Source organism: Ostrinia furnacalis, unplaced genomic scaffold (assembly GCF_004193835.3).
Source record: "Ostrinia furnacalis isolate ACB-3 unplaced genomic scaffold, ASM419383v2 OfSCF2047, whole genome shotgun sequence".
NCBI lineage: Eukaryota > Metazoa > Arthropoda > Insecta > Lepidoptera > Crambidae > Ostrinia > Ostrinia furnacalis.
Window position 1 is genome coordinate 1,347,031 of NW_021132286.1, and position 72,089 is coordinate 1,419,119.

Below are 72,089 nucleotides of genomic sequence, written 5' to 3' on the forward strand. Positions count from 1 at the left end.
ATTTTGAAACAAAATGTTGTTCAAAAATATAGATTTCATAAAACAAATTATTTTGCATGTAATGCCGAGTTAAGCGAGATTGACTGGGATCAGTACACCGACTTGGATTGTGACAGTTTCTTGCAGATGTTTTATAATCATTTGTGGGAAGTAATTGAAAAGCACACACCTGTATCAACTTTTAATAACACATGGCCGTCGTGGTTTTCCCGTCCATTAATCAAAATATTAAAGGAAAAAAATAAGTATCATAATAAATTTAAAATGTACAATAATCCTCGTGACTTTGACACTTTCTCCATTCTCAGATCTCGGGCCAAAAGTGAATTAGAGAAGTGTTATAAAACATACATAAATAATGTAGAGGAAAGTATCAAATCCGATATTAAAGCTTTTTGGAGATTTATTAAATCAAAAAAAACTACAAATGTCTTACCAAATAAAATGTACTATAATTCCAAACATGCGGATAATGGTATTGATATTGCTAATCTTTTTGCTACGCACTTCTCTTCTGTTTATAGCAAGCCTTCTACAAAATCGTATGTACCTAATTTTCCAGAATCAAATAGAAGCATCTCCTCTATTATTATAGCGGAACATGATGTTATGGAGGCCCTTGATTCTGTGGACATCACGAAAGGGGCAGGCCCAGATGGAGTACCGCCTATATTTGTTAAAAAATGTGGAAAGACGTTGTCGAAGCCTCTATGTCTAATATATAATATAAGTCTAGCTACAGGTATTTTTCCGGAACTCTGGAAAATTGCTAAAATTGTACCAATACACAAGTCAGGAAACAGAATGGATGTATCAAACTACAGGCCAATTAGTATAATTAGCTATTTTGCAAAAATATTTGAAAGTTTAATTTATAAACATTTATATTTTCATTTAAAACCTATTATTAGTTGCAAACAGCATGGCTTTGTCAGTGGGCGATCAACTACCACAAATCTATTAACTTACATCCATGATCTCAATATGGCTTTTGATGGGCATTTGCAAGTGGATTCCGTTTACATTGACTTTGCCAAGGCCTTCGATAGGGTGGACCACTCCATTTTGATTTGTAAGGCACTCCACCTTGGAATTCATGGGGTACTCCTTCGATGGCTAATTTCTTACCTTTCTCGAAGAACTCAACTGGTGGCGGTACATGGCTTTGACTCAGTTCCATATGAATCTGCATCGGGAATACCACAGGGCTCCAATTTGGGGCCACTTTTGTTCATAATGTTCGTTAATGACCTGCTGGTGTCCATGGCGTGTAAATGTATTGCATATGCTGACGATATTAAAATATATCATGAAATAGCACGTATAGAAGACGCTATGTTCTTACAGGAGGATATTAATAGGATACACAGTTGGTGTCTAATTAATGGTATGTCTTTGAACGTCTCAAAGTGTTGTATTATTACTTTTACAAAAAAGAAATTTCCCATTCAATATTTATACACTATCAACAATGTTTTACTGAGTCGTCAAAGGTTAGTCAAAGATCTCGGCGTATGGTTGGATACGAAATTGAGTTACTCATTCCATTATGATAGCATCATTGAAAAAGTAAATAAGACCATTGGTTTCATACTCAGGACTACAAAGCATTTTCGAGGGTCAGCTAGTGTGTTATTGTTGTATTTTGCCCTTGTGAGAAGTGTTTTGGAGTATAATTCTATTATTTGGTGTCCCCAATACAATAACCACATTGATAGATTGGAGGCTGTCCAAAGGCGCTTCTTGCGATATTTGAGCTCCAGGCTAGGAATGAGGCGTAAGTTACCTACGTATGAAACAAGGCTTGAGTATTTTGGCTTAAGCACACTGCAGTTCCGGCGTTCGGTTCAGGATCTATCAATACTATACAAAATCTTAAATAATCGGTGGGATGCGGCGGATCTGTTAAGCCATCTGTCTTTTAAAATTAGTGGTAGTAGAAGAACATTACAACTGTTCTATATACATAACTGTACTAATAATGTAACATTCAATGATCCTCTGTTTCGGATGTGCAGAATTTATAATAAAAACGTAAAAAGCTTGGATATATTTCATCAAAGTTTATATTCATATCATAAGGTTATAAACAGCCTAACTTTGTAGCCTAGCATTGATGTGGGTAGGTGCATAATGATGATTAAATTGTAATATCTCTGCATCGATACCCCTTTCTTTTAATTGTATCTATTCTATGTAAACGTTGTGTGCAACATTTATAGGAATTCAATTTGAATGCAAAAAAACTAATGTTATTCTATAAAAATGTTTGAGATTGTATTCTGTTGTTGTACCTATAAATAAATAAATAAATAAATAAATTGATTAGATAGAAAAAAGCTAGTTGTTTGATTTGAGTATTAAAATGAACTCTTAATGCACAACTCGTTTTTTTCAACGTCTCCTTTGTTTGTTAATACAATAAAATAATAATCATTAAGTTGGTCGCAGGCGACATAAGCAATAACTGCAAACAAACACAAATCAGCGCGAGCAAACACCGCCCGCCCGGTCACTGCCTCGGCAAATGTTGACCCGCCCCCTAAATAGTAAAGGGGTGACATTTGACCCCACACTGTCCACTAAAGTATTTTCATGAGCATATTATGGAAAAAAAATATTTTTTCATAATTTAAATTAATTAAGTAGGTACTTATCGATTGGTGAATTAAATCAAAACGTCACTACTCTCATTTGACGTAATAATTCTGATAACATCCAAGTGATTTGACAGCACTTACACATAGCATGGCTTCCGAAATGAATTAGGCCTTCAAAAATTTGACACAGTTACAAAGTTGCTACGAAGTTTTTCTCCAGTTTCCTCGAACTTCATTTGTCGGGTGTCAAAATTCCCGTAAATGAGCCGGGCAGAGGCAGCGCCATTGTGCAAGTTAGGGCTTAGTTAAAACCGACCGTCCTCAGCTTTGGCGCACAATGGTTGTTCCCCAACTTCCGATTAGGAAAATTTGGATACACGCTTATTACCTATTGTGTTTGATAAAATTATTATTATTAATAATATTGGGACTAAAATTAATCGATTTAGTAGATTCTAATCTTAACCTTTGTTGAACAAACAATACCTAAATGCCAAATGGCCGTAAATTCACTTGTAGATAGAATAAAATAAAGTATACATGTATATGTTTTAGATACAAAAAAGGATGAAATTAAAAATATTACTTATATGTAAGTATAAACAAAACATAAAATTGCAAAACTGTAGCTCTAAACATATCTCTGTAACTGGGTTAATGCCTAAAAATAATCAAGCAATTAAATGAATTTCATCCTTTATCATGGCACCAAACAGTGACATATTTCCAGAACTTAAGTATGCCTTCATAGCGACGTTTATACTCATAACACTGCGCTCCCCAACCTACACCAACCAACAGGCCTATTTCTAAAACTCGTAATTCCACCAAAACTACACGTGTGTCATATTCCCGGAAACAAAACTCCCCACAACCGAACGATAATAAAAATATAGAAAATTTCCCCTCATATTTTATTGGATCGCGGCCCTTTCATGGGATTTCGCCCCGTAAGCCTCCCGAGCGTCACACGCGTAATAGAATAAAGAACAAGTCACTATTACTTTAAAGGGAATTTGTAGTACATAAGACACCGAAAATAAGATGCTCATTTTTACGTTGTTCAACACCATAGGGATGATTCGGGGCCCGTAACAAAATGGCGCTCTTGAATTGCTTTGAACGCAGGGAACCCCAAGTTGAATTTTTGATGATGATATGCCATCGAATAAAATTTTTCGTCTTACTCATAAAACAAGGAAGTGAATTCTTATTTCCAGAAAATATTAAATTAAGTAGGTATTTCTCGTGCAACATACAAAATATCACATTGCCTTCGAAATATTGTCATAAACAATTTTATCTGATAAAAAACGGTGGAAATCCCCAGCTTCATTAAAATATCACTAACCCTCATTAAGTGACAATGACAGTCATCGTCAGCCTTAATCCTTTCATCTCTGACTGGTTTTTATTAGTTTTTATAGTGATGCGTCGCAGCCCCGGTTCGCTCGTCAGCACACGCCGTTAAGCACGCTCCCGGTTTACGACCAGGGCTTGGTACTATTTATTTAATTGCACCTCGTGACCTCTGTGGAGGACATGACTGTGCGTCATTGTAAAAGTCACATTTTTCATTAGAACGAGTTAATGATTCTACGTAAAGGGTTTACACACACACACAAGGGTTTCACAATCTTAACTTTTTTATAGTGTCATCATAATAAATTGATGTTTGGTTAGTTACTGCCTACATTATTCATACAAAAGTTCAAGCTTAAGATTACCTGCCCTTTGCCCCTGCCCTTTCTAAACTCATAAGTTATACGTAAGACAGGCCCATATCGAGCCCGATTCGTCGATAAAAAGACGTCTTCATCACAAAAAGCACATCTGTGGCGGCAAAAAGGGCCCTAACGCGGGCCATTCGTCTCGCGGCGGCTGGGATTGACGTCAGTTTTTCAGGTTTGATATTGTACGAAAAAGCCACAATCTGATGGTTAGATATTTAGATATCTTAGATTCATGGGCGCGTGAAATGCTAAAGATATGGCAGTAACGTGACTTGACTTTATGGTTAGAAGACCTACACAAGCTTCACAGTATATGGGGAGCTTTTCTTATTTGGAGACTATAGCTCTAAGGATTATTTATTTATCATTTATGCTCAAAAATTAGGCACGTTTTAATACTAAAATAAGGACTATGCCTTATTCCAAGAATTGTTAAGAAGCTGTTTCGTCTCAGAATATAAATGGCGACTAATGCGAGTGGGCGCGATTCGATTGATTTCATTGAGCACGTTATAACTACTACACGTCTCGATCACACCTGCCCCGAATAAGAAACTTTAAGTCCTAACCATACAGAATAAATAAAACTCTAGGTCCTAACCAACCATACAGAATAAATATGCGAGTGGTATTTTTGACAATACTTTTCGTAACTTGGGCTTGTATTTTCACCTGCTGTCAGATAACGTTTTAGTCATACCTACTTTAACATAAAACCTTTACTTCTCTAAGAACTTTTTTAAACTGTCTAGGTGGGGTTTAGGTAAAATATTCGTCTAGTCTCCGTAATATCAAGATCGTAGCCTCATGTCTGAGGGACGTGGGCAATATTACCAGTTTTAGGTTTTCAGTTGCAAATTGTATCTTAACGTGAACGTTATACGGGACATATAAAATGAACTGGTTTTTGGTAGAGTGAGTCACTTATACGATAACTGTGAAAGCAATAACTCGACGTAAGTAGTCGGTCACAATTTATTTACCTATAATAAAATTTCCACTACACCTGTATGAAGTCTTACAATTCCAGTGTAATTCTTTTCTTAAGGGTTCCATTTCGTGTTTAAAATGTTAGTTTTACTACTAGTAAAATACATTAATTTGCGTTAACGTGATTGAATAGAACAATTTTATCAATGTTGGCAACAGACAAACGTGACAAAAGGTATTAAATTGAACCTAATAATGAACATTGGATAATCCTCATTATTCACAAGATTACTCATTAAGTGTCTGAAAGCACTATCGCAAACACTTAGTATGTTTTAGACTGAAATAACGAAATTTTATTTAGTGAAAATCCAATTATTTTGAAAGGCTATTTTCAATTCTAGATTTAAATAAGCTTTTATTAACTCGCACTTAGCCCGTCATTAAAATTCGACGACGTCTCTTAATTTAGATTGTAAGGCACATAATGTGAGTTACAGAGTATCCTTCACGCGATTTTCGAGAGATAACCTAATCCGTAGGATTTTAATAATTTAGGCAGATTCAGAACGAGTCTAACTTGCTTCGAGCACAAATTGCGTAAGTTCAGACTATTTGCACGTTGAGTTATGAGAAGTTGATGCCTTGAACTGCTAAGTTTCTTATAACTTCAGACTCAGCTTAAGTTACGGGTATTTTAGTAAATGCGTATTAATTAATCATTTGTCAAATTCAGGGTTCAACATTTGTACGCACTGAGTAGGCTACATTAACGACAAATTAATGTATAGAGCTTTGACATTTGTAATAAATATTAAGCATTTAATGGAATTGATTACATTTCAATTAAATCACTCATTATAAGGTTTAAAGCGCTTAAATACCCGTGTTAATTTGCGATGGAGGTCAAGTATTTAATGTGTAAGAGATTAACTCTTACCTACGGCTTAAATTTATTGGCTCGTTAATAAACTTTATTATGAGTTCTTTTTACAATTTATATCGGTGCTTGAAGTTCTAATACTAAAAAAACTTTAGCTGTTATCTACTTATCAATGCATTTATTAGCAACGACGATGGCCGACGATATTATCATGCAATCGGAACTTCATCGCTCTCAGACGCCGCTACATAAAATAATATAGAGTATAACATACCTACTATGTCTCGTGTCGTCTCGGACGAGGCATTAATTGAATCCTTATCGGCCTCGCCCTCCCGGCACTCCCGGAGTCTCGGAGGGCCGATTGATCTGGGAACAATTGCCGCAGTGAGTACTTGTGACATTGTGCCCTGTAAGGGATACCTACACACACAACGTTTAAACAAGAAACATTGCCTAATTTATCTAAACAAACAGACGACAGACGAACATTTTGACAAAGAGCCATCTCAAGCAGAAGAAAAAGAATGAAAACAATGAGGGCTATCGTTTTTATACTTAACAGTTGGCACCCCTGGCGATTGACAGGACCTTACTACAGTGGCGCCATCTTAATGAGTGCAAATGCGATAGTCCTCCTACCACTTTAGCGCTCACCAGTTAGTGCCACTGTCTTCGCTACTAGCAAGTGACAGGACCTTACTCTACAGTGGCGCTAACTGGTGAGCGCTAAAACGATAGCCCTCATTAGGTTTTGAAGCGAAGTAGTAACTATGGTATTCGATGTTGGACTGGCCAAATCAAGATACAAGGAGTGCGGTTGGTTCCCCGTCGCTACTTCACTATTGTGGTGACACTCGTACGTCGTTTATCTTACAACGAGGGTTTAACGGCAAGCGGACTATTAGTAATTCGTATAGTTACAAAGTGCTCTAAAAAAAGGGAGTCAGTAAGTAGAGTAGTTGTAGCCTAGAGTGAGATGACGACATCAAATTGTATGAAATGCAACGCTGTGATCTGTGAAGCACTAACGTTGACTGATTCAATTGTATTATATCTGTCTACAAGAACCACTTTTCCAGTGAAACTCTGAATCTTAATAACAATGTGAATAGATTTAGTGAGTAAGTTTATTAAATCTTATCCTGAAACACTAAATCAGAACTTAAAGTTAGTATTCCCCAAATGAAGGTGCCATAAGAAACACTCCCCCGCGCCATTAAGACAAAATATGAATTCGGCTTTGTTCGCACAAAGGCACTTCGTTACCGCTCGCTGATTACCGCCGAGGCGATAGCGGCACACGTTTGATGAAAATGAGCCAGGTCCTGAAGAAATTTTACAAGATTACTATTTAATAGGTCAACTTATAAATAAAATTGACGACCTCGGCATTGGAACTAAACAATTCATCAACAACTTTGTTACTGTAAAGTTTACAGTTTAAACAATGATAGGTAGCAATCAACGCCTAGAGCATTTAGGTGTAACTCTTATTCCTAGAAATTTTAAGATTTTTGGTACCTTTTTCCTTTAACATAAAAACAGCAATTCCTGTTTGCTTTGCCATTAATAGAAAGTTTATCTCCATCTCTAGCTTCTCTAAGGATTTTTGAATAAACACAACTTCGCTAGAGCCACTACCGTGCGCCCATGCATGTGATAGGTTCGCTTGGCTCGGGTTTAACTTGTAGATCACCGCCGCGCACAAAGCTGCCGCATGAATATGAATATGTGCCCGCACCAATTGTCTATCCCTGCTGGGGCGACGGCATACACAACATCTTGGTAGCTACAATGGCAATAAATGAAGACCTTAAAATAGTTTTCCAGTACCCATATTAAGCTCCTTGAAGAGAACTCTTTGTTTCAGGTCAATTAAATATTTGACAATACTTTTTTCTACGAGCACCTTTATCAGTGTCAATCGCAATATTTGCCCGACGAGGAAATATCAGACGTCAAATAAATTCAGTCAAAAAGAAATGAAAGTATTAATATTCACAGGAATTCGTAATTAGTAAATTTTATAGGCGAAGAAGGCATCATTAAGTGAAATTAATATTCCAACCACGCTCTTGCTTTCTTGATTCATGGTGTGCTTTGAATTTTATAACGAAGTTATTAATACCGGTCTTTCCCGTCGTACTAAAATTTACTTTTACAACCTAGAACACTTTAAGCACTAGAGTTAATACCACCATAATAGACAAATAATGAGCCAACACCACCGAAAGACTAATTTACAATATGCAAATAAGTACAAAATGCACGAACAATATTTTTACTACGCGCCATATATGAACTCGTGGATGCCGCAATTATTTCGGACGGCGCGTTTTAAAGTTAACAATACGCAATCTCGTCTAACGCGACCAATTGTTTCGACAATGGGCAGTTACCAGCTATGGCCACTCGGTCGTATATTGGTACATAGCTGAAAAAACTCAGCCACAACAAGGGAGGTGCGTTTTATTTGACGCCGAGTGTAGATCTAGTTGACTATCATAATTCGAACTAATAACCAAAATGTTCTACGAGTACATGGGTTAATATCATGTAGGTACTTAAAATAAAAATACAGTTTTCAGCTCAAGTAAAGTCGTAAAGCCTGACACGTGATTTTATTATTGCCTGAAACCGAAGAAAATAAGAAATAGACACATTATTACGTGCGGTAAAGAACTGTCATAAGAACCCACTAAGTTCAGAATGAGAACACGCCCTAGCAACGGCATGCTTTATTTACTGAACATCGTCCTTGAGTTGAACTGGCTGATATACTCGTAGTTGAACTTTGTCACCGAATATTTAACCTTACGTCACGAAACTCCAACGAGAACAAACAGAGGAAGCGATCAGCGTAATTATTATTATTTTAGACTTAATTTGTAGTAAACTGTGGCGCGGCGCGAATACAGACGGCGATTAATGAATTGTTGATTTGACAGCCCACAGTGAAACCACACTCGTAGGGAGATTAATCGAATATTGCTTTGCCTTAAATGTGTTAAGCTTACGCTTTGTAATCGTATTCGGCAGCCAATATAGCTGACAGGCATGTTTTATTCATAGAAGAGCAAATAGACATTGTACGAGTAATTGCTCTCCATTAATTAGGAGAGAAATCAACACCGCCCACCAGTTCAGAGTTGAAATAATAAAAAAATACAGTTCACACAAAATATGGACGCAGGTGGGTAATCCCAAATAATTCTTTACTCAGAATCTAAATTGGTGTCAATAGAATGGGAGTATCGAATAAGAACCAGAACAACAAACGTATGTTTACGTTTGTGGAAAGTTAGACATAGACTAGTGAACGCCAGAACTACGTCATTTTATAAAAGCTGAAAGTTTGTCTGTCAGCGTATGCTTCCAATATATGTGAAAATGTTGGTGCATTATGAAGTTGGTCATCGTGGCTTTGGCAGCTACCCTCAAAAAACTGTCTGGCAAGGAGTTGGATCTGTCAAAACTGTCTGGCTGATGAGGAAACAACTTCTTATCATTGCCTAAATACTATACATAAAAATAAGCTTTTATGGTCCAACGTAAGTAGAATTACAATCCATTGAATATACAGCAAAGGTCACCGTAAAAGTTAGGGTTACGTTATAAAAGCTGATTTTTATATCTAATAGTTTCCTCATCAGCCAGACAGTTTTGACAGTTCCTACTAATTTCCAGACAATCTTTTTAGTGTAGCTGCTGCCAAAGCCACGATGACCCAAACTTCATAATGCATCTGGCGTTCTCCAGCTCTTAGTCTAACAGGACTAGGCAGCGATTCCACTAGCAGCTCGTCTTTAAACCTCAATTATAACTCTCCGGGGACCGTAATCAGATTAGCGCTAAATGACCGCGACCGGAAGAGAGGCCCGCCCGCCCCCGCAGCGCGCCCACAAACAAACAGCAGCTAATCGAGCTGAAGCATCGCTAATTGTTCAGCAAACGGCTGTCTATTGACACAATGTTTCATTAAATCCAATCATACTGATGGTTGTCCATGACATACCTATACCTAAACGCAACCATTTGAACAAAACATAAAGCTTGTACAATTTTGATTCGAGTTGTACATTGTGTATTTACAATACTATTTAAGCTGCAGATTTAAGACAGCTTTAAGCCGATGGTTGTAATGAACTTGCAATAAAGACAATTAAGTTAAAAGCGTTTCATTAGATTAGTGTTGTTTAATGGTCAATTAAAACAGATTAATAAAATATGGCTAATAAACTAATACATAATATTTATGTATTAGTTCTGCATAAAGACAGTCAGAGGTTCATTGGTTTTTCAGATATTAAAATATTAGAGTTCTAAGAGTTAGTAGGAGACGCTCCGGGCAAAACCCCATAACAAAGAAAAGGTTGTTTAGTTGTTTACTTGGAGATAATTGAATCTTCGATCTGTGTTTTATCTGTATAAACCTCGTAACTAAACTTAATCCTGCGTTTCAAAACCCCAACCATTTTCATTCATTTCAGGATGTAAGAACTCTAAATTAAACTATCCGATTGAGTCAATCAAACACGTCAGTAGCAAATCAAAAGATTGCTACACTGTTTGAGAACTGACAAAGAAAACAGACGTTTTCATATTCCCTTCCCAACATGAAACAATCTACCAAAAGGCGAGATTGAGCAGCGTGGCTCGGCCGCACTCAGGCGCAGTGACCTAAAAAAGGTCGGAGCGCAGCGTTACGAAGTAATCGAACAGCATATTACGGGAAAGGGGAATCCGAAATGATATAACAAAACATGGCCTTAAAATAATCTTTCATGAGAGGTCCAAGAGAGGAAAATGTAGCGTTTTGATTTTATTTATTAAGAGTTGGTTTCGTAGCGATGGGAAGACGGATTCTACCACTACAGTCTTCTCCCGAAATGGGAGGATACCTTAAAATNGGCGAAGAAGGCATCATTAAGTGAAATTAATATTCAAACCACGCTCTTGCTTTCTTGATTCATGGTGTGCTTTGAATTTTATAACAAAGTTATTAATACTGGTCTTTCCCGTCGTACTAAAATTTACTTTTACAACCAAGAACACTTTAAGCACTAGAGTTAATACCACCATAATAGACAAATAACGAGCCAACACCGCCGAAAGACTAATTTACAATATGTAAATAAGTACAAAATGTACGAACAATATTTTTACTATGCGCCATATACTCGTATGAACTCGTGGATGCCGCAATTATTTCGGACGTTTTTTAAAGTTAACAATACGCAATCTCGTCTAACGCGACCAATTGTTTCGACAATGGGCAGTTACCAGCTATGGCAACTCTGCCGCATATAGGCACACAGCTGAAAAAACTCAGCCACAACAAGAAAACTGATGTAGTCGACTGTGTCAATGCAAACCATGATAAGCATGCTCTACGTGGGTCAACATCATGTACATAGAACAAAAAATAAAACATTTTTCAGCACAAGTCCTAGAGCCCGACAGACAGTTTTATTATTGCCTGGAATCCAAAAAACCGGCACCTATTTAAGCTGGGTTGCACTTTTCCTGATTTGACAGATTTTTTATTTTTTGACGGTTGTTAAACTTTAACAATCTGTTATTGTGTTGTTATTGTTATAGTTACAGTTAAAATTAGGTGGTGCAACTCGGCCTAAGTGATGTGAGTAGTTCTATCAGCAGAACTCACAAGTTTGAACACGCCATACAAACCGCATGTTTCTTCTACTAAACATCGACCTTGGGTTGTACTGGCTGATATAGTTAAACTTTGCCACCGAATATTTAACCTTACGTCACGAAACTCCAACGAGAACAAACAGAGGAAGCGATCAGCGTAATTATTATTATTTTAGACTTAATTTGTAGTAAACTGTGGCGCGGCGCGAATACAGACGGCGATTAATGAATTGTTAATTTGACAACCCACAGTGAAACCACGCTCGTCGTGAGATTAATCGAATATTGCTTTAACTTAAATGTGTTACGCTTATGCTTTGTAATCGTATTCGGCAGCCAATATAGCTGACAGGCATGTTTTATTCATAGAAGAGCAAATAGACATTGTACGAGTAATTGCTCTCCATTAATTAGGAGAGAAATCAACACCGCCCACCAGATCAGAGTTGAAATAATAAAAAAAATACAGTTCAAAAAATATGGACGCAGGTGATTATATACCCAAATAATTCTTTACTCAGAATCTAAATTGGTGTCAATAGAATAGGAGTATCGAAGAAGAACCAGAACAACAAACATATTTTTACGTTTTTGGAAAGTTAGATATAGACTAAGAGCTAGTGAACGCCAGAACTACGTCATGTTATAAAAGCTGAAAGTTTGTCAGCATATGCTCCCAATATATGTGAAAATGTTGGTGCATTATGAAGTTAGTCATCGTGGCTTTGGCTACCCTCAAAAAACGATTATAATAATTATAAGTAGTTTCCTCATCAGCCAGACAGTTTTGACAGTTCCTACTAATTGCCAGACAATCTTTTGAGTGTAGCTGCTGCCAAAGCCACGATGAACCAAACTTCATAATGCATCTGGCGTTCACCAGCTCTTAGTCTAACAGGACTAGGCGGCGATTCCACTGGCAGCTCGTCTTTAAACCTCAATTATAATTTTCCGGGGACCGTAATCAGATTAGCGCTAAATGCCCGCGACCGGAAGTGAGGCCCGCCCGCCCCCGCAGCGCGCCCACAAACAAACAGCAGCTAATCGAGCTGAAGCATCGCTAATTGTTCAGCAAACGGCTGTCTATTGACACAATGTTTCATGAAATCCAATCATACTGATGGTTGTCTATGACATACCTATACCTAAACGCAACCATTTGAACAAAACATAAAACTTGTACAATTTTGATTCGAGTTGTACATTGTGTATTTACAATCCTATTTAAGCTGCAGATTTAAGACAGCTTTAAGCCGATGGTTGTAATGAACTTGCAATAAAGACAATAAAGTTAAAAGCGTTTCATTAGATTAGTGTTGTTTAATGGTCAATTAAAACAGATGAATAAAATATGGCTAATGTATTTATGTATAGTTCTGCATGAAGACAGTCAGAGGTTCACTCGTTTTTCAGATGTTATAATATCAGAGTTGAAAAAGTTAGTAGGAGACGCTCCGGGCAAAACCCCATAACAAAGAAAAGGTTGTTGAGTTGTTTACTTGGAGATAATTGAATCTTCGATCTGTTTTATCTGTATAAACTTCGTAACTACATTTAATCCTGCGTTCCAATAGACCACAACTATACTGGTCATCACAAAAATCGGCCCACCTAAGTACGTTTTACAGGAAAACTCGTTTCTACTGACACAATCATGGTGCCCCAACCATATTGGTGTTATTTGAAAGCCCTTATAAATGTATATAAATATATAAATATCCTTAAAGAAAAACACATTTAATTTCTTAATAAACGATTAACATAAACGCGATATGCAATAAATGTGACTTGAAAAAAGACCTCACTTTGGGCTCACCTCTGGGATCAATTAGACCAATTTTTATGGTTATAAAACCAAATAATGATCTCACGTGTCCTCTTTAACAGATGGATAGCGATTAATCCCAACTTAACAGTTTTATAGCCATAAAAGTTGGCTCAAGCGTAACTACCTATTTTTTGAAGAAGTGACTCTGGATTCTTCTACAGACACATTTTTGGGGTAAAAACCTTTCCTTTAATGAAATGAAGTTTAGAACTAGGCTTTTAAATGGTGCCAATATTGGTGGGTACGTTTGTAAGTGCTTGTCGCGGGAGGGTCGATTTTTGTGATGACCAGTGTATTTTCATTTATTTCAGGATGGAAGAACTCTACATTATATTATCCGACCGAAGGAAGGAGTCAATCAAACACGTCAGTAGCAAATCAAAAGACTGCTACACTGTTTGAGAACTGACAAAGAAAACATACGTTTTCATATGTTTACCCTTCCCAACATGAAACAATCTACCAAAAGGCGAGATCGAGCAGCGTGGCTCGGCCGCACTCAGGCGCAGTGACCTAAAAAAGGTCGGAGCGCAGCGTTACGAAGTAATCGAACAGCATATTACGGGAAAGGGGAATCCGAAATGATATAACAAAACATGGCCTTAAAATAATCTTTCATGAGAGGTCCAAGAGAGGAGAAAATGGCGTTTAATATTTATTTTTATTTATTAAGAGTTGGTTTCGTAGCGATGGGAAGACGACTCTACCACTACAGTCTTCTCCGTAAATGGGAGGATAGCTTAAAATAACGGTTCTAAAAAGAAACCACTGAGGCCGAGGCTACTTCATGCCCCACACAAATAGTGCTAGTTAATTTGTTAATGGTATGAAGTTCGTGTTTTGCATCTCAAAATATTCGGGTCCAACGTTAAATCCGTTCTGCTCTATGGGGGTGAAACGTGGAAGGTCACCAAGGTTATCTCGCACCAGCTGCAGGTCTTCATCAACTGCTGCCTTCGCCGAANAATTGACAGTGGGGCGCCACCGTCAATACCGGATCGCTGGTTCCGATTTTTGCCATGTTGGAAACCATATAGTTGAACGATGGTAGCGTCCCCCTGTCTTTGAGTTTGGTGGGACAGTTCAGCGTGGGTCATCCAAAAAGACATCAGTGGGTCTAGACAAAGTGCAAATTATAATCGCAAACCAGTCGAAAAGTGGTCGAAAAGCCCCTTTTTTGTATGGAGTTTTGACGGATTCGATTTTCGATTCGATCAAAAAGTGCGTTTTGTCTAAGGGGGCAGTTTTGATCAACTAGGTATTTCTAGTGGCACTAAATTAATGACTGAGACGTTTGATGACTCTAATTAGGTTTTTATTTATGGCATACTTAGAATTGCTCTAGGGCCTTTGAGAAAGCTGCAGCAGACATGTACATTCTCAATTATTTTGTACTGCAGATAATATCCCAATTTTATTTATGAAGTTGAAGAAGCAGGTTCTCGAGAAAACTAGAATAATTTGTTTATTACATAAAAATAAATTCTGATATTGATACTTTATTCTAAAACCTTTTTTATTATTCAAGTAGGTCGGACTAGTGGTATGTTATGATTAATTCATTTTAATTGTGTAAAAACTTTNAAATAAATAAATAAATAAAGGTTAAGAACCGCTGTCCTAAATTATTCGTGTTTCAACAGCCAGTGGCGAAGTGAGCGTCCGGCTCTCTCCCTGCGGTTGGTGCTGGCTGGTGGCGGGCAGACGCGTGGTGGCGTGGCCGCGCGAGCCCGCCGCCGGCGCCGCGCCTGCTTCACCCGCGCCCGCGCCGCCCGCGCAGGCTAGGGAGCTTACCTTGCCGCAGACCGACCTGGCGCATAAGGCGGATTTAGTGGAGCTGTTCTATGAGGATGGAGCACAGGTGAGGACAGTTATTAGTCGTGTGGAGTCAATTGTACATGGGTCAGGTAGCTTATACTGCCGAAGACTGATCTGGCGCATAAATCAGACTTGGTGGAGCCCCGGTGAGCATGGTATTGTCTTGATCAGGCGCGTGGTGGCGTGGCCGCGCGAGCCCGCCGCCGGCGCCGCGCCCGCTTCACCCGCGCCCGCGCCGCCCGCGCAGGCCAGGGAGCTTACCTTGCCGCAGACTGACCTGGCGCATAAGGCCGACTTGGTGGAGCTGTTTTATGAGGATGGAGCACAGGTAAGCATGGTCTTTTCTTGATCAGGCGCGTGGTGGAGTGGCCGCGTGAGCCCGCCGCCCGCGTCGCCCGCGCAGGCCAGGGAGCTCACGCTGCCGCAGACCGACCTGGCGCATAAGGCCGACTTGCAAGCATAGGCGCGTGGTGGCGTGGCCGCGCGAGCCCGCCGCCCGCGCCGCCCGCGCAAGCTAGGGAGCTTACCTTGCCGCAGACGGACCTGGCGCATAAGGCCGACTTGGTGGAGCTGTTTTATGAAGATGGAGCACAGGTAAGCATGGTGTTGTCTTGATCAGGCGCGTGGTGGCGTGGTTGCGTGAGCATATCGACCACCCCGCCTGTGTAGGCCAGGGAGCTTACCTTGCCGCAGACTGACCTGGCACATAAGGCCGACTTGGTGGAGCTGTTCTATGAGGATGGAGCACAGGTGAGCATGGTCTTGTTTTGATCAGGCGCGTTATGGCGTGGCCGCATAATTTCCGATTTGATCTCATTTCTGATTTGACCTCGCAGGTAAACTCCGAGCATAGCTACATCGCACTTTGCCTTGAGCCTTCTTATAACGCCCGTTGTAAGAATTGCAGACTGCTATGAAAATAAAGCTTGCTGATTTTTACTAGTACCTAAGCAGGGTATTAGTTGTCTTGAGTGTTTAATTTAAACTTTAACAATGAGGGTATGCATCTGACCTTTGCCTGAAGCGTATTTATTTGAGGTTGTCATTGTTATCAGATGCCGTCGTGCGTGGGCGTGTCGCCGGAGGGCGTGGTGCGCTACTGGTGGTCGGTGGGGCACGCCAGCGCCATGGCCGACGTCAGCTGCGAGCTGGGCGGCCAGGAGTGCGAGCGCCTGCTGCGCGCCGGCGGCCGCCTGCTGCTCGCCACCACCACCTGCTCCGTCGTGCTGCTGCAGCCGCGCCGCCACGGTGCGTAGCAGGGTTGCATGATTTAAATCAAGTTGATTTAAATCATGATTTAAATCACGATTTTTATTACATGATTTTTTAAATAAAAATCATTGATTTAAATCAATGACCGAAAATGGAATTAAAGAAAGGCTGGGAGTTAATATTAATCAACTGTAATGTTCGAAAACAACGTTAATATTAGGTGTTAATGTATGAAATTGTCGTTTTGTATGGAGAATCTGAAAAATTTAAGTTTTCCATACATTCCATTTCAGATAACCACTTAATTAATTTTTTTTGGCGGTGTTGCCTGCTCCATACATCAATGAGGATCAGTACTGTTGTAGAAAATTCAATAAAACTAGTATCTACGTTAATCTTTAAGACATAAGAAAGATATATCTTTTTGAATTATCCAAATCGGACCATTACTTACGAAGATANCTGCCCCATCTAAGGGACATAGGACCATAAGTCAAGTAAGTCATGAAGTTCGTGTTTTGCATCTAAATGACCTTCGTATCCAATACTTTTATTTTTATTGCAAATATTGGATGAGAAACTTCGTGCTTTATTGCTTTTGTTGATTCTTACAAATGGACCACGAGCAAAGTGCTGTTTCTTCGGCTCGCATTCCGAGGGCGGCTAATAGGGCTTTCCCGAACATGCGTCACTGCCCCAGTCCTCGCTCGCGCCTCATACACTCGCTTGTTACGCGTTCGTATATTTTGTATGTCGAATTTATGAACATCCAAGATTTAATCTTCTTTATTCATACAATGTCTTCATTAGTACTGTTATCACGTACTTTCATTTAGCTAAATCAAAAATTGGATCTAATGTCAGTTAGAACTTGACTGTACTGTAAACAGTAAACCTTTAAAGAGCCGCCCACGTTCATCTGAATAAAATCCGCTTCCACTTAATCGGCTTTCGACTTAGAACTAAAACAGCTTTAAAAATAAAATGTTAATAGTTAGGTGCTCAGTAAAAATAAAATATTGGTCACTTGTTTACAGTTCACTTCATAATAAGTAAGGTGTACACAGAAGACCGTAAAGTATCAACCGAAAGTAGTCCAGTGTTGGCCTATTAGATGCGACGTGCTCTACGACATCATTTTCATATATTTGGAAGGAACTATTTATTCTTTGACGTCACGACACGTCCCCACGAGAACAAATTGTTTTAGGGTACAGTCACACTCTTTTATACACGCAGAATAAAATTATTATTTTGGATGGGAAATAGTTGGTCTCCAACTCCCCGTGGAGTCGAATGTGCTAGATTATTAGGCTTTTAATATGTAGAAAAGTAGAATACACGCATTCTACTTCTCTACATATTAGTTTTCATTCATTTACACAGCCTTCAAGCTCTACATTTTCTGTGGATGAACTGTAAAAATTGCGGAACATAATAATAAAGGTGGTTTGTGTACCTCTAAGGGCGAACACATTTGTATTCACCTCATCATGAGGTCGTTCAGTCTTCACTTCAGAAGCACGATCTTCTTTAATTTTACAGACGCAAAGAAGGATTTGGTCTACACTTCCTACGCTGGACCTACCTTCTACAGCTAAAGTTTCTTACTCTACAACTAAGTACGTTACTCGAGAATTATATCACTTTGTTGTGTAATAAGTGTAATTGAACCACAGGGAATCCAAAGTGTATCGGAGCCAGCGGTGCGGCGTGGCCGAGTCGCGGTCATAATTGGTAAGGGCGATTAACCTGGGACGTGCTCGGGGCGCCAATCACGTCTGCAGCGGTAAATAGCACCAGCACAGGGCCCAAGTTCACGGATACAATTATGGTAAGCAATAGACTAAAGTTTATGAATGCGGAGCCTGGACTGGGTGAGAGAAATTGTGGAAAAATTTCTCAAAGAAGTGTGTCGGTAATTACATTTATTTAAGTTCATTTATTCTCAGTCCTGGCTGTTAACTATACGCGTCTGAGATGGCTCAATTAAACCAGGTTGATTTAAAATAAAACTGGAAACTAATTACAAAAACAATTTTTTATTTGGAGATTACTTTAGAAAGCTTAAAGACTTTATATGACAAAATCTAATCATCTACCTAGATACTGTTCAGTTATTTATTCATCTAAAAATTTTTAAATGTAATCTGAAGCTAAGAAAAATAAAAGAACTTTAGTGTCTAGCGACATTTAACTATCGACCTCCGCAGCACTTTTAAAGAGAAAGGCAGTTTTGTAGCATTATAGATCGTGCCTAATTCTATTAAAATCAGATATTATCCTCCGATTTATTCAACGGCTTTCCGCGTATTTGAAATCATCATAAATTTCTGGGAATAAAGAACTGCGCTATCGAGCCCTCCGTTTCTCTGAAGTCAGTTAAAAATAAACTTCAATCGTATCTTGAAGCCTTTTGAGAATAATGTATGATTCTTTATCCGAACTTAATTTCAGTTTATTCAAATTCAAATTCAAATTCAAATTATTTATTTTCAAANGGATTATAGTTTAAATAAAACATTTGATTTGCACTCAAAAAATATTGAATAAATCAATTTATCTTAAATAAGAAGCAACATTTGCATTTAATTTCGACTTAAAAGATAGAGTTTTAATACTCCTTATTTTTAGTTGAAACCAAAATAGAGGTATATCACTGTTAATGATAAAATTGAATTATAAATTCCAACTAAAAAGAAATATAAAGTATAAAATTAAGCTGCTAACTTAATTTTTAGTGGTTTAATTCCATTAATATTTCTTATTTATATAGTTTAATATAAAAACATTACATTTTCATTGTAAAAATAAAAAAATTTTTTTATAAATATTTAAAGATTTAAATAATCTCCTTAATATCTTCAATATTATGCTCTAAAATTATAAGCTATTTAAATATAAAAAAATTATTAAAATAATTAATATAAATATTCATAAAACAAATCTAAATAAATAAATTTTATAATTTTTTATAGAAAATAAATTAAATAAAATTGAATATTTTTTTATAATAAAAAATATACCTTGACCTCTATATATTTCTCTTCAACCCATATCAATATTTTTTAATATTATTTGACCAAAATTTAAAAAATAAAAATTTAAACCATAAGTAGATAAATTAGGTATAAATCATATTAAACATAAAAAATTTCTAATTTGATAAGTTATTAAAAATTTATTAACAGAATAAATATTTATATTTCTAATAATAAACCCCATAAAAACTCCTAAAATTCTTACATAAATAACTATTATTTTTATATTAAAAGGTAAAAAAATTATATAAGGATAAGAAAAAATTAATCATATTAAAAATCTACCTCTAATAACTCTTATAAATAATAAAATTATTATTCTTTTTAATATAATAAAATCTTCATCATATAAATTATAAATAGATAATAAATTATAATCATTAATTATTAAATATATAGTTAAACGAAAACTATAAAATATAGTTAAACCTGTAGAAATATAATATAATAAAAAAATAAAAAAATTTAAATTTCTTAAACTAACTATTTCTAAAATTAAATCCTTAGAATAAAACCCAGCTAAAAAAGGAATACCACATAAAGCTATATTAGATACATTCATACATAAAGATGTTATAGGAATGAAATTTCTAATCCCCCCTATAAAACGAATATCTTGAATATCTATTATTATATGAATAATAACCCCAGCACACATAAATAATAAAGCCTTAAATATAGCATGAGTTAATAAATGAAAAAAAGCTAAATCTGGTATTCCTATTCTTAAAATTCTTATTATTAATCCTAATTGTCTTAAAGTCGATAAAGCAATAATTTTTTTTAAATCAAACTCATAATTAGCAGAAATACCAGCTATAAACATAGTTAAACCAGATAATAATAATAAAATTTTAATAAATATTATATCCAATAATAAAAAATTAAAACGAATTAATAAATAAATACCCGCAGTAACTAAAGTAGATGAATGAACTAAAGCAGAAACTGGAGTAGGAGCTGCTATAGCAGCTGGTAATCAAGAACTAAAAGGAATTTGAGCACTTTTAGTTATAGCAGCAATAATAATTATAATTCTAATTATAAATATTGAATAATCATTTTTTATAAAAGATAAATAAAATAAATAATTTCATCTACCATAATTTATTATTCAACCAATTACCATTAAAATAAATAAATCCCCAATTCGATTAGATAAAGCAGTTAATATTCCAGCATTATAAGATTTAATATTTTGATAATAAATAACCAAACAATAAGAAACTAAACCTAAACCATCTCAACCTAATAAAATTCTTACAATATTTGGACTAATAATTAATAAAATTATTGAAAAAACAAATAATAAAACTAAAATAATAAAACGATTTAAATTTAATTCAGAATTTATATATCTTTTACTATAATAAATTACAACTGAAGAAATTAATGAAACAAATATTATAAATAATAAAGATATTCAATCCAATAAAATTCTTATAATAACTCTTAAAGAATTAAAAGAAATAATTTCCCACTCTAAAATAATAATAATATTATTCATAATAAAATAAATTACTATAAAAAAATTTATTAATCTAAAAAAAATGGAGGCGGGGCCTAGCTCAGGCGCAGACAACAACCAACACGACGACGATGATCCCTTGTTGGAGCAGATGAATATTATAAGGGGATACATCAAGGAAGCCAGGAAGGAGCTTAGGTTTGAAGAGGTTGGTATTAAATTAGTGATGATACAAATGGAGCGCGAGCGCATGGCGCGTGAACCAGTTTTGGAGGCGGGGCCTAGCTCAGGCGCAGACAACAACCAACACGACGACGATGATCCCTTGTTGGAGCAGATGAATATTATAAGGGGATACATCAAGGAAGCCAGGAAGGAGCTTAGGTTTGAAGAGGTTGGTATTCACACATAGTTAAAAAGAGAACGTAATTGCGAACTTAGTCATTACTACATGTTAATAACTATGTTCCCATGGCCTTCTTAGGTAGGGTTAAACATTTTTTTTGAGATCAGTAGGCCTAAGATGCGCGCCGCGATAAGCGGTTATCACCCCATTTTATCGATTTTGCCCATACATTTTCACGTCGATAAGTTATCACGGTGCGCATCTTAGGCCTACTGAAGTTTGTGTTTCTCGGGACGATCTGGAATGTTTTGTGTACTGTGATCCTAATTATTATTTAATAGAACCCAGTTCTAGAAAATAGACTACATACAACATGATTAGCATAATTCATTAAAATTTTCCTTTTTTTTTCTAGGTGGCGATATTAGAAGCGAATCTGAAAGAACTGAAAAAAGAATATCAATTCCAGAAACTCTCAAGCAAATCCTAGTCATTTCAAGATTATTATGTAAGCTTTAGCAAATATTTTTTAAATATTTACTTATGGCATTTGTTTTTATTTACATAAGTATAGCTTTACATACCTGTTAATTGAATTTTTACCTCCATAGTTTAAGTAATAAACAAGTTTATAAATAATACTATATTCATCATTTTGATCTCCATCAATACGCCCAACGATACAGCATAAAAAATACAATAACTAGGAAATATTTACTTGGATTTAAAGTTCTCAATGACTAGATTTTTAAATTCATTATTTGGCATACTTTTCTCTAAACTTCTCCAGCTTGTCTAGTTGCTTCAGCATCTGCGGCCTGGTACATAGAGCCTTCTTGATGGCCTCATCGAGCAGTTTTCTNCATGTTGTAGGTCGCGGTCGATGCTGACGTGGGCTCAAAAACTGAACTCCGACAAACGTTACTTCGACATTACGTTACTCCGACACTACTGAATATCGACATGACTTTACTTCGACACTACACTACTTAGACAAAGGCGAATATCCTTTGTCGGAGTAGTGTAGTGTCGAAGTAAAGTCATGTCGATATTCAGAAATGTCGGAGTAACGTAATGTCGAAGTAAAGTTTGTCGGAGTTTACTTAGGTAGCCATTTGCCCCCATTACCTTTTACCATTGTCGTTCTTATCGTTAAATCGCACAAAACTACACAGAACTCAACACAACATCTATCAAAATCAATTTTCATTTTCATTTTTGGTGCAACAGTCATCTTGACATTTACTTTTTTAAAGGCAAAGGAAATTACATTATGCACCCAAACCACAGAGTACATAATAGTCCAAATATCTTTTTTGTCTTCAATAATAACCCAAAAATATAGTTCCAAAATACTGAACTGTCCTATCCATGACATTGACAGTGGGGCGCCACCGTCAATACCGGATCGCTGGTTCCGATTTTTGCCATGTTGGAAACCATATAGTTGAACGATGGTAGCGTCCCCCTGTCTTTGAGTTTGGTGGGACAGTTCAGCGTGGGTCATCCAAAAAGACATCAGTGGGTCTAGACAAAGTGCAAATTATAATCGCAAACCAGTCGAAAAGTGGTCGAAAAGCCCCTTTTTTGTATGGAGTTTTGACGGATTCGATTTTCGATTCGATCAAAAAGTGCGTTTTGTCTAAGGGGGCAGTTTTGATCAACTAGGTATTTCTAGTGGCACTAAATTAATGACTGAGACGTTTGATGACTCTAATTAGGTTTTTATTTATGGCATACTTAGAATTGCTCTAGGGCCTTTGAGAAAGCTGCAGAGGAATGCTCGGCGTGAGGACACATAAAGCACAATTCCATTTGACCGCCAACGTCTGCAAATCCTCCCGGCGTTACCAGAGCCTCCCCGGGACAAACGCAAAGCCGCCGGGACAATTTGAGCGTAACAGAATTAGCTAAGTGCAGTAGGCTCTCTCTGGGTATTTACTACTATTGACATCGCACGCTTGTATTAACCTGATTAATTGAAAAATAAATGCTGCAGAGGGCACGTGCAAGCGGCTTGCATTAAGTTTCACCTTCGTCAAAGCACACACAATAGCTGAATATTTTTTTACAAATCCCGATCCTGACACAATGGTATTGCTTACCCTCCCTGTTTTATATCACTTTGAATACAACCCGACCAATTACTTGTTAATTCGGGATTTGGCTTAAGGTACGACGAGGGACTTCTGTTTGGGATGGTGGCGTTATTGGACGCGATTCAATTTGGTTTATTGCTTTATTTATACTACGTACTTTATACCTACTAAGTATAGTAAAATGAGTTGATTTGTACATACCTATTTATTGTGATTTGACTTTCACCTGCGATAAATTAAAAATAAATAAATTTTATCGGTCAGAAATGCAAACAAGAATATGTTGTGTGACATTTTTGAATTTCGTGTTACACTCTTGCCGCGAACCTCGCCGCGAAGGGTGGGTTGCGCCATCTTACTTTAACTTTGACAGACGTCAAAGATCTGTCAAACGCCATACAAAAATACCGGTTAACGTTATAGTTACGGTCAAAGTTACGTGGTGCAACTCAGCCTAAGGCATGCGTAATACCTAAACTGAAAAAAGTTTCATATTATTTCATAGAGCTGTGGTTTTCTGAATAAAGAAAAATAAAATAAAAAATTAAGACTGGCACTTTATATTCCACGTATGAGTTTAGTAAACATACGAGTTGACAGAAGTTGATGGCTTTATAATTTTATTTTAGACTTAAAAGATAGTTAATAAAAAATACCGTGTTCTTAATATTCATAGCCCGATTCATCAATTGACGCCGGCAACAAACATCATTGTCTCTTCCATCATCAATTTTGCAGCACACGCCCCTTTATCAATTACCCAGCGTGACGTCAGGAACAGGCAGTGGCGCCCTCTTTTTGCCGCAACATCAGAGAACCTTTGTTCTTTGATAAACAATATCGGAACTCCCCTTTAATTTCAATATTTTGTGCTTTTCATCTTTGGTTTAGAACGTTTATTAAGTCACCTCAAAAGTTTGCTATTAACATTTTTGCTTTTACTTACCAAACGATTACTTACCTATGATAACATTTACGTACCTTTTTGCACAAGTAAGTCAATGAAGTAGGTACCTAGATTCAAGATAAATTTAAAATTTAACCAAGATTGACAGTCGTTTCAGAATCTAAGCCTAAACTTTAGACTAAACACGCCATTTAGTGAAAACAATAAAGAACTTAAAATCTCGAACAGCAATCATGGCAAACGTTGTAATAGGGATAGAGACATGCGATTTTTGGTTTTACGAAGGTAATACGATAGAGAATAATACAAAGTAATAAAAAACATCTGTTATAGGGGCATTTTTTGGAGAAATTAATCAAATGACCAATAAAACACGAATTAAAATGTAGATTTTTTTCAAAAAAGTGTCATTTTTTATTATTTTTTGGCATTTATTAGATATTTTATGTATTTTTTTGTATTGCCTGTTATTTAGCTTTATTGCTGTTTTTATTTTATCAGGATATACCTCTTAGTTAAAAAGTTATTACGTTTTCTTTACAATAAGTAATTGGAAGAAAAAAAAATCGATAAAAATAGGTCTAATTTCACCTAATTTCATATCACACTTTATCGTGACTCACACTGTATAGCCACCTACTCTATTGCAATACCACTCAGGTAACTAAGTCTTTAAGCTCCTGTATTTATGTAATTTACACCGTTACAAATTGTCACTTAGTAAGCAATAAAAATTTTAAAGTTGAAGAATTTCAGAAGCATCCTACTTTAAATTGACAAGGAAGTCGTAGGACTGATTGTAGAATGGCTGAATGATTGTACTCCGCCTGGTGTCGCGAGCCTCCTCAATCACGCGCTGTCGCCCGCACAACGGAAGAATTCGCCCTAAGCCCGCTCCACGAGATTTTAATGGCTTTTTATTTTTTATCCGACTGCGCAGCTTGAAGCCTTAAGCACTGGTTACACTTCTTTCATTAATTTTCATGAGTAATGAAATGTAACTGAATAAAGAAAAATAAAATAAAATAACCCTCCTTCTGGTGCAGTCGGGTAATGAGATGTGCCTCTAAAGTCTAATGGATAGGTAGTCCTATATGAATGAGTGTATTGACTGAAAGAGTGTCTGAAAAACAGGAGAACCCTTCTGAAAAATTTTTAGTCCTGAAACTTAGTTATGATTCATAAAAACTTATGATTCCTAAATACTTAAGATTCCTGAAAATTAAAATTCCTGAAAATAATAAGTTAGAACTATGAAAACATTCTGAAACTCAGTAAGATTCTGAAAAAAAAATTACTAAATAAAACCTAGGTTTCATGAAAACCTAACTTTCCCGAAAACTGTTGATTCCTGAAACTAAGATTCCTGAAAACAAAATTCCTAAAAAGAATATAGGGTTTCCTGAAAACATTCTGAAACTCGGCAAGGTTAAGACTCGAAACTCGGGAAACTTAAGATTCCATTATTCTATTCTATTCTATTCTAAAAAAAGATTCCTGAAAATAATAAGTAACATCCCTGAAACATTCTGAAACTTGGTAAGGTTCTGAAAAGAACCTACGAGTACGAAGTTGCTAATAATACAGTATACAAAAAAAGACCAAATCTAGTAGGATTAGGGTCTCTAATCATCCGGCAATATCTGCTCGATGATGATATTTCATCAGTATTTCAGCTCTCTCAGTTCACTCTCCTCTATAGTTGAGGATTCCGGGTGAAGCTCGCTTAAACCAGCCTGATCATCACTTTCAGTGAGATGCAAGCCAAGACCTTCCTTGTTATGGATAAAAAAAAACAAAAAATCATCACAGTTAGGTAAGCTAGTTATTGCATGCAGATGCACTAAGCACAAAGGGTTAAGTATACATTAGTGTTAAACTCAAACTCATTTATTTCTGTAAATAGGCTTAAAAAAGCACTTTTACACGTCCCAGTATTAACCCTACCACTGCTTCAGGACAATAAATGGGCCAGTTAACCCGTTCCACGCCGCGTCCACGGTTCATTACGGCGACGGCAAGCAGACGTCAAGTTTATTCATTAGGAGTTCATTTCGCTCAATTAACAGTGCTACTCAGTCACCTCTCGCGACCTCTTTGAGAATGCATAATTTGATAAAAACCTAATCTAATATGGCTTCATTACCAAACATGAACAACCTTCTCCAGAAGCTTTTTTAGCAACAACTAAGATTTTTCTTATGATTCTTTTTTCTTATTTTTTAATCGGAACTCCTCATTTTTTTAAGAGTCTCATGCCCGTTTTCACTATCAATCCCTAATGTTTAAATGACCCCTATGGTAACAAATAACAGGATTTTTGTTTACATGGGGGTCACTTAAAAATTAGGGGTGGATGGTGAAAACGGGCATCATGCTCGTTTACACCATTAATCCCTAATTTTTAAGTGCAACCCCTATGTAAATAAAATTCCTGTTATTTGTTACCATAGGGTTCACTTAAAAATTAGGGATTGATGGTGAAAACGGGCATCAATCCATTTATTTACAGTTATGTACAATTAATTTACAGTGAACTAAAAAAATAAAAGCTATATACAAAAATAATATATACAGAAGATAAAAGTAAAAAAATAAAAAAATAAAAATACACTTAAGCTATCCTAAGTATCCCCAGTTTCCGCGTTGAATTGCGAGACAGACTTATGCCCGTTTTCACCATCAATCCCTAATTTTTAAGTGACCCCTATGGTAACATTTAAAAGGCATTTTCTTTTCATAGGGGTCACTTAAAAATTAGGGATTGATGGTGACAGGTTTATGTATGAAAAAACCTATACCCACGAGTGCATAATCAAACTAAAAAAACACCTTTTACGAAACCTCTGATTAAAAAATAGTAGATACAAAATGTAACGTCAACAAATCGATCGTCCACCTGACAAAGCTCCCATTTCTATGCCGAAGCCTGAAAATCACGTAAACCCGATACGAGAGATAAAAACCGCTATCCCGCATAGATGTTGTAAACAAACGCAATCAAGCCGGGAATTAAACCCGGATCAGTACCTCTAGTACGAAAAACTTTCGAGTTCGTTTCGTTGCGTATTCAAAGTGTCATCGAAAAATTTTGTATGAAAAATTAAACAGCGCCCCCTAGGGCGGCTATAATATAGGGGGCGCTGTTTAATTTTTCATACAAAATTTTTCGATGACACTTTGAATACGCAACGAAACGAACTCGAAAGTTTTTCCTACTAGAGGTACCGAGCGCTCCGAACACAAGGACGATCCGCCGGTTTAAACGTAATCTAGTTTGGACTTTGTTTACCTGGAGCCACGTTTTCAAGGAGATTGGGATATTTTACATTCTAATTTCGCCGTGACTGTATGTTTATGATAAAGTTTCGTTTATGTTCCACAAGTACAAGCTATACTTAGAAACGCTGCATTGTAAAATGTCCAAGTATCATCTATTTATTAACTTTCTACTATAAGAACAAGAATAATAATTTACTACTGTACTATAAAAAATAATATCTAAAGATCCAAAAGTGGCGATATTATAACGAATACACACGTCATGAGAGCTGCAGTTTGCACTCGCCTTATTAACTGTTAAATGAAAATATGGTAAGCACTAAGCAGCCCCTAACCCCTAGCTCATCATCATGAACATCTAACATTTCCCCAAGCGCGTTTCTTCATCGAGTAAATTTAAATTTTCAAACGTGCCAACTTAGATTCTCTGTTTAAGTCCGAAGTATGAAGATGGTAGCATATTTCCTTCAGTCCGTTAGACCAATTTGATTTGATTTTCAACATAAATTTTCTGGCTGCTAGCGACAGTCAACATGTCTAAGCCGAGCAACACGGGAGGTGTCAAATGTCCCGGCGACTGTTCTTTGTCAGGCCTTTGTAACACAAAGTCGTGGGAGACGCGTCGCGCCGTGCGACGTGTTATTTTTGCGGACAAAAGTTTTGCTTTTTCGTTGAATCTGCTCATGCAAATCTTTTGACAAACAACGAGAGTACCTAGCCTAATATTATCCACTAAAAAATTTAAAAAGTGATAAATATTGTACATATAAGCGTGGGCGCAATATGATTTTGCAACAACATAAACTGCGTAAACTACCTATTATGCTGATAAACGATTATTTTGCCATCTTGTTCAACGACTAGGGAAAGGCCGTAATACTTACTCATCTCATTTTTTAAAGCTTTGTAAAGCTCGGCGACGACACGGCAGCTTTTATCTGCTGTGCAGGTCAGAGAGCACGCCGTCATCGCCTACAAAAGACTAACAACAACAATGAGTGCCGCGTCTTTATAAACTTACAATACAAAAGCTCTATAAGCTCAGTAACAGAACTTTAATAAGCTGAGAAACGTCGAATGAACTAGGTATTTTATTGCCTTGGAAAATCTGAAAAAAATATTAACTGAAAGAAAATTAGAATCACGTCATATTACATCAAACTAAGTGAAAAGTCTTCCCCCATACTTTCCTTTTAAGAAACTGCGAGTTTTCAAAGAAGTTAAGTAGGGCAACTTTTGGGTGTCTGCTATTATGTGTAATAAGAAAAAGCGAGAAAATGCCGTAAATTATGATAAGTATCCAAGCTTGTTTAAATGTTTTTATTAACGTAAATATTTGAATGAAATTATTGTTTGTTTGTTATTACAAAAACCTATTAAATCTACTGCATACGCGTAAATAATCGTATCCCAAAGCATAAGGAAATTTGATAAAATATGTTTTCTTAAGTTTTCGAGCATTGGCAAAATGTTAAACATTCGCCAAAATCAGAAGCGAGCTCACCTCGAGATGTAAAGTAGATATTAATTTCCTAGGAACTGAAGCGAACTGACTCATTTGTTCAGGACCTGCCCTAGCTATAAATTCGACCAAATCAAACAAAGTAGGTAGGTATGGTATCTGCTTTAAGACTGAAGACCAAGACAGCAATACTTAGACCAGCTGAGCAAAGAGAGGTTTCAAAGCGGCGTCTCTCTTCATTCAAATTGAATATATTTGTCTATCAGCTTTTCCAAGAATAAACTAAGAAGGCACGTAGGATGGACACAATAGTCAAACACTAATGACCTACGTACACAATTTTACGATAATACCTACATTTTGATCAATTCCGATTGATTTTGTTAAAAGAAATTAAATTTTCAGAGACGCATTCGTAAACATGCAAAGTACCTATATACTAATTATTACGTATAATAATATAAAAGATCATAGATAACCATAAAGAACATTTCATAATCCTATATTTGAAATGAATACATAAGTTTTATTCAGTAACTTTGAATACACAATTTCTAAAGACAATAGACAAGAGTAAATTACTTATTCAAGGGATTAGACAAAGCTTAATTCTATTGTGAGTAGGTAGGTAAATGAATTACCTAAACATCTACCTACTTCTCTACTTCTAAATTACCTAGTAGATAGACCAAAGTGCCTAATTTGAATGTCATAAACTCCAAGTCCATGTTTTTCGAAGCGAATCGGTCACGCCGGCCATTACAACCGTTTGCCGCGGAGATGTCACTTGCGGCGCGAACAGTCCGCCTCATTTATATCTAATACTCTTTACTCTCTTCTAGGAATGAAATAGAGCTCAAAATACACCTACACGACGAGAGCAAAGGAAGGTTGTTCTAAGGGTAGGACGAGGGTCGGACCTGTTGCAGTGATGTGGGGCTGGATATCTATTGTGACGGCAGTCACTATTATGGCGTCCACTTATATTCTATCTGTCAGATAGTATCTACTGACAAATATTTTTACCTCATTTTGAGGAAGGTTTCAAACATTTGGAAATGAAATGTTGTCTTGGTTGAATGGTCCAGATGTCCTTTCAAGTTTTACGACAAAACCTCGATGTAAGGATTTCGGCCGTTTGTTATCATCAAACGTTTATCATCAAATTATGAAAGATACCAGTCGTTTTAAGCAATACAATGAGATTTTGTATCATTCAATAAGCTACGCATGCTTTCATTGCTTGATTCGATACGAGTACCTACTTATAATGGAATACACAGACAGATAATATCGAAATATGTATACTACTCAACATCCTTCAAGCAACCCCATAAGTAGCCTCGTACTTAAGTAATAAAAATAAACATCGCTTTGATTCTAAGAATAAACATGTTTTTGATCCTCTTGCTCTCCGACGTGTGATCCACGTCACACTCCGATCCCGGGAAGTAATCCATTACATTGATACTTAACTCGGAGCCTTTTAATATTTTCGGCGTCGAACATCAAGGCTCCATTATGATGCGGACCAACGGAAATGGGGCTCGAGGAAATGTTTCATATTCGTATTACAAAGAAAACGTGCGATTTAAATTATTATGTATAAAAAATATCGAATATTTTTTTAACTGTGAAGCAACTTAGGTTGGGTTGCACCATCTTACTTTAACTTTGACAAACGTCAAAAATCTGTCAAACTCCATACAAAATACACCAGAGCCCCGATTACGGTAATTTTTAACGTCTCCAATCCAGACACGCTTCTCGATTCTGCGATACGATTGGTCGTTCAACAGCGTACGTCAGCTGTTTTGACCAATCGTATCGCAGAATCGATGAAGCGCGTCTGGATTGGAAACTTTAAAAGTTACCGTAATCGGGGCTCAGTTATCGATAAAGTTACGGTCATACTTAGTTAGGTGGTGCAACTCAGCCTTAGTTAACTATAGCCCTATAGTTAATTATGTTAAAAATAGGTAAGTAAATGTAAAAAAAAATACAAATATAGAGCATTACATTACTAACTTTTAACATGAAAATCCATTAAGCCAATATTAATCTGTTAAGGTAGGTAATCGTATTAAGGTATATGGCAAAAGCAGAAAACTTAGATGTTCTCTTCAAAAATGTAGGCAGATAAGAATCACTTTTTTATATCGTGAGGTGAGGATCTCTAGCAGATATTCCACGAAAATGTACACCCATCTTGTGATGCATCTGTCGCAGGCAAATTGTATGATTCCGCATTTTACAAACGGCGTCGTCAGTTTACAAACGCTCGCTGTTCTATGAAATGCCGAAGGCAAATTGGCGACTCGTTCAATTGATAAAATTTCGACTATGATTGTTGCAATAGGGTGACCATCATAAAACACATGTTGGACAAATCAGACTTAATTTTAGAAATCAGGTAGGTATCTATTCAGGTAAGACAAACCTAAAATACTAGCTACTCCTAAAGTAATTACAATATTTTCGTAATAAAAACAACACTAAACTAATTTAATTAAACTATTGACGTACGTACCTATAGGTAGGTACCTACATAAAACTATGACATAAAATGAGTTTCGATAGTCAGTCCTTTAATTCTTACATTTTAATTATACCTAGAAGAAGTCTAGAAGACAACACAATATTTTTTAAACCAATAATATTCCGCAGCAGTCCACCACTAGTCCGAGCACCAGATTCCATAGTCACCTTAGCGTTTTTTACGTGCCGGATAACCTCAAAAACTATTTCATTTTTCCATAGCTTTTTCACTGCTCCTATTTATGAATCGTAAAATATTTTTAATTCACTAAATATAATCAATGTCTTTTTATGTGAAAAGTCCTTTTAATATGTAGAATTTGCACTGTTTTTTGTATCACAACTCCACGACTCGACGCCATTTTTCTTGTTTTAATTAGCAGCGCCTCGCGTGGTAAGAAAAAGAACTAAATACCTACTTCAATTTGCCGCGGCATTTTGTAAACAGCAATTGAATTGGCTATCAAATGTTTTGGCATATTATAAAGTGCCCAGGCAATTTACATTTTGCCTTCGGCATTTCATAGAGCAGCGAACGTTTGTGAACTGACGACGCCGTTTGTAAAATGCGGAATCATACAATTTGCCTGCGACACATCGACATGAAATAATGGAATGTGCGAACTCGAGCCGTGACTGCGCTGGAGGCTGCGAAATCAGTCGACGGAAAGCTTTTAGAGCGGCGACTGACAATCATGACGATGAGTACGCATTTACGTTCGTTTTGCTTTGAGTGTTACGCAAATTATATAAATTGATACTGACTGAATACTGTACTCAACATTTTCCTGTGCATACAAAAATTTTATGTAGGTAATGTATTTCCAAAAATTTAGATGTATGAATGGATCTATGTTTTTACTCTTTCACTCAAAAACTACTGAACGGATTTTAATGAAACTGTACAGTAATTATTGTTTAAATATCAGAATAACATATTAGGCTATAATTTATAATGATCTATGAAAGGACAATGACCAAAAATTTATGGAGTGTGGTCCAAATCTGGGCATCGCCGTAGGCATAAGCTATCTACCTAATAATCGTAATAAAAGAAAAGAAACCAAACCCGAAAAAGTACGACAAAGTTTGCTAAAAACTTTTGCTATTATGTCAGTAAGCTAGAAGTAGTTGGCAGCTCGTGGTTCAACTACATTAGTTTGGAATGAATCAATTACCGAAGTAATTAGTCCAACAAAATCCTAATCCTAGCCTAAATCCTAGCACATTAAAGTATCGAAATCTAGAGATGAATTTCAACAATGTAAAACATATCCTAGTTAGCTAGGTAGTTACTTACCCGCTTTTGCCCGCGGCTTCACCCGCGTGAAATTTAGTTAGTCACAGATCGTCATAAATTATAGCCTATAATATGTTATTCTGGGTTATAAAGAATACTTAATACCTATTGTAAAGTTTCATCAAAATCCGTCCGTCTTTTGCGTGAAAGAGTAACAAACATCCATCCAGACAATTAAACTTTCGCATTTATAATATTAGTAGGAAGACTTACCCCAACTTCCAGGAGCGGCTGGTTTGACGAATGATGTAAAACAATAGTCACACGCATTAATCCCCCGATACACAACACTAATAAACCAATGAACCGTATTAATTAAACTCTGATTCGAAGCCATTTTCATCACGCACTTTAATAATAAAATTAAACATTTAACAATGACGAACGCGCGCGTGCCATTGTTTTGGGACCACTGGCGCCTCCTGGTGGCAGACATCATGACGCCACAGCGAGCACCAAGCCACAGACCAAGCGCACAAAGTCAACTGAGATACTTTTCATTCACATTTTTCATTGTTTTGGATATGCGAGGACGAATTTTAAATTACGATGTGGGCGAGATCGTTCAAAAAGATTTACAATTTATTTTTTTAAATAATTGAAAACCTATATCTAGTACCTATAGGTACCTGTTTAAGAAACAAACAAGAATCTTTTTTAGATTATATTCATTCAAACCACGAGTTAAGGCTCGGGAAGGCTCAGGAGGCCCAGTACCATTTACCGCCTCGGGCTCGAAATGCTGACAGTGTAGACAGATGTAGCTAGAAGGAATACTTATTCTCCTGCAATCCTAAAAAATAACAGAACCAAACAGAGCGGCGTTTCCCCGGGGGTCCCTACCATTTATCATAAAGTTGAGTCCTGCCGTGAGTATCGGTTTAATTCACGATCGGAGCGTTCCGTTCAAGTTATTGTTGTTTTTATCTGCTCACCGACGACGCGGACGCCACAGTATAAACAGTAGTAAGACAATAGTCGATATATGCCTACCTTCGTTCGTTCGTTTCAAACGAAAGACGTCCACTGCTGGACAAAGGCCTCCACCAAGGATTTCCACAAAGACCGGTCCTGCGCCGCTTGCATCCAGGCACCTCCCGCGACCTTCACCAGATCGTCGGTTCACCTAGTGGGAGGCCTGCCCACGCTACGTCTTCCGGTTCGTGGTCGCCACTCAAGAACTTCCCCAGCGGCCTACCTACTTCCAGATATAAATCGGACTACGACTAACAAAAAATCTGCAATGGATAAATAATTCTATCACACTGTGCAACTATCTGATGCAAACTGCAAACTAGGTGAGATTGACCTGGAATTCAGGACACAGCATGTGCATGAGTTAGAGAACCACGAGATGCGGAGACTTAAGACGTTTTATTACAACTACCTAATATAAACCACACTAAGACACCACATTTACTATTTATTTACCTTCTGCCTACTGCGCCAGCCTGTACTATGGGAACACAATTCGGTTGGGTAGGTACACACAATTCGTACCGAAGTCTATTGAACAGGGAGGCATTTGAGAAATTGGATGGAGTAACGGGGGTAACGATTTCATTGTACATTTTGTATATTAATGTGCCTTTTATTGTATCTACACGAGGCCGAACCGACTGAGCTATGGTAGCTGGGATGGTTTCAAAGCTATTAAGATATTTTCTTCAATATGGGATCTTATATGCGGGTAGAGTAGACAATGACGAATTATATCGACAAAACAAAACAAAGGTTTTTACTTAATTCAATATTCTGGACTTCACTCCCTGAGATGTCTGGAAGAGTTTTTAGCGAGCGAGACTTTGTAGCGATAACTCCGCCTGAATAACTTAAATATTGTGTTTCCTGTGATTGTCAGTTGTGTAGAGTTCATTCATAATATTATTCTTACAAATCGAGCCTTACCTGTAGAGTGCGTCTCTGCATTAAGCCTTCTTATTAAGATCCCCGCAATACCTACCCCCGAACAAAGCCAAACAACAATGAGGTTATTACCTCACGCTCGCTTTATTTCGCCTCCATAACTTATTCACGAATGACATCATGGATACTGGCCGGCCTCTTTTTATATTATTGAAATGAAACAAATGTTTCGAATACATATACTTTGACTATACATAATGAATTAGACCAATTACCTACTTAGCTCTTGCCCACACACACCGGATCATGATGGTGTGAGCTTGTATTCTGATTACTTGATAATAGCAATGCCTAGTATAATAGAATACAAACCTAAGCCATTGTTTAATAAATTAATAAAGACAACTTTGAACTTTAAATTACAGTATAACTATAACTAATAAAGCTTGGCACAAAGGCAGCAATCTGCTGTAAAAGTCAATTACGGAAGAAACGCGCAAACTGCTGCTGCGAGTTCATAATCACCCCTCATTAACGTCCAATCCGGGACACTAAGGGAACGCACCGGGATGACGTAGACGGGTTTTAATTCAAGCATTGAGCAGATTAACAACTCACTTTTGTGCAAAGTATTGGTTTTCGTCTGACACATAATAATATAGTGCGGCCATGCTTATTAATCCTAGTGTTGCTAGCGACAAATTTTTATAGCCGTGTTTTTATGGAAATGCTATCTAAGGCGTAGCATAAAAATTAGTGGTGTGGGTTGCCGTAGACAGACAGTAACAACATTTTGGGGGCTCTTTCAACTATATAAAAAAGAAATCCTTGAAAACAAAGTAGCACTTTGACAAGTCTTGAGCTCTCCCTTTGGTATGTCTACGGAAGACCAGGGTCGTGGCAATCCGTGGCATACACTATGGAAGTGGATCAAACAATTAAAAAACAATTAATTTTGATAACAAACGTATATTATCAAAACATTAACAACACTACAATCAACAAAGTCTTCTTTAACACTCATCTCTACGACTTATGCTTCAACCACACCTACGCGTGCAGATCGTTATTGCCGGCGCAATCATGGCGCGATCATTTTTATTTTATTTTATTTTATTTATTAGGACAACCAACAAGACAAACACGCATAAATGAAATTACTATAACTAAAAGTGCATCATAGGGAAATGACAGGTCGCGTTAACTGTCATGGTTCGCGCGACCTGTCATTGGCTCATGATCGCACCGGCGATGGCGATCTACACGCGTTAGTGTGGTTGAAGCATTAATCTAATCGTCCCCATTGAGTATAAAATCAGCCACTCTTTCGCCAATCGCAATGGCGGAGGCGGCGGTGTTCCCGCGCGGCAGCGCCGGCAGCGCGCTCAGGTCGGCCACGCGCAGGCGCCGCACGCCGCGCACGCGCAGCCGGCCGTCCAGCACGCGCCCGACGCACGCCGTGCCGACCGCGTGGTACACCGTGTGCGTCAGGTGCCGGCTGTAGCAGCGCCAGTAGCCGAGCGAGTCGGTGGCGTAGTCCGGACAACCTGAAACAAACTTGTTTTAGATTGCCATGTGATGTGCCGACGGCGTTTCAGGAGCCAATGCTATGCCGACGGCGGTTCGGCGAATTCTGAGGGCTGAGTGTGAGTTTACATCAAAACACTAAAGCCCGGTCCGTGAGCACGTAGAACTTTGTCCAATGACCCCTAGCTACCCATCCTTATCGCTCGCGCGTAATTATATTGCTGTCGCGACTGTGCGACTGACAGTGAGTGTGCGAGCGCGATAGCAACATAATTACGCGCGAGCGATAAGGATGGGTAGCTAGGGGTCATTGGACAAAATTCTACGTGCTCACGGACCAGACTATAGTGAGCACGAAAAAATATGACATTTAAATGTATGACGGATTGTACAGCGCCCCTAGCGGAAACATTCAAAAACTAAAATTTTTGTTTTGATGTAAACTCACACTGAGCCCTCTGGACACCTTGCCGGCGTAACTCTTTTAGAAGAACTGTTTATTAATATGGTGACAGTATCTGTTACAACCAGTACGATTGGAACTTTTATCAATATGAATATAAAATGTTAATGTACACATTAAGAAAAGGATGATGGACCGACGATCTTAAAAAGATAACCGGCATTGGCAGAATGAGAAAATTGAGAGATTATGCTTCGTGGCTCTCCTTGGGAGACGCTTATAAAAAATTTAGAAGTACATCAGTGTAAATATCTACCGAACTATTTCTATGTTCTAGGGCATTAAGATCACAAGTTTATTAATGAGGCTACCAAGACTAAAAAAATAAATAAATTCCCTGCAATTTTACCTGGTAGATCGAATATCGCAATCGAGGCGTTCTGCTTCTTATACGTCGGCGTGTCCATCAAATGTTCTATTATGATGAGCGATTTGACCATTTCATCTAAATCCCGCTCATCGGCGAGGAAGTTCGGGAAAATGGCGGGCGCTGCGAGTGGGTCCGCGCTCGCCAGCCGTACAGTGCCCTGGGAGTACGGCTTAAGAATCACCGGAGTTATTATTACAAAAGCGTAATCAGCGCTTAGTTTTTTCAATTGCGCAATCACATTGTCGTCCAGCCCGGTCCCCTGCTGAACGGCGTCCGGCAACAGGTGCGCGATGTACCGGTCCATGTAGGAGTGAATGTACTGAAGCGTCGCCAACTCGCATTCTGCCCTGTCGTTCGTCAGCCGACGATTTTCGAAGTCGTAACAGTGGGAGTTCAGGAACGAGCACACGTCGGTGAGCCCGTTCGACGTGAGAGCGCCGCTTTTAGTGAGCAGCAACTCGAGTACATCCTTCGTGGTCTTGACGCCACTCTTGACTATTTCCTGGACGGCGCTGGAATCGCTTTTGACTTTAATGAACACCAACGGGAGCAAGTGGTCGGTCATGTTATCGCCGACGGGCAAGTCTACTCTGACGGGTATGTTCATCTGTTTCAGGTGCTCCGCGGGGCCGATCCCCGAGAGCATCAGGATCTGAGGCGTGCCGATGGTCCCCGCGCTCAGGATCACCTCTTTCCGGGCGTAGTATTTGAGTTTCCATTTTAATAAGCCGAAGGATGCCTTTATCCCGCGAACCGTGTTGTTCGCGTCGAGGATGAGGCCGGTGCAGCGCGTCCAGGGGTGCACCTTGAGCGCTTTCTTTACGTCGGGCCGCGCCAGGTACCCGCGCGCCGTGCTCATGCGCTCGTTGTCGTACACGTAGCCCACCACCTGCGTCACACCCACCTGCGACTCGGCGTTCACGTCGGGGTTGAAAGGAAAGTTGAGCTCTCTAAAACCGTCTATGACCCTCGGATGCCACGGGTTTCCCGAGTCCGAGAAGAATTGCAGCTTCATCGTTCCGCTCGTGTTGTGGTAGGGGATGGACGACTCCGGGAGCTTGTCGAGGTCCTGCAGGCCCTCGTATTTTAAGAAATACGGTTTGACATCCTCCCAGGTCCACCCGGGGATGTTCAAGTCGTCGTAGTCGCGGGGACTGCCTCGTGTGTAGATCATGAAGTTGATGCTGGTGGAGCCGCCGAGCAGCTTGCCGCGGCTGAAGCGGCACTGGCGGCGCTGGTTGGACAGGCACGACACGTTGTTGGGGATCGTCTCGTACTGCCAGTCGCGCGACGAGCCCATCAGGGCTGGAGCGAAACCGGGCACCTGGAATAATATTAAGGAGTGAGATTGTGGTTTATTTTAGTCCATAGAATTTTGATGCAGGTTCCATATTATAAGGCTTTTCTTAGACACAGCAATAACCGCGCGGTTTCTGAGTAGTTTTCGTACATTAGTATTACACCGTATTCGCACGGTTACCGCCTCAGTGCCTCTCGCCAATGAGAACTGCCCAAAACCACGCGGTTATCACACATTTCTGAACTAGACCTAAAATAAAAATGTTACATGTAAAAGTTTTCAAGGGGCTTAGTATGAGTTTACATGATACGTATTAGATAATAATTCGTGTAGCGTCTCTAGCGGATACTTTCAAGAACTAAAATCTACACTTGATAACGAATACGTTTGACGTAAACTCATACGAGCCGGAAGATGTAGCGTGGAACGACGACCACCACTAGGTGGACCGACGATCTGGTGAAGGTCGCGGGAGGTGCCTGGATGCGAGCGGCGCAGGACCGGTCTTTGTGGAAATCCTTGGGGGAGGCCTTTGTCCAGCAGTGGACGTCTTTCGGCTGAAACGAACGAACGAACGAAACTAACTAACGCCTGTTCTGCTGAAATACATTTTTTCATACGTCAGACCTCTTCTTAAACACGAGTATAGGGTACCAAATCAACCCATCTTCACCGCCCCCGTGTGGCCCTCCTACCGTGGACAGGCCGCCCGCGCCCTCCACGATGCAGTCGACGTGGCCCGTCTGCGATGTGTCCCGCGCGGCCCTACCTTAGACAGCACGCAGTCGACGTGGCCCGTCTGCCACGTGTCCCGCGCGGCCCTACCTTGGACAGCACGCCGGGCAGGCCGCCCGCCTCCACCAGCAGCACGTCGTGGCCGGCCAGCGCCAGCCGCGCCGCCGCCGCCGCGCCGCCGCCGCCCGCGCCCACCACGATGTAGTCGAACGTGGCGCCATCTGCGTGATACGAGAGTAACCTTAGGACTGCATCATTGCAAAAGTAAACCATTTACTGGTGTCAGATTTTATGATCTGACAAACCGGGCCGTCACGCGTCGTAGCGGTCCTCAACCATTTTGAGTCACTTACATTACGTTATAGCTAACGGACTTTTGACAACAACTTGCTTTAAATGAGACTACAACTCGGTCGAGTTAACTGCGTACCTCGCTGAATGCAACTCTCCTCGCACTCACCCGCACATCTCCCCGCGTTTGCCACGTTCGTACCAGAGCGTCGATGTGACGTCACGGCCACCAAGTGTGCAGTTAACTCGACCGGGTTGTGTTTTCAATGAGGGCTATCGTTTTAGCGCTCACCAGTTAGCGCCACTGCAGAGTAAGGTCCTGTCACTTGCTAGTAGCGAAGACAGTGGCACCAACTGGTGAGCGCTAAAGTGGTAGGAGGACTCTCGCATTTGCACTCATCAAGATAGCGCCACTGTAGAGTAAGGTCCTGTCAATAAGCCAGGGGTGCCAACTGTTAAGTATAAAAACGATAGCCCTCATTGCTATAGGTACTCAATGCATCACACTGGTTACAATAAAATAAAGTATGCATTAATTACAAAATGAGGCATTAACTCTTTTTACAGTAGGTATTGGCTCTGTGCACGATTACAGCGCCAACTAGCTATAACTTTGTGGGCTCTGTCACATTGACATTTAGGTCGTTTATTTGTGAAAAAATATCGAAATGAAAAAATAACAAATATTTTCGACTAATAAATTGTTGTGATACCACGATTTGGGTGGAAAAAAGGTTTTGAAATCATTTTGGTCATTCAAATCAAATGAGGTAAGTCCGAAAAGTGTGTTTAATTTTGATTGTGTCGGGGTTTGTTTACTTCATTTATAGTTGTAGTTTTACAGTAAAACAAAAAGAAAAAGCTACTTTAACGGTTTCATTATATAACAGTAAATATATTTAAATGTTCCTGTATCGCTAGTAATAAATTAAATATCGTTTTCAGATCGAAATGAGTATTGTTCTGAAGACCGGGTTTGTGAGTGTTACAATATCAAATTCCAACCACAAACCGTATTTAAAGGAAAGTTGTTGATATTGGCTGGACAAGTCCGAGATGTAGAAGAATTAAGAACAAAACAAGGGCAGAGTTCAATAATTCACGCTCTCATCATAAGGCAAACATCTGTGCACAACAACTACTGTGACTCATTTTTGTACTACCACGTTGTATAGTCTAGTTATTTCCAAATTGTAAACGGCTATTAAACCAGCCCTATCGAAATACAGTCCACTCTTTTATTTAAGTTCCCAGTAGGACCCTTTTCATGCGATTAATTAATGATATTAAAATGTATTATGTAGAATCGCTTTGCCATTGACAGATACATCTGATGACAGAGCTTACATTATTTCTACTTTTGACCACCATGAGCGCTGCGATAGATTATGTTACCCCCACCTAGTACTTCGCACCCAGCGAATAGTGTAATGTAGCCTCACCAGTGAAATTAGGTCCGGAGGGCGCGGCGTCCTCGTAGTCGTCCGCAGCGCTTCGGCACGAGCACGCCACCAGCGCTGCCGCCGTCAGCCTTCAATAGTATAATTGTTTCCTTTTACACACTTTATACACCACAGAAAGTTAGTCAAAAATTACCTTTTTTTGATGGGGTATGATTTCCCAACAAATTTGAATGGGGCCCGCCTTCTACGCCACTGATAAGGGTTCTATAAAAACCTAATAACAACATATACTTGACAAGATACTATGTATGCATGCTACACCCATTCAATCGGTTCCCGAACAACAGACGTAACCATTTCCTTCTTTATTCGGTTTTTGTCTCTGTATCGGATCCGTCTGAATTTTCGCCGACAGCCAATCGACATTTAATGGCCGAAGGAAACGGCTGTTCCATTACGCGTAATGTCTTCTTTCCCAAGGCAAGGATGTTCCGACACTTTTTTGTAATTTTATTGGAACCAGTGAAGTTTAATATTTTAGCAAATCTACCAAATATCCTTCTCTAACCAATTGCAGCTATCATTTCAGCTCAACGCATTATTTTTTACTCGTCAGACACAGGTGAGGTGAGCTCAACCTGCGACATTTGTTTTAAATTTAGTTTAGTCTATGTTATTATGATATGACCCAGTATGTGTAACTCGGCAAACTTAGCATATGTGCAGCACATCCTGTATACGCGGACGTATTTTAAAAAATACAACAAATCCTTAATTCCCTGTACACAAGATAAAGTGATGATTAAAAACCATCTAAGTGTCGAATAAGATACTCGAGCTCATTGCAGCACTAGTTGATCCGATATCGACAATCGACGATTATGAATCGGGTGGTTTCGGGATTGGATGAAGCATGGGATAGCACTTTCGTCCGTGAAGTCATTTTTATAGAGCAATTTTGCTGAAACATTAAACGCAAAGTTAGATTTTTTCAAGATAAGTTATGGGGATAATTTGATTTAAAAAAGATGATTTTATACGCAGAAAGACGACCTATTTTAAGAACGATGAGCGATACATAAGGGATCGGGCTGAATGGAGCGCAAAGAATTTCCTCCGCGACAAAAAAGCAGGCGCGGATCCAGCCCTCAAAAAAGGTTGTGGGCACAGCCACCAAAAATTAGCAAAGTGAGAGTTGGATCACTACATGCCCGGACATACATACATGCCTATCGATCTTTTCAATAGATCATAATTAAAATAAGCAAATTAGGGTTGTGGGCATGCCCACAGTGCTCACAACGGTGGATCCGCGCCTGCAAAAAGGCTGCATTTAGGGAGGCTTATGCCCAGCTGTCAATTGACGAGCTCGGAGATAGAATGAGCTGGTGACTAAATCATTATTGCAGTATCGGCAGAATATCTTGGTAGGGCGTGGACTAAAGTTGTCACCTGTAGAAGACATGTTCACTCGTCAATCTCATCGATCCGATACTAGTTTCGACTCAAAATATTAGTTTACGACTTCACCCAATATTGACATAATATTTTCAGGTTAAGGCATTTAAGTAAATATAAATTGGAATTCACGAGTAATTTTCATAATGGCCTAAATCCAACTTCACAAACCAAGTCTTAGCCAAAATGTACAATATCTGCCAATTTTATATAAATTAATTATTGTTCGCGAAAATTCAATCAAGAATCTGGGTATTACAGTTAATTAACTGAAGTTTAATCCCTCGGAGCCGGTTGCGATATCTTCTTTGTTGGAGCCGACGCCCGTCATTTGTTTTATTGTAAATGTTTTCATTATTATTTTATTTGCGCTCTCGTTCGGATTGATTTTCCAATAACCATTTTTGTTATTCATAACATAAAAAATAGCATAAACATAGTAAGTAACATGGAGAATGTTGCATTGCACTTAAACTCACCTACCATTGAGTTTCTACATTCTTAGATAGATTACCTATACTTATGTTATCTGCGCCTATGTTATTTAGTGAGCATAGGTAGGTTAGTTAGAGGTGGTCCTTTCTTCTGAGTTTAAAGTAGGTATTTTGTATGATGACTGATGATTAACTCGTGCTAACAAAAATATTATCGTACTAGTTGTGATAATATTAATCTTACTGTCTGTGTAGACAGTAAGATCATTTATTATACTTATACTAATATAGGTACCTAACTATTGTCTACGTCTACGCTATTCTGTGAAAACGAAGGTCTCATCATGTTTCGATTCTATACCAGTCTGAGACACAAGACCAGGCGTTTTCGGGAGCTTAATACTCAGTTGAGTATCTATTTTCACTAGCGCCTTTAGAAACACGATAATTTTCCGACGTAACAACGCATTTCAACTCGTCTAACTCGAGCCAGTTGAAAACCGCAGGCGTTTTGCGTGAGTAGGGCTGGGTGTGAGGTCTTGTACGCAGCGGCGTGCAACTATATTTGTAGATCTTACTCTTTGCCAACATTTGTAACATAGTAAACAAGAATAAGCATCATCAACATCAACAAGAAACTACAGGTAAAGTTACCTAGGTACCAATGTCTTTATCCCGGCGCACCTTAGAGCCGCCATAGGCCTTACAAGTTCTTAATTTAACACTAGCCTTATTGAAAATTCAAGTGTTTTCTGTTAGAATCCTAAGAAAAGAGGCAACAGAAAATTAATTATGATTAGTATTCTATATGAACATGTGAAACGTATTGCGGTTTCACCGTTTTGATTTCAGTAAGACGGCCTACGATACGCGCATTGCCTTAGGTCAGATCAGCCACGCGATGTCGGCAATTCGCGAAGCAAAACTAAAAACCAAACGTTTTAATTTAAATTGGTTATATTGATAAATTGGTTTTGCTGAAATAGGTAAGCTTATCTAATAGGTAAACTATTTTTTTTTATTCTGAAAACCACAGCTCTTTATACACGTTATAATAATTTCCAATAAATTTCCAAGGAGTCAATGTACTAGGTAGAGGTAGGTACCTACATAACGATACGTTCCAAGACTTCCAAGCCTAATTCCCTAGCCTCTTTTACCAATTTTAAAAAACTGGTTTTGTTAACATTATTGCTGGTCGTGTCACTTAAAGCATTTTATTTTCATTTATACTTTTGGCAAGGAAAAGTAATTAAAGGAAAATTTTATGCGCGCGCGCAAAGCACTAACGGGTATGGCGTCAAAAGGAAATGAATGTAAATTATAACCTACCTATTCTATACGTATTAGTCCAAATTTAATAAAAATTACGAAATTAAAATAAAAAAAATAGAAACTAAAATTAAATATATTGAGTATTTGGAATGGGGAGTGTTTTCCATAACCAGAATTTCTGTTTTAATTAAGGTTCATATTCATTTTTAAAAAATACGCAGATTAATTATTATTATCGGTAAAAAATTTATGTAGGTAGATGGATAATGTCAACTTTTCAGTAAAATATTTACTTAATTTTATCTACTTACGAAAACGCCCAACCATATGAAACTATTTAAATATGACTATCCTTTGCACAACTCACACACAAAATGGTCTTACCAAAACGTCAACAAATCCATGTTCCCCCAGAACACTCGAAGCCTTTTGAAGAGCCTCGCTCATCCGCAGGCCCGTCCTTTGTGCGCGCGTGCGCAAGCGACACCATGTACGGTTTCAAGTTCGCCCCAAAGAATAACACCTATATAAAGGTTTGCACTAATTTAGGTATCGCCAAAGCACTTAACACGTTCGCTCCGACACAAATTTTTGCATACTTTTAATTGTTAAAGTACTCGAACATTACGAACACCGCGTTGCAGGCTGTTAACGGACTAATTGGCTAGTATGCTCATCATTTCCACTTACTACTACGCCATTGAAGACCACGACAAAAAAACCATGATGACTTACGAATAGTGTCTTACGAATCAATGAAAAAGAATTTATTCCTAGTTTATGGCGGAAAGCCTAGGCACAGTAAATAAATTAATAATACGCGGAAAATTATTTTGCCTCCTGGAAACCACTCGTTAGTTGAGATTCAAGAATGTTATCATCACTATAAGAACATTTATTTTCATAGTCTCTTAGGCCCGGTTTTTTGATTCGTAGTTAAAATAACCAATAGTCAAATTTGACAGATGTCAAATGACAAGTGGTTAAATATCAGAAAAAAATGTTTTTCGAACAATGGTTAGCTTGACTTTTGGTACATTTTTTAACTATTAGTTAACATTTTGTTAATATTTAACCATTAGTAGCAAAATTTAACAATTTGTTATTTTAACTATGAATCAAAAAACTGGGCCTTAGACGTAACCTCAGTATTTACATGGTGTCTCTTGGACGTAACAACATAATATTTGACAGGTTATATTTAATTTTTTGTAGATATCTGATTCTGATATCTGATCTGATCTAAGCATAATTGCTCGATGGCCTCAGTAGAGCCTCTCAACAAGTGGTTCGTTCGTTTCAGCCGAAAGACGTCCTCTGCTGGACAAAACCCTCCCCCAAGGTTTTCTACAAAGACCGGTCCTGCGCTGCCCGCGTCCAGGCACCTCCCGCGACCTTGACTAGATCGTCGGTCCACCTAGGAGGCCTGCCCACACTTCGTCTTCCGGCTCGTGGTCGCCACTCGAGAACTTTTCTGTCCCAGCTCTACGAGCTATGTGCCCCGCCCACTTGATTTTAGCGATTCTGTGGGCTATGTCAGTGCAGTCACTTTGGTTCTCCTACGGATCTCCTCATTTCTGATTCGATCACGCAGGGAAACTCCGAGCATAGCACGTTCCATCGCCCTTTGGGTGACCTTAAGCCTCCTAATACCGTATACCATCACTGGCAAGACACACTGGTCAAAGACTGTCTTGAGACACTGCGGTATTTCAGACGTGAGAATCTAGCGAAGCTTCCCGAACGCTGCCCAGCCGAGTTGTATTCGACGATTGACTTCTTTCTCGAAGGTGGACCTACCTAACTGGACTGTTTGTCCCAGGTATACATAATTGTCAACAAAATTTCCGGAAGTCAAAAAGAGCACGTTGTATGTGGAACCGATATGAGAGCAATTTGATTCATATAAAATCCTACTATAATATTATAAATGCGAAAGTTTGGATGTCTGGATGTTTGTTACCATAGCTGGGCATTAACTCGTTAATCCGTTAATCGTTAATTAACGAAGTTAACATTTCTATTAACGGATTAACTTTTAAGTTAACTTTAAAAAATGTTAACGGACTCGTTAACTTCCGTTAAATTATCCTAAGTCCGTTAATCGTTAATCCAGTACCTACTATTTACCAAAAAGATACAGCAGGTACACTGAAAAACACTAGAAAAACGCGTTCTGACAAGTATGTTCGGGCTTCCAGAACTTCCAGAACCCAAAACAACAGTTTTTGTAACCAGAAAGAAACGATATAAAAATGCTATTTTTTTATTTATTTACAAGCTTATACAGGGTGGAATTATGTAATGGAGGGAAAGTACTCTTAATACTGCAGATAGAAAATTTTACTGAAAGAAAACATTCCTTTATTTTTGAAAAGAAAGAGAACTGCATAATTAAAATAATTTAAGATTTTATGGATTTCCTTTCATTTGATTTATCAAGTTTGTTAGAGAGATTTCATCCTTACACTTGACCCTAACGATCGATGCAATAAAAGTACAGGGTGTAATTTTAACAGATTTTAGTTGGTTCGATTCCCGGGTGGCAAATAGTTTTTGGAAATCTTTGAATGCAGTTCTATTTGTTTTCAAAAATAAAGGAATGTATATTTGATTTTTTTTTCTATCTGCACCCTGTATATTGACTTCACTTGNACCCTAAAAACTGTCTGGCAAGGAGTTGGAACTGTCAAAACTGTCTGGCTAAAAAGAGGAATAAATTCCATGCGCGATACAAGCTTTCGAAATTATTTGAACCTTGCATACAATTATTTTTTTCGTTTTATTATAATGTGTTAACGGATTAACGATTAACGTTAACTTGCGTTAAGTCTTGCTAAATGTAACGTTTTAACGTTTAACGAAGTTAATTTTTTTATTAACGGTTTAACGATTAACGAAGTTAACTATTTGATTAACGGTGCCCAGCTATGTTTGTTACTCTTTCACGCAAAAACTACTGAATGGATTTTGTTGAAACTTTACAGTATTATTGTTTATAGCCCAGATTAACATATAGGCTATAATTTATGACGACATGTGACCAACTAAATTATTCATGCAGGGGAAGCCGTGAAACGCCATCTATCAACATCATTAGTAATTAAACGATGTCCACGCGTACAAAGTTGCGGGCGGCCGCTAGTTTCAATTTCGAATTAAACCGGCGGCAATTGACAATTTACTTATGTAAATAACTGTTTGCTTTCATGCCTACTTGCCGCTCATAAAATAATTAAATATTATATTATGTGGCCTTGAATACATTATTCACGAACAGCTAACAACCACGTTGCAGCCTGGACTGAAATTCGCCGTAACACATAACGTCTAATACGCAGCGGTACAGTAGCGTCACGGAAAAGCTTAGTAAGTATTAATATTTCTATATTTGCACAAAATATTTATATTTAAGTATTGATCGTTATTCTAAGTAAACTTAGAATGCACAACATAATTTTCAGAACAAAATTATCTCAAATTAGTCATTAATAAATCAATGGATTGTTTTATTGCATTTGAAACGGAAATTTTATTTTTCCAATTAACTTTCCTGAGCATACCCGTGACTAAACTTAACACAATGTAAACTAAAAAATACAAAATATAATACGGCTGGGTTGCACCACCTCATTTTAACTTTGACAAACGTCAAAAATCTGTCCAACTCCATACAAAATACACCGGTTATCGCTATAGTTACGGTCAAAGTTAGGTGGTGCAACTCAGCCTAAAACTCAAATCAACAAAATTAAATATGTAGTAACCACAATGTATTTTGAATTTCATTTCCATTTCGAGAGTCATAAACAATTAATAGAAACAATAAGCTGTAATAAACAAAAAACTTGACGTTATACACGTGTTTGAAATGACATTTCCATACTAATAAATGTCAATGTACACAAGTGTTCAACCCCCGTTGAACTTTTTGTAATAAGCTCTGTCTCATCTGTTTAGATGGAGTAATAAAAAAATAAGTACGAAACGTAAATACCATACCAAAAGCAATGAATATCGACCAAATTACAACCAACTCATCACCGAAACAAGGCCCATTATGGCGCGCTGCGTCCTCGGCCTCGTCGCTGAAACTATCGCCTTTCAATTGCTTCAGTACAACACTAATGCATACTAATGTTTAGCAGACGATAGACAAGGGCGTGCGACCCTCTTCAATTATAATGTATTGGCGAAACTGTTTCGACTCTACCAACAAAGTGCAAAGACAATGCGGTGTTGGTATAGTCCTCGAAATATCACTAGCGCAGGAAAATCTAATCTAACTTTCAGTAGATTCAAACTTCCAGTGTGTGTGTTTGGGTTTTTTTAACAATCCTATTTAAAATTCACTATTTTTCCATAAATAGAAACTTCTATTTTTTAATTAATTTTATGGACAGTACCTAATGAATCAACAAACTTGATACGTGTGCCCTCTTTATCTGTCCCATAAAGCTCTCTGATTTCATTCTACATTTCCACCCATGTCTCTACGTCCGATTATCCAACGATATTTGAAACTGCTCAAAATTGAACATAATAAGAATCCGCTGTAAAAAAGCTAGGTACTGCTGGTTTTTTTTTTTTGCAGGATAACTTCAATGCCCATGACCGAAATACCGGTACATAACGAAGTAGCGGATCGCAACTGCGCCCTACGTCGTAGGGCATACCTACTAGTTGTAGGGCACACTTTAGTAAGTATCTGTCACATCTAATTACTGCGACACGCGGGGGGCCAGAATGTGATTGTAATGTAAATGAGGTATATTACTTATTTCTAAATGTTTATTACATTTCCATATAATACCACAAAGCCGCAGCTGATCAAACTACCTATGCCTGTGTGTGCCAAAGTTTAAAGCAAAGGAATCCTAATAAATTAAAATATTTTGTATACCTAAATAAAGTATGGTTGGTTTTGTGTATTAAATATCCGTAGAAGCCTATGATCATTGATCACTCATAGGAATCTTGAATAATTGTTAGACTGAGCGACAGTTTAGTTTCATTAATCTAGTCATACCTATTCATCCGGATCGAGCCTGCGCCTAAACATTAAGCAAAAGGATTAGGTACTTCTTGCAAATTGCGTAGGTAAATGAAGGACCGACCCTGTGAGCATAATTTGTTAGGAGTGCGACTCCGACCGAATGCTCGCCAAACGCAGGTTAATGAACTTTTCTAAGGTCAAGCCATATTTCGTGATTGCCAATTACACGGTAAAGATTGTAAGTATTCGTATTTACAAAGCAAACACAGATTAAAGAATAACAACTTTAATATTTAAAATATGCAAAGTAAGTAGGTATGTACTTACTATGTACGGAAATTAATAAAGAACTAATCAATCGGTGATTCAGGCGGGGATGAAATCAAGACCCAAACTTTGAAGAGCAGATATCTCGAAAACTATAACAAGACATCGAAAAACTGACTTGACTGAAAAAGTAAATTACTTTATTTTATACAGGGTGACTGGAACTGAACCCGCCATAGCTAATACGCGTATAGAGGAGGTCATTTGCTAATTATTGAACCTTACTTTCTATAGTTTAGGGGATATGTCAATTTTTAAACTTTTTTCAGATTTTTCCGAAATTTTACCTAAAAACTGCTTTAATCATGCGAGAAGCATGATTTTAACCGATTTTTTTATTTGATACTAATATCGAATAAACTTTTAGTTAAATAAAATAAATTTCAGATCCAGATAATGATTGAATAACCACGAACCGCCAAAGTTCAACAAAAGTACAAACCACGATAAAAAATTAAAGTTCGAATTCGATTTTAAAAAAAGCTAATGGTGATAATGAATTGCTAATTATCTTCGGAAAAATCTAAAAAAAAGTATAAAAATTGACATATCTCCTAAACTATAAAACTTTAGTCATAGAAAGTAGGGTTCAATAATTAGCAAATGACCTCCTCTATACGCGTATTAGCTATGGCGGGTTCAGTTCCAGTCACCCTGTATTGATTACAATAACAAAACAATTATAGGATTTCTTTTACCTACGATTTTATTTTAATAATCCCAAAAATCGAAATAACTGAATTGATTCTAAAAAAAAAATTTTTATAGAGAGCTACTCTACAAACTAACCCCGTATCGTTACATTTTCTATTTCCTTAGGGAATTTCAGGAAAGCACATTAAAGAATACAACGCATTCTTACCGTCCAAGCCAAGCAGATCGCATATAAAAGGAAGCAATTTGTAGAATAAATGCGAATATCGACTTCGACGTACTATGATTTTTTTATGAAAGTATCTTACTAGACGTTTAAATTCAAATAAAAAAATAATTATGTAGTGTTTGTTAAACACCTGTACCTTTTTGAATAGCTAATGAATCAAGGAACTAAATTCTGTAATTTGTACACAACATTCCATACATTTTTTCTTGGAAATTCTTCGTTTAATTACCTAAAACATATTTTTTTTGCAAAATAATACATGGTTTTTTAGCTTTTACTTGAGTAATGACGATTCTTTCTTGCAAATTTTAATTTAAAATGTCAATCTTATTATTTAGCTATACGAATACAACAAAAAAGTTAACATTATTCCGTATTCTTCATTACAAGGGTACATTTTAACATAAAAACTGGAGATTTTTTAAAAAATACTTAAATCTTGAATAACTTGGAAATGAACAAGTTTCGGACATGGTGTCATATGACTTAAATGACTGCAAATAAGCTCTACTTTAACCCCTTTCAAGGAATGTATCGCTTTACCTGTCACCGTGTATAGAGAGTTACTCACCGGTGTCCGTTTGGTTGCGCAAAACTGCATACATTTTGTTGGTAGCCGGCGACTGGTTGCGCCGCCATGGTGTCCCGGTGAAATATAGCCCTTACACTACTAATAAATATAAGTATTGGAACACATGGGGGTTCCTTTTCAATAAATACATTATGTTACGACAAATCACTTTCAGTTAAAAATTTGAGCTTTCGCATTCACGGCTATAGCAACACAACCAAAACAGTGCCTATGTACTTAGTTACTAATTACATTACACTATTGAGCACTTATTGGAATTGTTTCTAGATTTACTTGGCCCTTTCTGGTGCCGATCCATTTCAACTATGTATTTAGTACCCGATCGTCTCAATTTCTCAAAGTCGGGAAACGTGTAGAATTCGCTTTATTGGCGTGCCGAGGTGGTTCATATTGGCTGCTTCTGGTTTCTTGCGCATTCCTCGAATACCTACTGAGTCTAGATGCTATTCCTTTTTATCTACCCTCAATAGTCGATTGTGATTTTCAAAGAGTAGTAGGTATACATATACATATGTATAGGTACGCAACATAAACCGATGGTGCTTGGAATTAGAATACCTACTCAATGATAGTATAGTTTAAAAGCCAATAAATAAACGTCCCGTTGCTTCTTTTTTCCCACCACAAACGCCCCAAGGAGGTCCGTGATGAAATAACACCGCGGCCACAGAGCATAATCACGGCCGCCATCTTAATGTGAATTTGTACTGCATTTACGGGGAAATGCCTCCTTAGCGCGGACAAATGACTGCTCCGGAGTTGTAATTGACTGAGTTAGCGTTCAGACAAAAGGTGGAGGATTTTTACGATCATTTTGAACAATTAATAAAAGATAATGGAAGGACCAAAAGGTTCACCCTATCAAAAATAATGAAACAGGTAGGTATGCACGTCATTGAAATGATTATTTCGATGCGTATAATTTATATTAAACATTTATTATCAACTGCCAGCGTGTTTTATTTTTTGTTTTTGAGGAAACAAACTACTGTTAGTTAAGGTAAGGTCGGGTCAACCGTATGACTTAATATGATTACCTGCTGTAAATTACAATAAACGATGCGGAAGGAAATCCCATCCCAACTAATCCCAACTAATATTATAAATGCGAAAGTAACTCTGTCTGTCTGTCTGTCTGTCTGTCTGTCTGTCTGTCTGTCTGTCTGTTACGCTTTCCCGCTTAAACCTCGCAACCGATTTTGATGAAATTTGGCATAGAGATAGTTTGAGTCCCGGGAAAGAACATAGGATAGTTTTTATCCCGGTTTTTGAAACAGGGACGCGCGCGATAAAGTTTTTCTGTGACAGACAAAAATCCACGCGGGCGGAAAGCTAGTGAAAGTATATAAATAGATTTTAAGATTACTTTTGTCTAATCAAAGATTAGAATATACAAATGCATAGACAGATATTCAGATCCATATTTGTTTGCTAAATTGCCATGGTGGCATATAATAATAATTAGGTACGCTTATTTTTTATTATGTCGTACAAATACTGTCTCTAAATTATCAGAAAGAGATCACATAATTTTAGCGTCTAATCAGCAAAAATCTTCCAACAAACTACTAACATCGTAACCAAATTATAGCAATCTGATAGCAGTATAGATTAACACTATAAATCATTAACATCATGTCAATTTATTTTCTGTCGCCTGATGACCATGACTGGGCCTTGTGCCTTTGATATGATAGGTAGCGGTAGCACAAAGTAGTAAACAAAAGTTATTTATACAAAGTTCTTATAACCTAAATCGTAGTTAAATGGACCCTGTATAATGTCACCTCGGAATACTGGCGGAATCCCGACCCATGCTCTATATCTGCAAATATTAATATTCAAATGAAAAGCCTTACTCAGAAAAGCTTTCTTATCTAAACAATAATGAAGGTAACGCAATGTTGATGTGTAGATTACAATGTAACACATGAGCCCATATTATACCAATGATAATATTTAAGTACGTGTCAAACTTTTACGGGGTGATGTAAATAAAGTGAGTGGAAAAAGAAAACTAAAACGGCAGGATACTTATGCTCGTTTTCACCATCAATCCCTAATCTTAAGTGACCCCTATGGTAACACATAACAGGAATTTTGTTTTCATAGGGTTCACTTAAAATTAGGGATTGATGGTGAAAACGGGCATTAGTCACTTAATAGACTATCCCGCAAGGCAGAATAGTCATTCTCCGTCCAACTTTTCAATATTATAATAATTTCCGTGTTGATTGATGCAACTTGAGGTTCTTCCCTTCCAATTTGAGGTGTTACGAGGGAGACTTCATTTTACTTGTCCTTGTACTAAATCTCTTCCACTTCCAATACCTTCCGTTACCTGTAGCGCCATCTGTGTTTGCGACGAGAATCTCACCAACACTCGGGGCCTCTAGCGAGGCAACGGCGTACTAAGCGTTGAGGTGCTAGTATTGCCAGTTATCCCTCGCCAGCAGAACCACGGTGGAGGTAGGAATATCAAGGTAACTCGCTGTGGGGAGCCATTATTACATTTCGCAACATTTGAGTCTTCTTTAAGAGTAGTGAATTTAGTATTATTCTCATAAACTCTATGCTTCAAAGTTTTCACTTTACATATAAAGCGATTTACTTACAATTAAGGTCATTATGATAAAAATAAGTCAGGTGAAACTGTTAGAATGAAATAAAACAATTGATTTACGTCTACATATTTATTGTATGTTACAACATATAAAACACATCAACAACAACATACACTGCGCTATTGGCCATAACATTCTCACTATCATATTGCGCTTACTACTATGCGAATACAATAAAACTGTTTTCTATTAAAATGCAATTTATTGGTCATTGTCATCTTATCAGGGACCGTGAAAATTCTTACAAAAGTTCACAAAATTATTATGTTGAATTTCTGATACAAATACTAAATAATTATCAGCTACGGCCAGTTGACAGACGGCCACATAAAGTAAATATCAGTTATGTATAAGCCAGCATGTATATTAGATTTGTATGTTTACTACTATTTCTTCAATTGGCACGTAAAGAAATGTTATATGGGGTTCCAAACTCGTTAAACGGGAAGCTCTGACAACTACAACTAATTACATTAAGGCTAAACATATTTAAGTGGTTGATGAACATATTATCCCCTTCAATAAACAATTGTATTTGGCCAGTTCTGAGCTACATTACCGGAGGACAACCAATACCAACCCCTAATACTCTGTACAAGCAGTTTATTATTAAACAGTTAATGATTTAGCATTTCATTCACAGCTACCTTTATGAAATAAAAATCAACACCTTTGCTGATACATTTTGTTTGAGTTAATTTAGAAATTATATTCCATTGAAAGTCACCACCCATGTTTTTTAAGTTAAAATCATAAGCAGAGTGGAATGATATTTACAATAATAAATATTATCACTGGCAACATTAAGACTGTTAATCTAATCTTCATATGGGGTTTGTGATAATGCCCTAAGTTAAACGTTTCTACTAGGCCTCATAACACTTATTGAAACATTTATAAAAACGTTACATTATATTTCAATTCCTTTTCATTTTTCGTTACATTGTAATCACGATACGCTACTTACTACTACAGAGATAAAATGTGCGTCCACAATTTTATTTGTGACGTTTCAGAATCGCTGTCACTTTGACGTTTAGTTTTGTCATTCTAAAAATTTATTATGACATTCAATGTTGGCAGATACTTATAATTATAGATATTGTTGTGTTATTTTAAGCTGGTTGCTGGAAAATATTCACGTGTCAAAATTGTTGTAAACTTACGTCAAAATGACAGCTTATCCCAGGATTTTAAATATAATTTTTTATACAATATTTGTTCAATACAGTAATAAATGATCTTTGGATGCTTACTTCAATTTGGTTTACATAATCAGCCTTAGATGTAAGAAATATACGTATTCCGAATAGTTTGGTACAGTCAAGATAAAGAGTAAAAATAACAAAAGAGCTATATGTAACCTAATACTTTTATTTTTACGTTTGACTGTACTAAACTTTTGATTTATCGAAGCGCACAGGAGAATATACATTTTAGAAACAATAATAGTGATGAATGATGCAAACAAAGTACTGAGTCTCAATGTTTTGGCACTCAGAAAACGTACCCCACGTGAAACTCTCCCATTTTAGATTTGAAGAGAACTAACTATCTATGTTACACTCTGCTGTTTTGCAAACTGACAGAGATATGCCATTATCTAATCTGAATGACTCAAGAAAAGCTTTCGGCTAAAGAACATTATTACAAATTGTAATTGATCGCAACAATAATGCCGCTCAGGCCTCACAAGTCTCAGAAGTAACTCGGATAGAATTTATTTATCAATTTATTTACCAACTATGGGGTCAAACCGTTCTCAAGGGGTTCTATTTCGACGACTATGGGCTGTGTCTATACACTTTGGTCTCATCCTCAGAACTTACGCTAATTTAACATAATGTGTAAATAAAATAACATCATTATAGAGATGATAAATTATGTAAATAAATAAAAAATAAGCGTACAGTTAAATGTAAAGCTTTTAAACTAAACGTGTACTTAATAGTTTGAAGTCTAAATATATTTTTGGTATAAAATGTAAAGATTCATTAGAAATAATCTGATGCCACTTTCGAAAATATTAATACGATCATTTATGTATTTCATCCCTTTGCCGTCAATATAAATTAAAAGAGATGTACATGAGTACATCAAATTGATATTTCGAAGGACGTTACAGATTGTTCCTTTATCATAGTAAACAACTTATTTTCTAAAATAAATGCTCTGCATCGTGATAATACGCCTACGAACTAAATATATAAAATATACTTTCCGCGCTTGTTTTTTGTCCCGGCAGACATAAACGAACAATTAATACTGTACACTCTTGTATTGAGAATAGCCAAGACATTCGTGCGATGAACGCGGATATCCGTGCCCTTAACTAATGCATAGGGTATGAAAGAAAATAATTTAGATTGAATTGAAGCTATTTGAATACATACATTTTTAGTCGCTTCTACATAAATGAACTTTGCGCCTGCTTACATTTGTGCATACCTAACTTTAAACTTATGCTACATCTTTAGTCTCACATTATCATTCCATATTTTTTCTTTCAATAGAGATCTTGAGACGACAATTTTATTAACACAACAAGTTATTTAATTTCAGACTCACTGTCATATTTCAATTTAATAAATAATTTTTTTGCGTCATAATTTCAACTGGGATGAATAAAAATAAGATCCTCTCGAATGATTTTATACGTAGCGGGTATAAAAAAGTACCCAGTTTATACGCCCTTCAAAAAGTAGCATTTTGTATAAAATAAATAAAACATTTTGCTGCCACACAAAATAACTTTCAGTGTGTTGTGCGACAATCGCTCCACTAGAATTATTCACTCCAACAATAGTGTTGTTTTGGCTGTTAATTAAAATAGCAAAAACACATTTACTTCGACAAATCGTTTGATTTCGTAACTCACGCATCTTGCACTCCGCTTAGATAATAACAGTAAATTGTTTGCCAAGAGTGGAAGGAAAATCAATCTGACGTATACGGTTTCCACCAAATATACTAATAGTCCATCTGACTAAAATAAAAGAGAATCGCCGACAATTCGTGTCCTCGCGATCATGATAGTTTATAACGATTTCAATTGGCCATAAATTTAAATTCCCTTAATTTGATTATAGTGGGACCTTTGAGTGCCATAGCCCAGTTCACATACAATAACATTAATATACCTGCTGTCAAAATCGCAGAATACAGTCGTGAAGTGTCAATGAGGGTTTTCGCGATTGAAAAATCCGCCAGATGGCAATACGTAGACGCGAGGTCCAAATGCTGCATGATTGGTTATTTTTGACATGACATTGACAGATATGTCAAAATCCTAAACGAAAATTGCACTCGCTGTTTTTTGGCTTACCTCGTTGGGCCACGGCGCTCGGTTGTTTGCCAGCGGCAAGTGACGGGTGACAGGTGACAGGTGTCGAAGCGTGACGTCACAGAATGCGGGCGCTCACAGCACGGTGCAGGCGGCCAGCTTGCGGCGCCGGCGCTGCTTCTCCTCTTGCTGCGGGTGGTTGCGGATGATGCGCACCAGCTGTGGAGACAATACATTGCGTGAGAAAATATTGTTTTGTGCGAAATACTTAGAAAATTAATCGAAAGGGATCCGCCGATTCAAATGGAGTGGGAACTTATGAGTTATCGGCTCATTGTAATAATTTGATGTCAGAATAATAACGTTTAAGATAAGATTAGACAAAAACCAATATAATACAGATTACAGATAACGATGACGTCCATACTTCCCTCGCAATATACACCACTTAATTTTGGATATTAAATCCTGCCAACCGATAGGCTCCGGCAAGAAAACAGCTGTTTTATCAGATGTCTGGTACAGAATACAAAAACTACAAAAAGTGTTAAAATAATTTTATGATTCTTAACCTGGTCAGTCGATTAGAAGATTCCCACATCACGCTTGGTTGGTCCGAGATATGGGTGACGCATGTCCTGATGTTGGGGTCACTGACCTCGCCGAGGCCTGACTGACTGGGGACTGACCGCTGGTCTGCCACTAGCCGCGCGGGCGGGCGGGGGACTGACCTCGTGGAAGGCGGCGTCGATGTTGAGCGGCGGCTCCTTGGCGCTGGTCTCGATGTAGGGCGCGCCCAGCTGCCGCGCCAGCTCGGGCCCGCCACTGGCCGCGCGGGCGGGCGGGGGACTGACCTCGTGGAAGGCGGCGTCGATGTTGAGCGGCGGCTCCTTGGCGCTGGTCTCGATGTAGGGCGCGCCCAGCTGCCGCGCCAGCTCGGGCCCGCCACTGGCCGCGCGGGCGGGCGGGGGACTGACCTCGTGGAAGGCGGCGTCGATGTTGAGCGGCGGCTCCTTGGCGCTGGTCTCGATGTAGGGCGCGCCCAGCTGCCGCGCCAGCTCGCGGCCCGCCTCCTCGCTCACGGCGCGCACGTGCACGAGGTCCACCTTGTTGGCTGCCACCAGCATCGGGTAGGATTCCCTGCAACATTTTTATAGACCTTTAATGAAGGCAATAAAGACCAACGCCAAACGGCTCCTTGCTGTCTAGCAGCTCATAACAACAGGAGTCGTACAATTCGGCACAATCTCGACTGATTGCCAATCGCTGACAATGCCGAAAAGGCCAGACTTCGCGCAGCACACACTCGAAGTATGTCCAGCCTGGGAGGAATCCTCGTAGAATAGGTCGGGCGAGAACTTTACGGACTATCCTGGCGCGTATGCCAAGATCCGTGGCCGCACACCACTTCAAGACAGTCATATCACAGAAAGAAATAGCCGAGAGGCAGCGAGAGTTCTCGCCTGACGCTCCAACAAACCGTAGCCGACATCCAGGGCACCGCAGGAGAAACTACCACTTCTATGTCCTCAGTCACAGAACAAAAGTGGGCGTATCAAGGTGGTGCTGGTGACGATGACAATGATAGATAGATATAGTCTGGTCCGGGAGCACGTAGAATTTTCTTCTTAATCTCTAGAATCCTTATCGCTCGCGCGTAATTATATTGCTGTCGCTACTGAGGGACGGGCGCCCGCAGTGTGTGCGAGAGCGTGACAGCAACATAATTACGCGCGAGCGATAAGAATGGGTAGCTTGGGGTCATTGGACAAAATTCTACGTGCTCCCGGACCAGACTACAGAAAGTATGTATTTATGATGACGGTATTACCTGTCCTTGACGCGCAGGATCTGCGTGTGGAAGTGGCGGATGTTCTCGTAGCTCTGCTGGTCGGTGACGGAGTACACCAGCAGGAAGCCGTCGCCCTTCCGCATGTACTGCTCGCGCATGGCGCTGAACTCCTCCTGCCCCGCCGTGTCCAGCACTGTCGAAGGTTGCCCAGTGTTATCTCGACGGAAGCAATAGGTTTCAATCGCCCATCAGTCAACGTATATGGCAATGAGCAATACTCAGCATGATAAACTAACAATACAATGTTTTCCAACATTTGATTATGAAATAAAACGTGGGAAACGCACAGACTCATCACTATAAACAATAAACATTTCATGACTGGTAAACCTGTCAATGCAGTAGATATTATTGTTGGGTTTCTACTCAATAATATTAGATGAAATCAGGGTGGATAAAAATCACGATTTTTTTGATTAATTTGATTTTTTTGATTTTTATTAGGTTCTGCGATCATTTCTTTAGTTTTTCTTACGGAATACATTTTTAAGCAGGCAACACCGCCAAAAAAAATTAATTATGTGGTTATCTGAAAAATCGCAAATGTGATTGTATGGAAAAAATATATTTTTCAGATTATCCATACAAAACGACAATTTCATACATTAACACCTAATATTAACATTGTTTTCGAACATTACAGTTGATTAATATTAACTCCCAGCCTTTCATTAATTCCATTTTCGGTCATTGATTTAAATCAATGATTTTTATTTAAAAAATCATGTAATAAAAATCGTGATTTAAATCATGCAACCCTGGATGAAATCTGAGGCCGTTTTCCGACTTGTCGGCGAGGCAGCGGCACGACATCAGAACGCGGTACCGAAAGCTTACCGAGCGCCTATAAATCAATGGAGCGTTCCGATTGAGGCTGTGCCACGCCGGAACGCTGTATTGAAATATTAGGCAGTTTCCTGACTTGTCGATGCGGTAGCGGCGCGGCATCGCTATGCTCTGTGTTTGTTATTGATTGAGTCTGTGCAGCGCCAATCAGGAACTCGGTCGCTCGATAAGTTTTCTGTACAGCGTATACAGAGCATACCGATGCCGCGGCGCTACCGCACCGACAAGTCAGAAAACGGCCTTATGTATTACCGCTCGGTAAGCTTTCGATACCGCGTGCTGATGTCGTGCCGCTGCCGCGCTGACAAGTCAGAAAACGGCCTCAATAAAAAATTCAAGACTGTGCAGCCCTTACCATCGAGGATGCACCACTGGCCGTCGACCTCCGTGTGCTGGATGTAGGAGTCCTCGATGGTGGGGTCGTAGTCCGTCACGAACAGCTTCTGGAAGAACTGGATCGTGATGGCGCTCTTGCCCACGCCGCCGTCGCCCACCACCACCAGCTTCACCTGCAGGCAGTCGGGACTTGGCGTACTGCTCCTCACAAATGGACTCAAATAGGTAGATCGTTTCATCCACGTAGACGCGCCCCACCAATTTTTGGTCGGGGGAAGCGCGGGGTGCGGAGAGTTTGATCCGAGCAATCCGAGCGTCATTATTGTAGTGTGCGTGTGCACTCATGGATAAAATTTAACGTGTACCAATAACACTCAAACATGAGCGGAAGAATGGTGGGGCGTGTCTTGGTGGATGAAACGATCACACGTAAAAGGAGGCCTCAATATGAATAGATACCAGAGTCAAGAGAAACACGAAAAAAATATTTGTATTACGCGCGAGATACTAGTACCTCATTCAAAATTATTAATCAAACAATTTTGTAAACAGGATCTACATTCATATTAAAATACTAGAAAGTCAATAAAATATTCTTTTCTAAATGCCTGAAGGACAGGATTATATTTAAATAGTAGCTTACAAGAACATTAATTCATGTCATGAAAATGCCACCATTTTATTTTCCATGCACACAGATGATGCTTACATGCAATATTTATTATTATTCTGGAAATAACTCGTCTCATACTCCACGATGAAAAATAATAGCAGGCTTTTAGGAATTCATCGCACAACCTAATAAAGACAATTTTACAACAATGATGTGTTTTAATGGGGGCTAATAACTATTTATTCATCGGACTCATTTTAGCAGTACTTAAAGGTAATAAATTATGGTTACAGTAATCTTGTATCAGATAAATTTCTTTCATAATGAATGAAACAAACATTATAATGCAGCAAACAAAACAATGAAAAACATGACCTGCAACAGAACCACAACATGCATGCGTTCACTACAAAAACAAAGGCACATACACTGTCACAATCTTTGAATATTGACATTGCCCTTCAAGCACTAGCGATCAACTCTGAAATAAATAAAACAAACACAGTAGAATAAATAAATATGAACCCAATACAGCACAGTATAAGCACACGGCTAGTAATGGTGGAGCATTCGTCTTCAGCGCAGGTGGTCCCCAACAGACATTAATTTTGGAGGACAATGCCTGACAAAATAATAGAATCATTTACATTCATATCATTGATTGCTGAATTTTATTGATACTACAAACACAAAAATTAATTTGTCATATCCTTGCTTGTGATGCTTCATTATCTGTTTCAAGAACTGATGAAAGTATTTTTTATTACATTAATTTTTAGAATAGACTGGAAAGTAGGAAATAATCTAGAAAAAGCAGAATATCAATGATTCAGTAATTGGTTTAATCATTTACATATTTCAAACTCAGATAAATAAATAAATAATAATAAAGCAAACCGATGACCATAAAAATCCAAAATAAGCAGTTTTAATTTAAATTGTGTATGGACAACCAAGAACTCATTGTTACACAGATTGAAACAGTAATAATGCCTAGCTGCTAAGTAAAAAATTGCAAGATAATAAAAAAATGATAATGGTATTGTATTTATGCACTCACGGTCGGCAAATTTTCATTGGGAGGCCCGGGTCTCGTCATGGTCTCTCCAGGCCGCCGCGCCTCGCCTCCGCAAGTTATAAATGAAGTAACTGCTCCGCTCCGCGCTCATGAGATAGGTATTATCTGCAAATCACCACCAAACCCACGATAAAGCAGTCGGACAGTCGTTCCTATTGTTTTATAGATTCTTCGTGTTGGTAGTTTATCGCCCGACAGCCATCACAGCTGATCGCTATCTACGTTTTCGTGTAAAAACAAATTAAAACTCACCTCATTATTGTTTTTTGTACTTGCTGTATATTGTGCGAGGACGGAATGATTGTTTCACTGATACAAAAAATACAAAAATCAGCAGTTTTGTCGGAAATTAACATGAAAACACGAAAGGCGTCTTTGTGAAAATGGATTTTCTTGACTAAGTGCCACAGACAATAAATAAAAATACTCGTTACTGTCATGTGATACTCGTACGTAGCAGTTTAGGAGTGATTTATCTCGTGATATTATTTGTGTAGTGCAGATTCCGTATCGACTGAATAATGTGGGAAATCGATGATAAGTTCATGTGGGGTAAGTTTTGGTTTTTGTTTATACGTTTTTTTATTCTAACGGAGATGACGAATCGATGTTATCTCTTTTGTTATCCGATTAAAAATGTCGCACTGCTTTATTTATAGAATGCTTACCTACATACAAACAAAATTTATTTAATTACTAATATTTATTATTATGTAGCTATAACAAAATAAATAATATAATGTAGCTTTAACAACTACGTACTTATAAAAACCAAAGATATACTTATTTATTTAAGAAAATTTAATTAAAATAATAATTATAAATTATAAATAAACAACTTCAAAAAATCGAACTGCCTAAGGCGGGAATCGAACCCACGATCTGAGCTAGGTACTTATTTAGACATTGGATGATTTTTTCAAGTTTTTTACCTTAGTTTTTTACTTATAATAATTTAATTTCAGAAGCGACTCTAATCGCTAAGAAATTTTAATAACTATTAACATAAAATAAATACAGGGTGTCCCAAAAACAATGGATAACCCTGTAACCATNTATATAGTTGGGCTTCCATACCACAAAAACGTCATACGGAAGTACGGAACCCTTCATGCTCAAATAATCCAAGTCTCACTTGGGTGTTTTTTTAGAAAAACGTTTATGGCAACGCTAGTTATAAATTGAACTTACCAAACCTTCACTTAGCAATTAGGTAGGATTCAGCTGCTCTATTGCGTTGCGTTCGTTCAAGAATTGAAGTAGTCCTAATGCACCATTCAACAACACCCAACTCCAACTGTGGTTGTTGTCCGTCTGTGACGAGGGTTTTATGTAGCCCTCTCGCTGTACACGTCATCAATGATGGGTGCATCGAGGCGTGAAGTCCAACCGCGCTAGATCAAAGCTGTAACATCAAAGGTCCCAATGTTCATTATAAAATTGGATTTTTAGGTTTCCCTAATAAAGTGAGAGCATTTTGGTTCCGTATCCAATTTGGAAATTGAGATTTTGTAGTAATTAGTGAAGTAGGAAAGCTGAGATCTGTGGTCCTATCAATATTATCATACCNTAGCTAATGAAAATTCAGCCTTCTAGTTTTATCCACAACGAAGTTACAGGCGGTCGAAAATGGCCTGAATTGCTTCGAGAAAAGGATGGTACGGCCGTGCCGCTTTTTTGCTCGACTTGGTGGGGGCACTGCCGTGCCCCCAGATTTTGTAGTAATTAGTGAAGTAGGAAAGCTGAGATCTGTGGTCCTATCAATATTATCATACCTATTTTAGGTACGAGTACGACTGTACGACTACTTACAATATCACATGGTTAACTCAACACTGTTTATTTAGCAATTAAATAATATTCTTGTCCGTGGCATGAAAATCTTACCAAAATCATTAAAAGCAGCATTTCAACCCCAGATATTGCCCCAGACTTAGATTAAAGGCCCCAGATTAGGGAAATATGTATAACACTTATGTAGTTAGGTACTTATTAATGGCTGCGAATTAAAGCCAGACTAATGAAAACGAGTTAAGTAGTTAGCCGGCCGGCGCCGGCCGCCCGGTCAAATCTCCGGAACTCCGGAAATATTCCGCCAGGAATTCCAACCGCTGGAATTGCCGAATGGCATGACAGCTCAGTTGAATGTTAGGGCTTGTTCCCACGGATCCTGCATTACTGGATCCCGCAAGTAAACGTGAAGTGCGAACACAAACATTTGTTTGAAATTCTAATTACAAAATTCGAAAGGATTGGTTTTTTGTGGGACACTGCAGCCCGTTCTCGTGAATGGTGGCTAACCTCATCCTACCTGTTTGCATTAGTAATACCTACCCCAAATTGGGTGACTTGAATCGAACCTTCCTAGCTATCTAAATGCCTCCTTTAATAAATCTTAATAAATAAATAATCCAATCCAGTCGATCACTCACTCCGCGTCCCGTCCGATTGTTTGAGGCCGCACCTTCGGCCCTCTGACCCACTTCGCGTCGTGATGCACGCAAAAACCTCGGAAAGAATCAGTTGGGTAATTCTTTAACCTGCTTTATAAAGCCTTTCGACCACTGGTAGCGAAACTTCGTTGAGCCCTTGATCACGCAAGTTACGGACGCGGCAGCTCAAGGCTTTTGACACACTTGGCGGAAATGCGGTTGCGAATTATGTAATTCATGTAACACTACTTAATTCGCTCCGATTTATACGCAAACAAGTCATATCAAACTGTTCCGACGTTGAAGAACCGCGACGGCATTTCCATCAAATATGGCAAAGTAAGTCTTTTGTGTTTCCCTTATATCTCATGAACAAACGCTAGAACGCTACAAAAGAGCTTTTCTGTTTCAAACGTCCAAATGTGGACTGATTTGTTTAAAAGATAATTTACAACAAAAATCATATCTTGCCGTGTACACGGCCCTTATTCCACCGCATGGGCTTCGCATTTCGCGTGTCACGCAGCCGTTTGTGGCCGCAGCCCTTTCGGCCTACTTCCCGCCCTAAGGCAAGGCACATATGCAAGGCATGCCTTTGAGCTGCTGTAAATATGTGGGTAGTTAGTCATGATAACCACAGTCGACCATTTCTTCTGGGCCAATTACATTATCAACTACAAAATATGAGGTATTTATTTATTTACATACATCAATTCACCACAGAACGTATCCCCACGCTCCTGGGCTCCAGGTAAGACGAAGAGTCACAGCTGGCCCGTAAATTAATGTCTTTGGGATCACTCGAATCAGGTTGTAGGGTGAAAGTAACATCCCAAGTCCTATGCAAATGGGGCAGTGCTCACTTGTAAATTATTTATGTATTTCTTGTTTTTAAAGATGTTAATGTTTTGACACATATTATGCGCGTAAAATGTGATGATAACTGATAAACATTATTTTATTTTAAGTTTAAATATTAAGTTTTTGTTATTTCATTAACTTAGATAATATTTTACGTTACGTCCATGAATAAAAGAAGCAAAAGTTTGGGTCTAGCTAGGTAGAGTCCACTTTACCAAAAAGAACTGCAATCTGTCGACTTTTGATGCATTATTTGAATTTATCGACTTACTGGAAGAAAATATTAACTTCTGATTTTTTCATGGTAACTTGGAGGGATAAGGTACATAGTTACTGAATGTACCTTATCCTTCATTTAACCCTTCATGAGCCCATGTTCGATCCCTCCAAAACTGCCCATCTAGCCGAAAGCCCCGACAGGCACTAAGCGGACGCAGGTGGTCCATAAATAAACTATTGCAGTGATAAACGCCCCGGTGGACCCCTGCTCAGGTAGCCGTAAATTTCAAATAAGCCGCGCAAGCGACGTGTTGAGATCAGCCGAGATGAATCCCCAGAAGCCATGACATGAATACCCAACCATAAGGATATGATCTACCGAAAATTGTTCGACAGATAATGAATGGGAGCAACTATCAGTTATTTCAGTAACTCCACTTCAGTTCAATCTAATTTCAGTTTTTACTAGTAATTACTTGCCACAGGCGATTTTTAATCACTGCTGGACGGTTGAATGAAACCAATCAGTGGTGTCGGTCGCCATGGCAACGCTCCCCAAGATGGCGCCGCTGGTTTCCCGCGCTTTCCTCGCTTTCCCGCCATCGATCCAGCCCGTTCTGAAACGGGTTTCATGGCAAAACCTGTACATGACAAAATAATTGAAGAACTATGTTAAATAGGTAGAAAGACAAAAATGAAAAATGAAGTGTGATAGTTTTTAAGTAGTGATTCAACTTCAAAACTATTAGTATTATACAGTTTTTTTTTATAGTCTACTTAGCTGAACGCTAGAACCGTTGCCTCCTAAATACAGTTATAGTAAGGTCGCCGACCGCAGTGACCTCGAGAGGTTGCGTAATTTGACGTGTTCGGGTTACTTTAGGGTATTGGTTTAGTATTCGCCGGGACATTTTCGCATGAGCCCGCATTATAAGATCGATGGAAATATAGCTATGTCAAATGCGCACAACATAAAAAGTAAAAGTAAAAAAGTAAAAATTATGTTTAGTTGCATAAAGCTCTACACTGGAAAACAAGTGCATCACTCAACTCAATGTGGGTAATTTCTGAAGAAAATGTCGGCTTTTAACAAAAATATTTTATCATCTTATTAAAAATTACTAAACATGTTTCAAATGGATTAGCTGTATCAATAAATTACAATTAAGTCAACGAAATAGCCATTACAAAAAGGGTCTTCCATTATCAAAATACCCTCGCACTTCCGGACGAAAGGCAAATATTTATAATTGCACGGAAGGAATAGGAAGCGACCGATTCTGAACGCACCCTAGCTATAGCTAGCCAGTGCGACGCGCCGGCCGCGGTGTGAGGACGTCTGCGCGTTGCTCGTGACGCTTCAAGCTTAGCTTTCGCGATTCCCAAACAAAGAACCAGTTAATACCATTCATTATTCTTAAAAAAATATCGAGCATTGATCCCGGAAGTAGTCAGTGCTTATTAGTTATTTGAGTGCGAGACAAGTGCGGTGTTGTGTTGACAAATACGTCGAAGGGATGCTGAGCCGGTGAGAGGGCGCGCGTGCCGAGGTTTGTTCACCGATGTCGGATAAATTGAGCCACCCTCGCTCGTGCCAATTCATAAATTAATCATGTTTGTGAACTAATTTACGTTAGACTAGAAAATGATGTACGAGATAATAACTGATGTTAACTCACGCACTAATAAAAGCAAAATATTGGTTTGAGCGAAAGTGGCGCCCAACGTGTTGTCACTGATAGAGATCGCCCGTCGCTTTCATAACAAGATGTCAATTTGCTTTTTTTGCGTCCTTTTTACGACTAAAATAAATATATTACACGAATACTTACATTCGTAAGTTTACAATAGTAACTCGATCGAACATTACTGTATTAATATGAATGTTTTTAAAAACGAAATAGCAGATTCTTGGAACCTTTTAAAATACCTACATAATTCAGCGAGCCTGATTTCTTAATCCATTTGATAACAAACGAAATGTTTTCGGTCGAAATGTGTACGTCTGAATAATGTAGGCGGCCGCGTAGGGTGAAATATAGGGTGATTCGAATCATAAGTCTCGCATGACTGAGTTCGAGACAATGTGTGGGGTGTTTTTCACCCCCCGGGAAATTGTATCAAGTGTTAATTAAGTACTTTTTATTTAAAAAAAATTGCCAATATCGATTTTAAAACACTCAATAAATAAAGTAATACTCTTTATTATTTCATTTCAAATCTCCTGAAAATACTTAATGACATCATAATGTGAATGGGATGTCAACATACAATTTAATGACGAATGAGGAAGGAAAATAACAAAAATTATTTGTAATTGATGGCTTCCTAGCCTGATGGTTCACGTACGTACTTTAATAACCCATGTGGTTTCAGGTTCAAAACTAAACATACTCGTATTAAAAACCCTTAAAAACAATGTTTTCGCTTGATGATCCTTTCTAGGATTTTTACAAAGCCATCTTCATCTTTTTTTTTACCTAAAAATCCAAAACAAAAATGGTCAGCAGCTTAGGATTAAACAAAATAAAATGTTAATTAGACGATTATTTTCCAAAGACGTAACTGTGTTCATTTATTTATTAAAATCGATTTAATAAATTACCTACCCATAAAAACACAAATCAAAAACATGATGTTTTCCTTGAATAACGTAAATGGGAATAAGCCTCATCTAATCATAGTCACAAAATCTAAAAGTAGACAATAAGAATAATGTTAAAATTAAAATAAATTACCAGGAATATTATTGATACTTAATTGAGTTTATGTGCCTAATGATAATGCACTCTCTTTATTAGGACCAAGATTTTTTCCCTCTCGTTAATTTATTAACCCCTCAGGTGCAGTGGCTCTTTTGTTAATTGAAACCACTAAGCTACCGTCATTAAATTTAAACCTAGACAGCTAAACTGTCCATAAAGTACACCTCGCGCTACGCCACCCACAGGGCTCGGGCTCCAAAGTTGGTTACGTAACTGGTTACGCCACTTATCGGGAGAACAACGGGGAAGCCGCGAATTAAACAAAATATTGCTAAATTATGCATTGCATACGAGTACGTAAATAGATCATAGTATAAATAAAAAGTTAGCCGTCTCTTTTTTGGGTTGCGGTAGTATATCCCCGTCCCTGATAGCAGTGATAAATGCCCCCGAAGCGCCCGCGGCGCCTACCGCTGATTGCGCCCATTACGTGAGATGTGGGACTAGTTCGCAAAAATGGAAGCAATCCGGCGTCGATACAAACCTTGGCCAAAGCCTCTCAAACTTTTTTAGTCTCGCCCCTGGCCCTTGCGACCTTTACACCTTCATTTGATGAGCTCTCGTTTCTCATAGAAAGAAATAATGACGTTCCGCAAGGATCTCCCATCTCTAGTAACCTGGAAACAATAAATATTGCCTATTTGAGGTCATAGATTATTTTCAATTTGGCTAATCTACAAGTAGTGTAATTAATGAAATTGACTTCAATTGGCCTCGATGAGAGTAGCGAGTATTTTGGGAGACACGCTCACTCGTGTTATAATTATCTAATCATTTAAAAGGATCGGTACCAAAAACGATCTAAAAATATCCTGAAGAGTAACCATGTAATAATATTTAACTGGCTCGTTCTACTTTATTCTTAACTTTCACACTTTAAGCACAGAATACATAATAGTAGCAACAGAAATTGCACTCCTTTGTGTAGGATCAGATGCCGACATTTTAACGGTAATAATAATAATGCAAAATATCCAATGCACATGGTGCATTCGAAATCGCACCTTACTGCTACGCTCACAAGAGCGCATTTTTTTTGTGTTTAGAATTGATCTACGTCACCGCTCAAGCGTCAGGGTTGTACCTAGGGCACTATTTAAGTTGTGAGCCTCGACAACATAACGTGTTGTTAGACGACATCTGATACTTTTAATGAAAAGTTTGACATTTTTGACTACAACCTTATTCAAAACTTTTTATCATTTGAGCACGTTTTGTATTATTAACATTGAATTGAAAATTATCTTTACTACAACAACATAGAATTGACTTGCGGAAATTTNTTAATGTTTTTATTAGCTAAAATAATTTTTTTGCTATAGTTTTTTGTCATAAGTATTTCAAAACAACTTATTATTTAAAAAGTGTAGCTTTTTTTTTATTGTTTAAATCACTACAGTTAATTTATTATTCCTAAATATTACAATTTTTCATTAAAGAAGAATAACAGTGCTGTTGGAACAATAAACCTTGATTGCGACGATGATCGACCGAGCGTAATAGAAATACGCGTGTGCAAACAGGCGCGTGGCGGCCCGGACTGATTTGCAACTTGAAGTTGTCGCGCGCTGTAGGTAATTATCTCGGCCGGCATAGGCGAGTGACGGAGGCCTGCTTTAAGGGTAGGAGGCCAGCCTTTGGGAACCACTGCGTCAGACGGCCGCAGATAACCACGGAGACGACGTGATAAACAGCCTATAGAGACGATGTGCGCGGGAATTGGCGAGGGCTGATCTATTGAGTAACTTATTGTACTACAGATTTCAGCTATGGCCGGATTAACACTGTAGGTAGGACTTCAAACACGCAAGCAATTTAATATAATACTAGGCTTGAAACCTTAAATGTATAGGTAGTGTAAAAAAGTCGGTCTCAGAAGAACTGGGTTAATTTTGAAAAGTAAAACAGCAATTACGTAAAAGCACCACTAAATACTGATTATTACTAATTTGGCGCCCAACGTGGTGGTACTGGATTTTCGGAATAGTACGGCATCTCAAGGCCTTTATACATTAAACTATGCTCCGAGGTTATGTAAAGTTATCAACTTTTCTCTTGAAATGAATATGGCCCCCAGTGTTGTTTCAGTCATGGCTTATCGAGTCATATTTTTCATGGTTTAATTAATATTTTGTCTGATTTCACATGAAACTGTTCGTGACTTCATGAATATGCATTAGTTTTACCTAATAATCTCCACAAACGACCTGTCTTTTTCCTGCAGGCCTACCCCACCTTAATTTAAACACCAGTTCAATTGGACGGATGATTTCTCGTACCATCTCTCCCTTTGAGGGTGTTTGCTAATAAATAAAGATTTAAGAACATGTAGATGCCCCATTACAGGCGGCCATTACCGCTGACTTGTCGACGTGACAGACAGACAGACACGTTGTGCAACACGAGGGTCGTTCACCCTCCTCCCTCGCTGCTACTAGGGGACACTAAAGATTACTTTAAAATAAACTTTATTCCACGTGTTATTAGAATCCAAAATTCAATGGCAGCACGAATAATGTTTTGTTTTGGCAAGAACCACGACGATAAAATATTAAAAGTTGGGTGTACTTTGTTTTTTAGTTGATAGAGGTCAGTTTTGCTTACATGGTAGCTCGTAAACAACTTCAAAATATTTGAAATATTGTGGGAGAGGTGTGGTGAAAAAATTAATCAATATTTCTGTAGGAACTGAAATATAAAACATGGGGTGACCGTTGACCAACCCAATAGTAGATTCAAAAAAAAGATATTAAAAATGTAGGTAGGAAAGTACTACTTAGGTACGTCATTATACCTACAAGTAAAATGAGTTAACTGAGCCGTTAACGTAACAAGTAATTATGTTAATTAAAATTTTATAATTTATTACGCGTAGATTTTCATTCATACAAAACAAGTCTTAGCACTTAGCTTAGGTTATGCGCAGACCATAGATTTTTTGTCGGCCGATAGTTTAGTCGGGCATTTGATCAGTATGGACATGTATGGAAGTGCGCACATTACACCACCGATTTGATTTGACCGATTTTTCATACAATTTAAAATCGGGCCCAACTATCGGCCAACTAAAAATCGGTGGTCTGCGCCTAGTCTAAGCAATGCATTTATAAAAAATATTAGGTATTTTCTTCATTTGTTTTATAAATAAATTTCACAAAAGGATATTAGTTTGATTCAAAACTTTCTGCATTCATAAAAATTTAACGGATACCTACAACGACTTTCCGGCGGCCTACAGTTACTCATAAATCGCCAAAAGAAGTGGAATTTGTAAGATTTATTTATTTCCGTAAGAGGGAACATGCATTTCGATTGTGTGCAACATTTATCATCCCCAGCTTTAAACTCGGAAGGGAGGGTGCAGACAGGTGGGGGGAGAACAAATTGGATACAGATCGCGTAACGCAAGCGAGAGGCGATTGTAGGCTGAACCGGAAGTCATACAAAATGCACCTACCGCCGTAATGAGACATCTTTGATTTAAATTAATTAATATAAATGTCTATACTATTAAAATAATGCATACAGAAGTGTCCCCCAACGTCATGGCGCGCTTGGTAGAATCACCCACAACACTATACACACAGGTCTAGATCAAAATCGGTTTATCATTTTAGGATGAATGAACATTAATTGGGAATCGTTTGGGATGGCATCAGAACGGCACAAAGACGATGACACATTTTGACACACTGACAAAACACAAAGCAAATTCAGCAAACCTCTCTTTTTCCATCGGGACTAAGAGTAAATTGCTTGTGATAAACAAACAAAATAAATGCGCAAACTGCATTTTTCTCCAGTATACGCAACTCTAAAAATACGAGCGGGTTGTATTTGCTCTTGTGTGGTAATGTTATATTCGCTATCGGCCATTTTAAAGTTGCCAACTAGGTCGGCGAGCAGTCGCTTGTAACGTTACCTGCGGGAAATATCTTTCCATTTGTGAAAATAGATATTGTTTGTCCAAAGATAAAATCTGGCTGCTTCTATTTTAGATTATTTTGTAACTATATCTACCTATCTAAAGACCAAAATAGCACGTGCATAAAGGTGACCACCATGCTTATTGTTCTGTGATCTGAAATTCTAACGTCACTTCTCCGTTCCTACTCTAAAAGAGCGTATGTGCGTATCGAACTCGAGTAGGTG

General features: G+C 38.1%; 6 protein-coding genes across 10 annotated transcripts in view; 3 read left to right on the forward strand and 3 right to left on the reverse strand.

The window, feature by feature from the left end:
• The first annotated feature begins 6,919 nt into the window (after nt 1-6,919).
• On the forward strand, nt 6,920-16,709 carry LOC114354361 (nuclear pore complex protein Nup133-like). The gene is made up of 3 exons (XM_028306712.1): nt 6,920-6,965; nt 15,279-15,496; nt 16,509-16,709. The coding sequence occupies exons 1-3, from the start codon at nt 6,920-6,922 to the stop codon at nt 16,707-16,709; spliced, it is 465 nt and encodes a 154-aa protein (XP_028162513.1).
• A 3,068-nt stretch (nt 16,710-19,777) lies between these two features.
• On the reverse strand, nt 19,778-20,685 carry LOC114354362 (NADH-ubiquinone oxidoreductase chain 5-like; the record flags this gene model as incomplete). Its single annotated transcript, XM_028306713.1, is given in 1 exon segment — nt 19,778-20,685. A coding segment is annotated over 1 exon segment (885 nt), but the record flags the coding sequence as incomplete, so codon positions are not given.
• A 571-nt stretch (nt 20,686-21,256) lies between these two features.
• Nucleotides 21,257-22,063, forward strand: LOC114354363 (uncharacterized). Its single transcript, XM_028306714.1, has 2 exons — nt 21,257-21,568; nt 21,936-22,063. Exons 1-2 carry the CDS (start codon nt 21,257-21,259, stop codon nt 22,008-22,010), a joined length of 387 nt encoding a protein of 128 aa, XP_028162515.1. The 3' UTR covers nt 22,011-22,063.
• A 14,192-nt stretch (nt 22,064-36,255) lies between these two features.
• Nucleotides 36,256-41,376, reverse strand: LOC114354377 (L-sorbose 1-dehydrogenase-like). Of its 2 annotated transcripts, XM_028306738.1 has the most exons (4): nt 41,103-41,376; nt 39,460-39,590; nt 37,314-38,658; nt 36,256-36,521 (listed from the first exon to the last, which is right to left on the reverse strand). In XM_028306738.1, the coding sequence occupies exons 3-4, from the start codon at nt 38,632-38,634 to the stop codon at nt 36,265-36,267; spliced, it is 1,578 nt and encodes a 525-aa protein (XP_028162539.1). In that variant the 5' UTR covers nt 38,635-38,658; nt 39,460-39,590; nt 41,103-41,376; the 3' UTR covers nt 36,256-36,264. The 2 variants fall into 2 exon arrangements, with proteins under 2 accessions (XP_028162539.1, XP_028162538.1); XM_028306737.1 differs by lacking the exon at nt 41,103-41,376 and having other exon boundaries at nt 39,460-39,732.
• Nucleotides 41,377-53,706: 12,330 nt separating this feature from the next.
• LOC114354357 (ras-related protein M-Ras) lies at nt 53,707-62,103 on the reverse strand. 4 transcript variants are annotated; one of them, XM_028306699.1, is made up of 7 exons: nt 61,913-62,103; nt 61,643-61,765; nt 61,011-61,063; nt 59,989-60,142; nt 58,767-58,920; nt 57,913-58,075; nt 53,707-57,154 (listed from the first exon to the last, which is right to left on the reverse strand). In XM_028306699.1, the coding sequence occupies exons 3-7, from the start codon at nt 61,035-61,037 to the stop codon at nt 57,071-57,073; spliced, it is 582 nt and encodes a 193-aa protein (XP_028162500.1). In that variant the 5' UTR covers nt 61,038-61,063; nt 61,643-61,765; nt 61,913-62,103; the 3' UTR covers nt 53,707-57,070. The 4 variants fall into 4 exon arrangements, with proteins under 4 accessions (XP_028162500.1, XP_028162496.1, XP_028162498.1 ...); XM_028306695.1 differs by lacking the exon at nt 61,011-61,063 and adding an exon at nt 57,667-57,825 and having other exon boundaries at nt 57,949-58,075; nt 61,913-62,077; XM_028306697.1 differs by lacking the exon at nt 61,913-62,103 and adding an exon at nt 57,667-57,825 and having other exon boundaries at nt 57,949-58,075; nt 61,643-61,718.
• Nucleotides 62,104-62,122: 19 nt separating this feature from the next.
• The window catches only part of LOC114354358 (uncharacterized), a 28,783-nt gene continuing 18,816 nt past the window's right edge, over nt 62,123-72,089 (forward strand). Inside the window, 1 exon segment of the mRNA XM_083287601.1 lies at nt 62,123-62,212. Within this exon segment, the coding sequence (XP_083143727.1) occupies nt 62,182-62,212 (31 nt within the window). The 5' untranslated portion in view covers nt 62,123-62,181.

Coding starts and splice junctions, on each gene's coding strand:
- LOC114354357 (XM_028306695.1), bottom strand. CDS start 61,681: ATGACGAGACCCGGGCCTCCCAATGAAAATTTGCCGACC. Junction 60,143..61,642: donor CCAATGAAAATTTGCCGACC/GTGAGTGCATAA, acceptor GACTGCCTGCAG/GTGAAGCTGGTGGTGGTGGG. Junction 58,921..59,988: donor CCAGTGGTGCATCCTCGATG/GTAAGGGCTGCA, acceptor AACCTTCGACAG/TGCTGGACACGGCGGGGCAG.
- LOC114354361 (XM_028306712.1), top strand. CDS start 6,920: ATGGTATTCGATGTTGGACTGGCCAAATCAAGATACAAGGAGTGCG. Junction 6,966..15,278: donor ATCAAGATACAAGGAGTGCG/GTTGGTTCCCCG, acceptor GTGTTTCAACAG/CCAGTGGCGAAGTGAGCGTC. Junction 15,497..16,508: donor TCTATGAGGATGGAGCACAG/GTGAGGACAGTT, acceptor CATTGTTATCAG/ATGCCGTCGTGCGTGGGCGT.
- LOC114354377 (XM_028306737.1), bottom strand. CDS start 39,642: ATGGTTTACTTTTGCAATGATGCAGTCCTAAGGTTACTCTCGTATCAC. Junction 38,659..39,459: donor TGCCCGGCGTGCTGTCCAAG/GTAGGGCCGCGC, acceptor ATATTATTCCAG/GTGCCCGGTTTCGCTCCAGC. Junction 36,522..37,313: donor TGCGATATTCGATCTACCAG/GTAAAATTGCAG, acceptor AGTTTGTTTCAG/GTTGTCCGGACTACGCCACC.
- LOC114354363 (XM_028306714.1), top strand. CDS start 21,257: ATGGAGGCGGGGCCTAGCTCAGGCGCAGACAACAACCAACACGACGAC. Junction 21,569..21,935: donor AGGAGCTTAGGTTTGAAGAG/GTTGGTATTCAC, acceptor TTTTTTTTCTAG/GTGGCGATATTAGAAGCGAA.